This window comes from Perissodus microlepis, chromosome 18, assembly GCF_051167445.1.
Source record: "Perissodus microlepis isolate ML-2025 ecotype Zambia chromosome 18, ASM5116744v1, whole genome shotgun sequence".
Taxonomy (NCBI): Eukaryota; Metazoa; Chordata; class Actinopteri; order Cichliformes; family Cichlidae; genus Perissodus; species Perissodus microlepis.
Window position 1 is genome coordinate 14,245,130 of NC_140478.1, and position 56,096 is coordinate 14,301,225.

General features: G+C 38.6%; 3 protein-coding genes across 3 annotated transcripts; all 3 read left to right on the plus strand.

The window, feature by feature from the left end:
- Nucleotides 1-806: 806 nt before the first annotated feature.
- LOC146367522 (uncharacterized) lies at nucleotides 807-6,416 on the plus strand. The gene is made up of 5 exons (XM_084912658.1): nucleotides 807-830; nucleotides 900-1,080; nucleotides 4,164-4,490; nucleotides 5,330-5,412; nucleotides 5,503-6,416. Exons 1-5 carry the CDS (start codon nucleotides 807-809, stop codon nucleotides 5,602-5,604), a joined length of 717 nt encoding a protein of 238 aa, XP_084768784.1. The 3' UTR covers nucleotides 5,605-6,416.
- Nucleotides 6,070-29,372, plus strand: LOC146367523 (scavenger receptor cysteine-rich domain-containing protein DMBT1-like). Its single transcript, XM_084912659.1, has 7 exons — nucleotides 6,070-6,148; nucleotides 23,575-23,889; nucleotides 25,629-25,937; nucleotides 26,078-26,365; nucleotides 28,193-28,279; nucleotides 29,095-29,177; nucleotides 29,268-29,372. Exons 1-7 carry the CDS (start codon nucleotides 6,070-6,072, stop codon nucleotides 29,370-29,372), a joined length of 1,266 nt encoding a protein of 421 aa, XP_084768785.1.
- Nucleotides 29,373-34,516: 5,144 nt separating this feature from the next.
- LOC146367524 (scavenger receptor cysteine-rich domain-containing group B protein-like) lies at nucleotides 34,517-45,135 on the plus strand. The gene is made up of 10 exons (XM_084912660.1): nucleotides 34,517-34,778; nucleotides 36,074-36,397; nucleotides 36,696-37,010; nucleotides 37,361-37,363; nucleotides 38,704-39,012; nucleotides 39,695-40,003; nucleotides 40,104-40,391; nucleotides 41,517-41,840; nucleotides 44,789-44,871; nucleotides 44,957-45,135. Exons 1-10 carry the CDS (start codon nucleotides 34,517-34,519, stop codon nucleotides 45,062-45,064), a joined length of 2,325 nt encoding a protein of 774 aa, XP_084768786.1. The 3' UTR covers nucleotides 45,065-45,135.
- The last annotated feature ends 10,961 nt before the right edge of the window (nucleotides 45,136-56,096 follow it).

Sequence of the window (56,096 nt, forward strand, 5' to 3'; positions counted from 1 at the left end):
TAAGGCCCAGAGTTGGCTCAGAGGTGTCTGATTTGTCTTGGATGAGCCAAAGTTCTGCACTTGTGGATCTGAGGTCTTCAGGTAGGTGGCCAATGGTGCTGGGTTCATTACTGGCCCACTGGCGAAGGACAAATCCAGCAGAAGACAGGAGGGCTCTTAGCCTGTCCACTAGGTCCCGGGCTTCTTCAGGGGTCGGCACACTCTGGAGAAGGTTATCAACATAGAAGCACTGTCCCACAGAGTGACGTAGCGGATCATCTCCTTCCGTGTGGTCCCTGGCGTGGCGCTGCAGAGCGAAGGTTGCACAGCATGGGCTGCAGGTTGTACCGAAGGGGAGGACCTGCCATTCATAAACGGCCACCGGTTCCTCGGGGTGCAGATCCCGCCACACAAATCGCAGGAGGGAACGATCCTCGGGAAGAAGGCAAATCTGGTGGAACATACCTTTAATGTCACCACTAATGGCTACGGCATGCTCTCGAAAGCGAAGGAGGACACCAAGGAGCGATGCGCTCAGGGTAGGCCCAGGTAGAAGATGTTCGTTGAGGGCTTGGCCTTGGAACTGGAACGAACAGTTAAACACAAGGCGATCTTTGCCATTGTGGCTAACAAGGTGGTGAGGGATGTACCATGACTCATCTGCTTGAGCAACCTCAGAGAGGGACACCTTAACCACCGAACCGGCCTGGACCAACTTCTCTATCTCCGCCCGGTAGATCTTAGCTCGTTCTGGATCTTTCTGGAGCCTTCTCTCCACACTTCTCAAACTGGGAACGACAGCGTTAGGGCTAGCTTTAAGGTGTGGCATGTTCTCGCGGCGAAGGAGGGGGGTGGCATAGCGTTGGATGCCCTCGACATCTACACGAACTGTCTTCTGCTCTAGCAGGCTAACTGCATAGTTATCTTCTCTTGAACGGGTAACCACCTTGCCTTCTGGCACCGGGACAACATCTACCTGCCATAACTTCTCTACATTCAAGATCCTCCAAGTAGATTTTGACAAGGATGGATTGTACCAGTGTGAATATTCACACGACTCCAGCATCTCCATAAGTGACTCTGTCAACATCTCTGTTACTGGTAATGAAATGTACTATTGTTTATATTATAGTGATAAAGTGACAGTGAAAATACTGTATTGATTTGTTACACCCACTACAGGTTATTAGCATGATATCACATCTATTAAGATAAAAAATTAAAGTCTTTATTTCAATAATTTGTCAATCAATTAATAACAGCCACACTCCTCAGTCACTTCCTAGAGTACACACACACTAAGTGAAAAAATACAATATATTTATATTAACTGCTAATCATGAATCTATGCAGGAGTTTTGTGTCTGACTGGAGTCTGACCTGAGTTTTCTTTAATAGTTTCCTTTAAGGAGAATTTAGTTCCAAAAAAGTTGGGATCAAGTGTAAATAGAAATAGAATTCAATGATCTGTGAATCTCATAAACATAGAAAACACATCACATGTTTACACTGAGACCATTTTAATAAAAAATATTCACTCAGTTTGAATTTGATGGCAACAACACATCTCAAAAACATGGACAGGGTCATCTTTACTACTGTGTAGCATCCACACTTATTTTAACAACCGTCCATCGTTACGACCCGGCTTTGCTAGGCGACAGGGGAGGTAACATAAATGAGCCCAAAGCCAGAAGGGTCAGCTTAAAAAACACAAGGTTTATTACCACAATTGAAAACCGTTAATGAAACAACTCATTAGGCAATCTAAATGACAAAAGGCAACTCTCATACATTCAAATAACACAAGAATACTAACCATAAGGGCAGCAACTCAAAAACAGAGGCTCAGAGGCAGGAGGGACAGCCTACACAGTCTTTTCAAATCAAAGAGTCACCCACGAGTGAAGAATCCTCAGCCTTTTATACTCGCAGGTAGCCGCAGGCTGCCGCGTCATTGGTCTGCTGCACCCGAGGATCCCGCAGCAGCCAATGGTGTGTGTAGACTGGCACACTCCGATCTGCATGCAGTTTGGTGGGCATAGGTCCCCGGCCAGCCAATCACCTCTGAGCCCTGGCACGCTTGAATTTCCATACAGGAAGGCGGGCCCGATTGCAGCCAGGAGCCGTAACACCCCTCCCCTTAAAATACCAACTATGTTGGGCCAAACAACTGAGGAGACCAGTTGCTGGACTTATAGGAGACGAATGAAGTCATGTTGTTATAATCAATGTTGGGTAAGTTACTTTAAAAAGTAATTAGTTACAGTTACTAGTTACTTCAAAAAAAGCTGTGTAAGTAACTATGTTAGTAACTATGTTAGTAACTGAGTTACAATAATATACAAGTAATGAATTACTAGGAAAAGTAACTATTGCGTTACTTTTAAAAAATGTTTAAATATGTAATACAACTTGGATTGCATCTTAATCAAAGTTACTAAAATAATAAAATATAAATTACTAAAAGATACTTGAACATACTAAAACATATATGCTGCTGTCTGTCATAAAACTAAATATATAATAAGTAAATGGACACTTAACAGAAGGAACTAACAGGAAACATTAATATATATGTATACACACTATTCAAATGTTACTGCGATAATATGACAAAACACCAATCAGATAATATTTTATAACTGTAGAGAGAATTATTTTTTAATTTGTAATAAATAATACAATAAAATACAACAGATGTGTCAGAGCCTTTGATATTTATTGCACATTAACAGGCTGCAACTGGCTATCAAATAAGTATTAAATTAAATAATGCTTTTTAAGCAATGTATTGCAAAATAAATGAGCCAAACTGTAACAGCTTTAGAGAACTCTGGCTAAACAAGTGTTTTCCTCCATGTAAAAGTAAACAGTCGAAGGGATTTCAATGTAATACTGAAAAAGTACACTGTATAATAAAACTAAAACATTTTTATAAGGTATACAAATGTAAACAGGTAATACAAAGTGTCAACTCCATGGCCAATTACAATCTATTTGAAGTCACATGTGCTGTTCTGGCAGTAGATGTATATTAGAGAGTCCTGTTTTAATGTCCTCTGCTTTTTTAAAACATGACGAATTCTTATTTGCCACATCCACAAACCCCTTACATCCATTCATCCTAGCCATTAAACCAGTGGTTGTATATCAAAACAAGGAGCTTCTCAAATTTCTCATCAGAGAGCCTGTTCCTCTTTGGAGAGAAGACAAGCTTTCCAAGGCTAAACAGTCTTTCTACTGGGGCACTGGATGGCGTGGCTGCATTGTATCTTAGTGAAATATTCTTTATCAGTGTATATCTATTCAGAGAGTCCATTCCATGTGATCGTGATTTGAAATAATCTATAACTTGACTTTCTAAAGTAGCAGAGGTGTCACCCTCATCTTCAAAGGAAAAAAAGTATCCTCTGTGGCTGAGTCTGTGCTAAGTTGGCATGCTGGGGTGCTGGTAACTGCTCGCTGGTCTTTGTCAAGGACAATGTTCCATCACTCTGCCAGCAGACTTGCCTCAGCCTTGTCCTTCCTTTCCTGTGTCTGCAGCCAACGTAGTTTGAACTTGGGCAGAGTCACAGCAACCACAAGAGCATCTTTACTTTCCAACAAATCTGCAAATCTTGTTTTGATTTACTGAAAGTAAAGTATGTAAAGAATATATTATACAACCTATCTATACACACAAACACACACACCACATTATATATCATCTGCATCTTTAAAAATATATTGCATTTGACATATATTTTTCATAATTGTTCTTTTTAAAGTAGATGCTTTCTGTTCTTTCTTTACAGCAAAAGGTCTGATCTCTAGTCATACAACTCTAAAGCGTAGAACATGATTTATGAACTACATCTTGTTCTACGCCGTTATTCCCATCACTGGTTATAATACATGAGACTCCCTTTTTAATAAAACTTCAGTTCCACCTGTGCACACTGAAAGTAAAGTGTCTTTATATCACATTAAAACAGTGACACAGAAGAAGCTTCTCGGATGAGAGATGAAAACGTCTTCAAGCAACTTAAAGAAGTCCAGATGCTTTTCTTTCCAAGCTCCTTAGACTACAATGACCTGGATGAATGAGAACCTTCACAGACAGTGACACAGAGTTTTCTTCTGCCACCAGGTCCCTGTTTACTTACTACAGTTTCTTTATTTGTTCTTTCTTTTGTTCTCAGTGTCCCTGCAGCAGTCCAGGATCTCTGTGACGTCTCCAAATGGAGGACTGGTTGAGGTTCCTGAAGGTGCAGAGATCATCAAGGGTTACAGCTTTGTCTTCACCTGCACAAATAATGAAAACTATCCTGGAGGAGTTTTCAATCTCATCTTCTATGGCTCCAATATGACACACACCAAGCCATCTGTCAACAACTCAGCCTCCTTTAGTTTCCCTGTAGCTGACTTTGGACATGAGGGCGAGTACAGATGTGTGTATGAGATAACTCTGTCAGCAAGAACATTCACTTCTTATCCTGAATATTGGAGGATTCATGTTTCTGTGATATGTAAGTAGACGACAGAACTCAACATTTGTACGTCATATAACTGTGACTACACAACTGTTTGACTATCCAAAGATTTACAAATCTAAATGTCGATAGCTTATTATGGGCTCAAATTGTGGTCATAAATATTTTGTACTTGTAAATCAAATGCATATTTGCGTACTCAGTTTTATAACCTTGTAAACCAAAATATCTGAAAGTTTTATGTTTGTGCATCTACAGATGAGAATTTGTGTGTGTAAAAAAGATTTGTGTTTGCAAAAAATATTTACACAAGTTACATTTTTTTTGTTAAGGTTGGTTACAGATACAAAGCAAAAAACTATGTGTAAAACTCTGCGCTCAGGTTCCCTGGCTGCGTGTCGATTTCAACTTACAAGTACAAATTTTGACCTGATTTTTCTTCCTTTGAGCTGACTGGTCAATGTCATGTCAATCACAAATTTAACAATCCAATCAGAGAACAGAGGGGTTTTCCTGTTGGAGGGGTGCTTTATGGAGCATTTGATTTAAAAGTACAAAATATTTATGACCACAATTTGAGCCCATAGTTCATCAGTGGCTGCTGTTCAGTCTGATAATGATGCAATGTGGCCACCATACTGGTCAGACATAGCCAGGCTTCCTAAACCATGTGTGTCTGGAGTGTCTAAGTGTGATGTAGTAAGGTTGTGGGAGGAGAGACCTTCACACGCCATTCCCTGGGAGCCCATTGTTTCATAATCTGTTCATGTTAACATGGATGGTTTATGAGAAGGTTTTTCCATGTAATCTGTTTTCAGACATTTAAAGCAGTTGAAACAATTGATATTCTGATGAAGACTGATCACTTTCCACAGATTCAAGAACTCCAATCCTGAGATATGTTTTCCTGCCACTGATTCTGCTTTTAGAGAACATTGCCCTTCATTTCTACTATAAGGTACATCAGAGTAAATAAAAGCATGTATGAAACAGAGTAGTAGCTGAGAAATGTAGGAACAGTAACATGCATTGTGTCCCGTCTCTCCAGGTCAAAAAGCAGAAATCAGACAAGAAGGAGAACGATGAGACAGATGTTTCCAGATCTGAAGAAGTGGAGGCCGACGAGGAAGCAGTCCAAGAAATAGAATAGAATCATAGAAACAAACACACACGTCTAAACTTTTGTTGGAATTTAGATTAAAGTTGTTTAAATACTGTTTAATTATGTTTATGTTTTAAATGTCTGACACATTACTGCAGCGACTCTATTTAACCTGCCTTTCCTGTCCAGTATAAACTCTTCATAGCATGACTGTGACTTAAGTTTGAAAATAATCCTTCGTCCTCTCCAGTCCTCACTTTCTTACATCTTCCTCCATCTCTGCCAGTGAAGTTTTCACACATTAAGACTTTTACTTCTCACAAAACTGTATCTTTGGCTAACAGACAGAATGTGTGTCAATCTGCAAATTAACATGTTTTTATGTTTGGTGATATTTTTGAAGTCTTTGAATTCATCTGCCATTTAGTTCCTGCATTTATAGCATCCTATTCTGTGGAACTAGCTAGATGCTTCAATATTGTGATTGCAACTTAACTGACAGCTGCAGCATGGATGTATGATAGTGATGAGAAGGAGAAATACAGGCAGGGGCCAGTGGGACCCCCTCAGCCTCCTAGTAGATACACCTGTGGTATTGTTATGACCCAGAGTTAAACATATAACACACACACCACTGCTTTACCTGGATCAATATCAAAGTATGACGTGTCCAAGGCTGCATGGCAGGGTGACCATAATACTACATCAGGCTTTTATGGCTGGGTGGCCAAGGGGTGACTTAACTGTGTCTGTGACATCACCAACAACAGCTTTCAGCTGGCTTATCTAAACGTGGTGTGCAGTGTGACCATACTATACTGGACAAGTGGAGGACAAGGGAAGATGTTGCAGGAGTCAGAAACTACAGCAGATGAAGAGTTTCTGAAAGTGATGTCAGTAAGAAACAGGAAAACATCCAATAAACCTGACACAGGACCTGAGAGACACATTTGGCTCTGCAGTTGATCCATCTACTGTTTGATCAGAAGAAGTGGTCCCAGTGGAAGAGTGTCATGGTCTTGGGTCATGGACTCAGAGGTTTGAGTTTTAGGACTTCTTGTTTGTTTACTTTTTATGTTTTGTTTTTGTTTCTCCTCCAGCATTTTAAAAAGTACAGATTACCTCTTCTTCTGGAACTTCTTGGTATTTTCCTTTTGAATTTATGGACTTTGATTTGTAGACCTTCAGCCACATGGAATGAAGCTAGTTTTCAGTTTAATCTGTTGCTTGTTTCTGCTCATGTATTTGGGTTATTTTCCATGCAAAGTATGAGAGTGGGATGCTGTCAAGAAGCACTTCTTAAGAAGGGGAAACAGGGAGGAAATGCTGCCAAATTACACAAGAACTGAATTGAGAATCAGAGACAACTGATGTTATAAGGTTAGGGCATATTGCAACAATATATTGGAAGAGAACAGAACAAAAGGAAGTAAAAGGACTTGTTTGTGCTTTAAATCACTTACCAAGAAGCCTGGAGAAGTATTTCTGAAGACTTCTAAAGAAATTGGAAGAAAGTTGCCTAAGAGAGTTCAGGCTGTTTTAATCAACAAAGTTCATCATACCAAATATTGACTTTCATTCATGTTAGGATTGTACAAACTGTCTTTGCCTCATGTATTGTGTTTGTATAAAGAAAAGAAGTGACTCCTTTAACGCCCTTTACTTTCTTGGGATCTGATCACTTCAGGCTGGAGGAGTTCATGGGAACCCTTAAACCTCCTGACAGATTATATCAGCCCTGTCTTTGACTCCGTCCTTGTGGCTCACAAATCCTGGTGGGACATATGTGGTGTTTTCATTCTACAACCATCTGCAAAGGAAAGAAATCAAGGAAAATATACTGAGTTCTGAGAGCATGTCAGACACCACTGATCCAAGATGTGGCTGTATTGTGGTGACTAATTCTGACACAGTATAGGATCAGTAAAATTTATCACATCATGTTCCCACTGAACAACATCTTTTGTTGGACTTCCTGTATTTTCCTGCTGCACTGCTACTGGTGTAAAATGGCAAAGGTACGCCCCCTGCTGTTCAGGATCAGCACTGAGAACAGGATGGTAGAGAATTTTATTTCCTATTAGTACAATAAATACTTTTTTTATTACCTGGATAAAGAAAGTTTATTAACTTTATGACTGCTCATCACTGCTTTTTCTACCTCACAAAGTTTAGTGTCCGCCTGCTGGGCTGGGGTTGGCATTCACTCAGCTTTAACTCTGGGTTATTGGGGTGGGCTGAAGCACCATACCATCCAGAACAATCCTGTATTATGTTGGTAACCAGTGTATTAGAAATAAAACAGGATAGATGTGTTGTTGCCTTTTGAACTGAGAGACCTGAACAAATACACAGCGAGTTAGAGTTCTTCCAGCCATAAGCTTCAGGTCAAAGTGTTGGACCAGCATAAATATTATGCCACCCATGGTGTCCCTTACATTTTATCAAGGGCGTAGATTTGGCATGGACGGAAGGGACATGTCCCCACCAATATCCAGCGATTATTGAATTGTCCCCACCAATAATTTGATCTCTTCGAGTAAAGAAAAACAAACCGATAGAAAAAAAAAAAAAAAGATCTGTCAACGTCTCATTCACTTAGCAGTGCACAAAGAGTTACATTACGTTCTCTACTGGAGTCCTACCTCATGTGACATATATGGTCAATGTGATTGGCTGTGCCTTTCAGGGAGCTCTGTTTAGTTTTAGCAGCGGCAAGCCTGCGCTGCGAGGAGGAGAGCAGGATGGCAGCAACAAGGAAGAACCTGGATATAAGAAAGCATTTTTCAAAGAAACCTGTAAGTCACTTAAAGTCAAGTTCACTCATAAAATGTGTCCGTCATAATTAGAGATGGCACGATACCACTTTTTTATGTCCGATACCGATACCATAAATTTGGATATCGGCCGATACCGATATGAATCCGATATAGTGTGTTTTTAATCAATAAAACTGTTTTTTCAATATCTTGCTGCTTTTTGTATAAGTTGATACTCAAGTTAGAAAAAACCAAAAAACAATAAAGCTATTCTGTTATATCTGTATGCAAAAAATACACGGCACCCAAAATATTTCATAGTTCAGCAATACTGATCAATCTAATGAACTTAAACCTACTCCATCCTCCCTATTCTGGTATTTTAAAGAGTAAGCAACCTAACTAATAGGGTTGCAAACTCCCAGCAAAAAAAAAATAAAAAATAGGGAACCACCCCCACTCATAATGCTTAATTGACGTAATCAACTTTAATTTGATGCAGTGTGAAAGAAATGCACAGAAATAAATTATTTTTCAAGAATAATTAAATAGATTCAACACCTTTCTTCAACAGAATTGCACACTGCACAGATCGTACCTTCCCAAAGGAAAAGGTACTATAGCTTACTAGGGTATATTAGACTTAACAGTTACTATATACAGTAATGGACTTCTATACATTTTACATCAGATTAAAACTTTGGGTGTAAGATTCGGATAATTATTTATTAAAAGCTAGACATTTTAAATGAGAATAAGAAAGAAAAGGATGTCTTTGTGTCCCCCTTTCCCTATTAATGCCCTATCGGCCCCCCTGGCTAAACTTTGCTAGATCCGCCCCTGCGCAGTTACCAGCCGTCAGCTACGTAGAAAAAGATCCTGGTGTAGAAAGTAATATTAAATAAATTCTAACAACAGCTTATCAAGCTTAAACGTGCTGCTGTTGTTCATCCGCTGGTTTCCTCTTTCTGGCGCAAAGTGGGCAATAAACAAAGAAGAGAGACGGACTCGCGACAGAAAAGCCGATCAGCTGATCATTGATCAGTTTCATGATTGAAGTAGCAGCAGGAGAGGGAGGGAGAGAGGCAGTCGCTCCATATATCAGTTGGAATGCTTTACAAACATTCAGAGATGAACTTACACACTTGCTTTACTTCTCTCTGGGATAACTTCCTCAGAGATGAAATGCTGGTTTGGTAGCGAGGCTACAAATATACACAGCCGCTCTATCACGTGATGCATACTGCTGCGACGTGCTACGGTTATGAGCCGAGTTATGCCATGTCGCAAGTTTTGTGAGGTGCTTTTTTGATATTTAATGGATCAGATGACATTTTTTATTTCTCTCCGATATCCAATCCAGTAATTTACGTCAGTATCGGACCGATACCGATACCTAATATCGGATCGGTCCATCTCTAGTCATAATAACGTTACAGGCTATGCTAGGCTTTGGCCCACATCAGTCTAAAATTGTATGTAACCATGAATAACGTGTTTTGGAAACTAACTGCACAACAGGAAGCACTATTAGTTATCTCAGTCTCCCAGAGCAGCATTTCTAATTTAGATTGAAACTGTCAGAGAAAACTGCAGCCTCGAGCAAGCCAGGATATTAGTTTACAGAGGCTGTTAAAATTATATGCTAACGTCAAAATGTTGGTGACACAATAATTTCGTTCTAGTGGTACTGATATTTTTATAGGGTTAATTTTTGAGACAAAATATCATGAGGTAGTCATGATTTTGCAAATAATCCACCTTGTAGTGCAGTTTGCACAAATTGTTTTAAAAATGCACTCACACTACAAACATTACTGATGAGTCAAGATCTGCACAAATTGACAGAAACACTGAAGCAGCTACCCATTTTATTCTTTGTGTCATGTATGTCCTGTTTGTCAGGTGACAGAAGAACCAACACAAAGCTCAGAGAGCAATGGTGACACAAGATCACAGGTGAAATTGATAATTTTGTGGTAATCTTAGATGAGTAGTTTTATGGACAAAAACCATCAGGTCATTCAGTGTTCCCTTAGTGCTAATGTATAAGAGATGTTGGTGTAGTATAACTGAAGTAATGTTGTTAAGTCCTTAAAGTCATATTCTGTTATTGTCTTGACTGTATTTGAAGCTATTTTTATTTTTGTATGATACCTGATTTATATGGAATATGGCTGAAGTAAACTAAAGCCTAAAATACTTCGTCATTTGTTTAATAGTAATTTAACATTATATAATTCACATATAAAACTATGAATTGTAATTTTAAATGGTTTAAAATCATGTAGAATAGCATATGTAGGCAAGTATACTTCTCCTTTTTTATCAAGAAGCAAAGACAAAAAGGAAAAAAAAAAGAAACAGGGCAGGGTTCGGTGGTTGAATCAACCGTCCCCTAGTGATGGGATTTCCGGCTCTTTTTAGAGAACCGGCTCTTTCGGCTCCAAACCGGCTCTTCAGGTTGTTTTGTTGCTTTAATTAATTTATTATTAACAATAATATGAAATTATGCACAAAAGGAATTACTAATGTAACAAAAAAGTGGTTTTATTTATATATGTTTATATATAAATGTATACAGTGGCCCCTAGAGACAAAGCACGTACAAACTCCAAAACACATTTCTAGCGTTAACTGAACTTCAAAACAGAGCTACCTAGATCACTTAAATTACACAATTGAAAGAATATGTGTATTGTTTGTGTATTTATACACAGGCACTCATATATATTCAAATAATTTAAAAAAAAAAGTTCATTTACCTGTTACTACCACACACCAAATCCAGTCGTTGGTACTTGCTGGCTTGTGTAGCCTCTAGGTAACAAAAGCTCAACACCTAGCACCTAGCATTCTGGAGCACTTCTGTTGTGTTTTGTACGTGTTTTGGAGTTTTTACGTGCTTTGTCTCTAGGGGCCACCGTAAATATACTTTTATTTATTCACGCCACATAAAATGTAATAAATAAATCATATAATACAAAAACTAACTAGTCACAGTTCAACTTTTAACTATTTAAATTTTCAGCTTTTTCCTTTTAAACAAATTTAAAATGAAACAACACAAAACACTGCAAACCACAACACAATTAAATATAAATTAAAATATGAAAACAAAAAGAAGATGCATATTCTCTGTCATATGGACCTGCATGAATAAACTTTCTGAATCTTTTATCATCCGCAACTGAAAATAGTTGCGGATGATTACCATACCTTTCTAATGTGACGTTGTTGTCCCTGGCTCTCTTTCTCTGTCTCTCCCTCCCACTCCTGTGCTACTGCCAGTGTAACTACCGCCCCTCCCCCTCTTCCCCGCGCAAAGCACAAGGCTCGCATGTGGAGTGAAGCGGAAAAAAAGTGCGAGAGAGAGGGTGAGAGAAGGAAAAAAAAAACCCACAGCTCGCGATAAGGAGCCGGCTCGCGTCGTTCACGTCAAAGATCCGGCTCTAAGAGCCATTTCGTTCGCGACCGACACATCACTAATTTGATCTGAATGGTCAGACTGAAAGAATTGGACGTGTTTCAGCTTTCCTCGCTCTTTCTGATAAACATTTGGGTGTGATCTTCATTTAAACACCCCTTGGTACTAACCTATGGTGGATGAAATAAAATTATGTGAAATTAAATAGTGAACAGAAAAGTTCCAAAGTGTTTGTTCCTTACTAAGATAGTAGTTAAGTAAAAGGAAAAAAAGTTATATGTCCAAAGAAATAACTAGCAGAGCTGTGCTTTCATATTTCCATCAGTCACAACTAGGGATGGGTACCGGTATCCGGCACTGGTTCTGTCATAAACGGTAGTAACCAGACCGAAAAGCAGCACACATTTCGGTGCTTTATTTCGGTGCTTTTTTTTCCTGAGCTGTAATACACTTTAGATTCTAGCCAATCGTTTTACGTTTCCGAGGATAGTAGGCGGGCCCAGGTACCTACGTTCTTTTAGAGCAGAGCTACAGATTAAAAATGCCCAAGGCGAAGCGGTCAAAAGTCTGGCTGTACTTCACAGCAAAAGATGCAAACTCAGCAGCCTGCAACAAGTGCTTTAAGGTGATACTGTGATACTGTCAAAGGAGGTAACACCTCAAATCCGATGAAACACCTGGCGATGCATAGCGTTTTTTTAAAAGCCGAGAAATGCGCCGTATTTGATAGCTTGCTGCGAGACCTCACACCGAGCACATCTACTGCGGGTGTGGTGCCTGTTATCGGACCCGGAGTTTGCAACATCCCCCAAAAACCCGAAGAGGAGAGTCCTGGCCCCTAGCCCTGCCAGTGTAGCAGAAATGATGAGGATGAGGATGGCAGCAGCAGCCGTTCTTCTCTAGGTCAGTAGCTTAATGTTGTTCGTGTGTAATTTACGTTGAGTAGGCTAACCACGTTATTAAATTAATGCATGTAAGGTGAACTAGCAAACATCATCATAGCTAAATGCGGCTGTCTTCTTGTTTGATGGCAGATACTCCCTTCACCCTGGCCAAAAAGGCTAAAATGACTAAAGAAAAAGTGGAAAACAGTTAAACATGAGAGGTTTTTGGACAAAGTTTGTGTTTTTTCCATTGTTTAAGCACTGCTTCCAGCCAAGAATGATACCATATAGGCCCCATAGCTGCAGAAAAGGCTAACATTGTTATCTTTTTACAAAAAAACAGCTGAACATGAGAGGTTTTTGGAGAAAGTTTGTGTTCTCCATTCTTTAAGCACCGGTTTGAGCACCGTTTAAGCACCGGCACCATTTCAAAAGTACCGGTTTGGCACCGGTATCGGATAAAACCTAAACGATACCCATCCCTAGTCACAACATTTGATCGGACATTTGATAAGACTGGCCTTTTTTAAGCTGCCAACAACGAGTATCACTGAGGCTGGAACAAACTGTCAGTGGTTAAAACCTCTGAGGCTGGTATGAAATGTGAACTTCCTCTTCATGCGCTTTAGACCCACAGTTCGTCTCTTTAATTCTGTAGATGTAAATTCTGCTGTGAGCCTTTGGATTTCTTTGCACTAGTCTTGACAAACAAAGGGGCAATCCATGTAGATTTTACAGAGGTAATAATACACTGAGGATGATCAGGCAACACACCTCTGGATAGCACTGAGACACTGGCTGATACACTGAGGAGAAATCTATGACAGAGTAGAAGAGAGAAGTTAAGTCTTAGATGGAGGCACTGACATCAGCGTGAACTTTAAACACTGAAGTAACTAAGAGCCTGAGTGTCACTAACACTAAACAGACAGAAGAATCTAAACTTTTAAACTGGTGGTAAGTGGAGTTTGATTGCAGGTGTTTCAGAAAGCAAAGTGCAGGAAACATGTGAAGGCCACAGCTTAAAGACGAGACAACATAGAAAGAGAGAGAGTCCAGTACAATTTTTGGGTAAGTCCAGATACTTAATGATTTAGATGCCAGACCTGTTAAACATTCTGTTGACATCATCTTTACTGTGCAGGTTTCACAATTATTAAAATACCTTTTTTTGTAGGTAACCACTTGTTCTGTAATTTTTTGTAGGTAAATCTGATGTTTATTATGTGAAAATATTGTTAGGGAAAAAATGGTTCCCAGTTCTTCTTCATCGGGAGACGATAAAAAAGAGCAGATGGTCCTGAGGGACTTGATTTAGAAAGAAGGTTTAAGTGATCTGCACATTTGCATGGCTCAGATTGAAGTGTTTCTAGCGTGAGAAAATGTTTGATGTACTCACAAACATTGCGGTTTCTGAGGTTATTTTGCAGCAGATAGGTTCAAATATCAATCAGAGGATCTGTGTCTTAATCCGTGAAACTGTGGTTTAATGGCACGCAACATCACATCAGTTTGAGACTGCAGGTGGAAGAAATACCTGCAGACGTCTATAGAGAACTGCAACTGTCAAGAAGTACCTGTCACTTCAGCTTTCTAACTGTTGTTGAATACAAAACTGGTAAGAATACTAATTCATTTTTATTCTGTCTGGCTGACTGTAAAATTCATGTATTTTAAAACATTTTTTTTTATTATTATTATTTTCTGCCACTCATGACTCATTTAGACAGAATACATTTTGTGTATCAGTCATGTGGACACAACAGAGAAACTTCTTCTATTTGGCCATCGGTGAGATGCATTTCATATCATTTAATTATCTTCTTTATTTGGTATACTAACAGAGATTGTCAGAGGACTGATAATCAGAGTTGAGTTCCTGTTTTTTAAATTGTATCGAAACAGGAACAATTTATTATTTCAGCATAACGAGTTAAATTTTCTTTTCTACAGTCTCTTATCTATCTGCATCCTCAGCTGCTGCAGGTCAGTCATGTTTTATTAACATATTATTATATCGACTTTAACAGCCGAAAATCTTCTGTAAATAATATCAAATGTTAAACTACATGGATGAAGGAGTTACTGAAAGCACCAGACTGACAAACATTCCACAACCACCATTAAAAAAACATGTTTGTTTTTATACTGATTACATGGAACTACATAAAATTTGTTTTTTTCTTTTGTTTGTCACTCCTATTATACATGCAGTACTTCATTGTCATTGTTTTAATTAGATTCATTTTGTGTTTTTATTTATCTTTTTTGTCATTTCTATTCCTGCCATTAATGTGTTGTTGTGGTTGTTAAACTACTGTTTTTTTAATAATTAAATGAATTTTTAAAAATATGTAACCCAGTGAGTATTTTAAAATTAGTTTTGATAAGTACATACAATATTTTACAAACTGACTATATACAGCATAAGGTTATATGTAATCAAACCAAAAGATCAAAAATGAAATATTACTACTACTACCAATAATAATAACAATAATAAGAAGAAGAAGAAGAAGAAGAATTTTTATTATTATTATTATCATTATTATTATTATTATTATTATTATTATTAAAATGATGAGTTCAAATTAATTCAAGATTTATTGGATGTAACTGACATGGAAAATATTGAAAAAGTAGATATGAAATACATGGAAACAGGGACACTGAGAAAGCTGAAAAGATTATTTTTTTAAGGTAATAATACCAAATGGCAATTCTATTATTTAAAGTTTGGATAGTTTCAGAACGTAGTATCATCTCATAGGGATTCTATTCATTGAACGTTAAAGCAAAGAAAAACAAAAAGAACACAAAACCACAAATGTAGAGAAAGAAAAAAAATAAAGGAAAAAGAATAGAAACAGTTTTAGTCTGCAGCATTTCTGTTTTATGTAATGATGCTAAAATATTAGCTAAATGAATTGCAAACAAACTCTGATATGGCCAGATATTTGTAACCAAAAAAATGCGCTGTCACAAATGTGATTTCATGTAGATTAAATCATGGGTACTTTTATAGATTATAGATAGAAAGATTTATACTTAATAAAATATTAATAAAATATTGACTTAATGTCATAATAATGTTGCAAATACAGAACTGTTACTGCAAGGCCTCTTTATCATTTCATAGAAATTTTCACGCAGTTAAAACTACACCGTGTTTGTGTTACATTAAAAAAAAGGGAGAAAAAGAGAATCATAAGATTTAGCTTTAACAATTAGAACACACATTCTTGTTTTCAGCATTTTCTACAGTTAACAAACAAACCAACAAAGAACAGTGGCCCCCCGTTTCAAAACTCTGCTGTTTTAAACCGGTGCTCCACATACCTGAAGATGTTTGGACACTTGCAGACAGCAAAGTTGTTTTCAATCCATGTGTAGTTGACAGCAGGTACAGTTCAGGTTCACTGTAAAACGTAATGAAATATTTGTTCACACTCTTGGAAAAGTGTTCAAAGATCATTACACTCCCCTTAACCCCGCTGACTTATTGTTTTGTAGTTCAACTTTTTGTTAGTGTCTTTGTCAGTATTGGTAGCACTGATAGCAGGTGCAGTTGCACAGAGGTTTGGTGAATCTCCCGGCACAGTCTTGTGTGTTAGAGGTACCAGAAGACAAGTATTTATATGAGGAGAGTACAACATGATTGTAGAAAGGCATCAGCCCTTCTACAACCTTCTTCCACTGGACCAGTGTCTGTTTCCTTGTGGAAGAAGGAACAGAACACACCAGGCCAGTTTCTCAAAATGACATGAAGTTTGCATGAGTGTGTGCTCACAGCCTAGCAACAGGAAGATAGGCTGTCATTCCCCAGAGAATACCAGAATTGGCTGGTGTAGAGCTGGGGTCTTATTCTCTTCATAGATGTCAGCAAATTCACTTATACTTTTGTTATTGGGGAATGACTCACTGCCTCTGTGTATTGAGTGCGTATGTTATTGTATAACAGCTTTTTCAATTCAATTTTATTTATATAGCGCCAAATCACAACAAAAGTCGCCTCAAGGCGCTTCATAGATACAGAGAAAAACCCAACAATCACATGACCCCCTATGAGCAAGCACTTTGGCGACAGTGGGAAGGAAAAACTCCCTTTTAACAGGAAGAAACCTCCGGCAGAACCAGGCTCAGGGAGGGGCGGCCATCTGCTGCGACCGGTTGGGGTGAGAGAAGGAAGACAGGATAAAAGACATGCTGTGGAAGAGAGACAGAGGTTAATAACAGATATGATTCAATGCAGAGAGGTCTATTAATACATAGTGAGTGAGAAAGGTGACTGGAAAGGAAAAACTCAATGCATCTTGGGAATCCCCCGGCAGCCTACGTCTATTGCAGCATAACTAAGGGAGGATTCAGGGTCACCTGGTCCAGCCCTAACTATATGCTTTAGCAAAAAGGAAAGTTTTAAGCCTAATCTTAAAAGTAGAGATAGTTTCTGTCTCCCGAATCCAAACTGGAAGCTGGTTCCACAGAAGAGGGGCCTGAAAACTGAAGGCTCTGCCTCCCATTCTACTTTTAAATACTCTAGGAACAACAAGTAGGCCTGCAGAGCGAGAGCGAAGTGCTCTAATAGGGTGATATGGTACTACAAGGTCATTAAGATAAGATGGGGCTTGATTATTTAAGACCTTGTATGTGAGGAGCAGGATTTTGAATTCAATTCTGGATTTAACAGGAAGCCAATGAAGGGAAGCCAAAACAGGAGAAATATGCTCTCTCCTTCTAGTCCCTGTCAGTACTCTTGCTGCAGCATTTTGGATTAGCTGAAGGCTTTTCAGTGAGTTTTTTGGACATCCTAATAATAATGAATTACAGTAGTCCAGCCTGGAAGTAATAAATGCATGAACTAGTTTTTCAGCGTCACTCTGAGACAGGATATTTCTAATTTTAGAGATGTTGCGCAAATGGAAGAAAGCAGTCTTACATATTTGTTTAATATGTGCGTTGAAGGACATGTCCTGGTCAAAAATGACTCCAAGGTTCCTCACAGCGTTACTGGAGGCCAAGGTAATGCCATCCAGAGTATGAATCTGGTTAGATACCATATTTCTAAGATTTTCAGGGCCGAGTACAATAACCTCAGTTTTATCTGAATTAAGAAGCAGAAAGTTAGCGGCCATCCAGGTCTTTATGTCTTTAAGACATTCCTGCAGTTTAACTAATTGGTGTGTGTTATCTGGCTTCATGGACAGATAGAGCTGGGTGTCATCTGCATAGCAGTGAAAATGTATGCTATGTCTTCTAATGATGCTGCCTAAGGGAAGCATGTATAATGTAAACAGAATTGGTCCTAGCACTGAACCCTGTGGAACTCCATAATTAACCTCAGTGTGTGAAGAGGACTTTCCATTTACATGCACAAATTGGAGTCTATTAGATAGATATGATACAAACCACTGCAGTGCAGTACCTGTAATACCTACAGCATGTTCTAATCGCTCTAATAGGATATTATGGTCGACAGTATCGAACGCTGCACTGAGGTCTAGCAGGACAAGCACAGAGATGAGTCCACTGTCAGAGGCCATAAGAAGATCATTTGTAACCTTCACTAAAGCTGTTTCTGTGCTGTGATGAGCTCTGAAACCTGACTGAAACTCTTCAAATAAACCATTCCTCTGCAGATGATCTGTTAGCTGTTTGACAACTACTCTTTCAAGGATTTTTGATATGAAAGGAAGGTTGGAGATTGGCCTATAATTAGCTAAGACTGCTGGGTCTAGAGATGGCTTTTTGAGTAAAGGTTTAACCACAGCCAGCTTGAAGGCCTGTGGTACATAGCCGACCATTAGAGATAGGTTGATCATATTTAAGATCGAAGAATTAATCAATGGCAGGACTTCTTTGAGCAGTTTTGTAGGAATGGGGTCTAAAAGACACGTTGATGGTTTGGAGGAAGTAATTATTGAAGTTAACTCAGAAAGATCAATTGGAGAAAAAGAGTCTAACTTAACATCAATGGTACTAAGAGTAGCTGTAGATAATATTACATCTGTGGGATGATTACTGGTAATTTTTTCTCTAATGATAAAAATTTTATTTGTGAAGAAGTTCATGAAGTCATTACTAGTTAACGTTAAAGGGATGGTTGGCTCAACAGAGCTCTGACTCTTTGTCAGCCTGGCTACAGTGCTGAAGAGAAACCTGGGGTTGTTCTTATTTTCTTCAATCAGTGATGAATAGTAAGATGTTCTGGCTTTGCGGAGGGCTTTCTTATAAAGCAGCAAACTATTTCTCCAGGCTAAATGATGATCCTCTAAATTTGTGACACGCCATTTCCTCTCCAGATTACGAGTCATCTGCTTTAGGGTACGTGTTTGAGAATTATACCACGGAGTCAGGTACTTCTGATTAGAGACCTTAGTTTTCACTGGAGCTACAGTATCCAGAGTCGTACGTAGTGAGGAGGTGAAATTATTAACAAGATAATCGACCTCTGTTGGGGTAGCGTTCAGATAGCTGCTCTGCTCTGTGTTGGTACAGGGCATTGAAGATGATAACAGTGGGTGGATTATATTCTTAAACTTAGTTACAGCGCTTTCAGAAAGACATCTACTTTGATAAAATCTACTCTCCACCGCTGTGTAATCAATTATTGTAAATGTAAATGTTATCAGGAAATGATCAGACAGGAGAGGGTTTTCAGGAAACACTGTTAAATGTTCAGTTTCTATGCCATATGTTAAAACAAGATCTAGAGTGTGATTAAAGTGGTGGGTGGGTTCTTTTACATTTTGAGAGAAGCCAATTGAGTCTAATAACAGACTAAATGCCATGTTGAGGCTGTCATTTTTAGCATCTACATGGATGTTAAAATCACCCACAATAATTATTTTATTTGAGCTCAGAACTAAATTAGATATAAAGTCTGAGAAATCAGACAGAAACTCTGTGTAAGGCCCAGGTGGACGATAGATGATAACAAGTAAGACTGGTTTCTGAGTTTCACAGCTGGGGTGGACAATGTTAAGCATCAGGCTTTCAAATGAATTAAAAGTCTGTCTTGGTCTTTCATTAATTAATAGGCTGGTGTGAAAAATTGCTGCCACACCGCCCCCTCGGCCTGTGCTTCGAGGTTTCTGGTAGTTAGAATGACTCGGGGGTGTTGATTCATTTAAACTAACATAATCATCCTGCTGCAACCAGGTTTCTGTAAGGCAGAGTAAATCAATTTGTTGATCAATTATTAAGTCATGTACTAACAGAGACTTGGAGGAGAGAGACCTAATATTTAATAATCCACATTTCACTGTTTTACTCTTTGGTTCAGATGTGGATACTGTATTGTTCTTTCTTTTTGATTGTTTATGTTTAAGTTGTTTGTTGCTGGTTTTTAGTTTGTTTTTTGTCTTTTTGGAAGCTGACACAGTCTCTATGGAGATGGGTTTTTGGGGGGGTAGCAGGAGGAGAGAAGCTGCAGAGAGGCGTGTAAGACTGCAATTCTGCTTCCTGGTCCCAACTCTGGATAGTCATATTTTGGGGGGTTTAATAAATTTGTCCATATTTCTAGAAATGAGAGCTGCTCCATCCAAAGTGGGATGGATGCCGTCTCTCCTAACAAGACCAGGTTTCCTCCAGAAGGTTTGCCAATTATCTATGAAGCCCACATCGTTTCTGGGACACCACTCAGACAGCCAGCAATTTAAGGAGAACATGCAGCTAAACATGTCACTCCTGGTCTGATTGGGGAGGGGACCAGAGAAAACTACAGAGTCCGACATTGTTTTAGCAAAGTTGCACATCGATTCAATATTGATTTTAGTGACCTCCGATTGGCGTAACCGGGTGTCATTACTGCCGACGTGAATTATGATTTTACTGAATTTACGTTTACCCTTAGCCAGCAGTTTTAAATTTCCTTCAATGTCGCCTGCTCTGGCCCCTGGAAGACAATTGACTATGGTTGCCGGTGTCTCTAGCTTCACATGTCTGAGAACAGAATCACCAATTACCAGAGTTTGACCCCCGGCGGGTGTGTCGCTGAGTGGGGAAAAACGGTTAGACACATGAACGGGTTGGTGGTGTACCTGGGGCTTCTGTTTAGGACTATGCTTCCTCCTCACCGTGACCCAGCCGCCCTCTTTCCCCAGCTGCTTGGGGTCTGCCGGGGAACAGCTAGCGGGGCCTACGCTATCTTCGGCTGCACCAGCTACAGGGGCCTGGCTAGCTACGGGTGAATGAAGGGTGCGAAGCCGAGTCTCCAATTCAGTAATCCTGGCCTCCAGAGCTGCAAATATGCTACATTTGTTACAGATATCATTACTGCTAAAGGAGGCCGAGGAGTAACTAAACATCTGACACAATGAGCAAGAAAGTGCAGGAGGGACAGGTGAAGTAGCCATGGTGCTAACGAGTCGGCTACGAGCTAAGCTAAGCTAGCGAAACAGTACAGAGACAGTGAGTGAATACTTTGGCTAGAAATTAGGTAGTGAGTACACAGAAAGTGTGCTTCGGATGAAGCACGTGAAGATTATACTATGAAAGAAGAATGTATTTAAAAGTTGTTAATTAAATTGCTAAGCAAATAAGCTACTCAGAAACACCACTGTGTTTGAGCAGGAACAGGAAGTGATACTCTACCACAGAGCGAGCGAACACCAAGTGACAGCGCCACCAAATTTTTTGCATTTACATATGCATTTGAGTTTTGTCATGAAGTGAGGAAGGAGAGAAATGAAAATGCAGTATTTAGAAAGCAGAAGATTAGACTGAAAACGAACCTTTAATTAGCCTCTGATGTTTGTTTGCTTTGCTCATGTATGTTAATTAATCACGTTAATATTTTATCTTCACTACATGACTCTATGTGCCGGGATGGTAAAAACAGCTGCTTTTTCTGGAGGTTTGTGCATGTGTATTTTTTTGATGGTAAACTGAGGGGTGACTTGAGGGCGAGACAGTTTGCCACTGGTCTCCTTTCACTGCTCTAAGATCAGTTACCAGCCATGCGTCATATGGAAACCCAGCTACCATTCACAAGTAAACAAGCCTCACTGAATTTAGTATCGTAACAGATCAGTTTCCTCTTGCTAAACACTTTGGTCAACGTGTGATGTATAGGAGATGGAGTGTGAGGCTCTGACCATGTGTGCTCTAATAAAACAGGCACGTTGAGCAGGTCAGGCTCAGCAAGATTTTCAGATTATCGAGAGCAGTTTTGCCAACACTCCACCTTCATTTATCATTCAAATTTAAACTGTCCTGTAGATATTGACAGTTAGCCATATCACACACTGTTCAGCCTTTTAATTCAGCTGAGTTTTTAATTAATATTTTAATATACTTTTTGAAAAATCAAAATAAGCAAGAAGACAGCAGACATAACAACTAAGCATAAACACAAAAATTCAAGCAGGGCTCATTACATCTAAGTGAATATAATGTCCAGATCATATGTAAATTACATCAAGTTGCAAACAGGTTCAGTTCAAAGTGATATCAAGGTGTTTAGGAAGCTGTATGTGTCTTTATAATACAAACAGTATGCATCTTACAAGAGCAGCATACAGTTAAAGGACCTATGGCTGACCATCCAAAACAAACATTTTATTCATTTACTAAAGGACATCTCACTGTCCTTTATTAACTGTTTACTGTTAGACTTTCATGCATAAGAAGGCAAACCTTGGTCCTGTTTGTACCACACAGTTATCAATTACAGACACTTTACACCTCCACCCTCCGTTTTGCCGTAGGCTACTTGCGACAACTTTTCCTGCACCTTATCAAATATGGAGAACCTGAAAAGGTGTGGAAATTATTTGATAAATCATTTAATTACTTAATAATTAATTGTATACTGATGTCTGTGAAGGTTCTCAGTCATCCAGGTCATCAGACGCTTTTCTTTGCAAGCTCCTTTGAATTGTATACTGATATTAAGAATCTTTTTGAAAAACTATTAAAAATCAGTTTAGAAATATAAAAAGTGCAATTTTGTATGGTCCATACATCTGTGATCCAGAGAGAAATATATTTGTTACTTGTAAGAATTACAATAGCTTAGAAAAGCTGGTGTGTGACTATATGTGCCTATTGCTATTTTTTGCATTATCAACTGTGTGTTTGAGTGAGCTTTTAACGTCTGTTATCCATTAGCGTTTCTCATTCACTGTAAATTTTCCAACAGCTTTGTCATACATGCTGCTGTGGTACAAAGTGTGCCATGTCCACTTTGGTTTCCACTGGATTTAAGTTACTTCTCTTATTTTCTGCCTTCTGTGTTTCCCTTTGAGCTTTTAGCTCATTTAGCTTCTACTTTCTTTCCTTCAGTTGTCCTGTTTAATTATTATTGCTTACAATTAAGTGAACTTCAGGTGACTGAACCTTACACAGAAATGACTCTAACAAAGATGTTTGAAAAGCTGCTGTTCTAAATAAGCAATAACTATGAAAAAAAATATTGTATTTAAAATGCATGTACCCTGTGTTCAGGTACACACATCAGATTAGTTGGGTCCACTCAGTGCTCTGGAAGAGTTGAATACTACTATAGAAGACAATGGGTAACAGTCTGTGATGACGACTGGGACATAAAAGATGCTGAGGTGGTCTGCAGAGACTGTGGAACAGCCCTGAATGCCACTCAGTCACTTTGGTGAAGGAAGAGGCGAAATCTGGCTTGATGATGTGTCCTGTTCAGGAAATGAAAGTTCTCTATCTGAGTGTCAGCACAGATGATTTGGATCACACAACTGTACACACAATAAGGATGCTGGTGTCATCTGTTTAGGTGAGATTGTATGTTAAACCTGCAAATAGCTCTGTCTGAAAAACTATAGTGTGACTATGTTTTGGCGTTTCTCATTTGTGTGTTTGAATAAATTTTATGTTATTGAAACATCAACATGTTCAAGTAGTTGAAGTCATAAAGAAAGTTTTACAAACATGCTGTGTGGTCTGTTTAAAGTGGATGTTCCTTCTTTTGTGTGTTTAGGTCCACTCATCAAATTAGTTGGTTGTGGGTCCACTCGTTGCTCTGGAAGAGTTGAAATCTCCTACAAGAACAGCTGGAGAACAGTCTGTGATGATGGCTGGGACTTATATGATGGTCAGGAGGTCTGCAGACAGTTAGACTGTGGAACAGCCCTAAATGCCACTCAGTCTGCTCACTTTGGTGAAGGAACAGGACAAATCTGGCTTGATGATGTGTCCTGTTCAGGAAGTGAGAAATTTCTGACTGAGTGTCAGCACAGAGGATTAGGGACACATGACTGTACACACAGTAAGGATGCTGGTGTCATCTGTTCAGGTAAGGGGGGTATGTACGCTACCAGTCAAAAATTTTACAACACCCCAATTTTTATTGATTGCAATTCAAGTCGTTCAAGTCCAGTGAATAGCTTGAAATTGTACAAAGTTAGGTGGTGAACTGCCCAAAACTAAAAAATAATGTACATATCAGAATCATACAAAAAGGCCTTTTTCAGGGAAGACAAAATTCAAAGTTCACAATTTAACCTCCTAAGACCTGAACTCTTCCAGGGCATGCATTTTAAATTTCTCTTTGATATTTGGGCATATTGGGGCCCAACGAATGTAAAAACAGAATTACCAGATTTCTTTTACCTGATTTTTGTTTCTATGAAAAATGAGAGATACATATGAGAATGTTCGTGTAAAATTTTGATAGAACATGTTCTATCAAAATTACTGCAGTAGCAGTATAATGTCCTTTTAAGTGGATACCAGGCCCTTGTAGAGCAAAATTGAGTATTTTGGTCTAAATGACAGCCAGGTCCTAGGAGGCTAAAGCTGTTCTGCAGCTGATCAAGGACTGAAAGCTGGTGCTACTAATTCCAACAGGTGTTCCGACTTCTCTGGATTACTTACAACCCCCTCTGTCTGCATGAAAGCTGTGCTGGAACACAAGGTGGTTAGGTGCGGATTTACAGGGGTGGCATGTGCCATCCTAAATGAATCTCTTGCCACCTCTAGTCTTGTTCTTTATTAAAATAAGCCAGTATTTACAGCCTCTGTAAAACATGACTGATCTAAGATGCAATAGCAACGAGCTACAGCCACGCTGAATCTCCATTTCAACTTGTGTTAAAAGTTTGGACTTCAAACTTTACACAAGTTTTTACATTTTATTGATAGGCTGCTAAAACCAGAGTTATCATCATAAAAATATGCGCAATGTTTTTTTCAGAATATTATCGTCACGTTTAGTGAGGAACAAACGGTAAAAACTGTATTTTATAAGGACAGCGCAAGAAACAAAAGAAAAAGAAAAAAATGCCACCGCTTTCATATTAGTGTAAAAGTGCATCATGTCAACCAATAAAAAGTGATTTGGCAACAGGTGAAATTTGGTTATTTAGGAATTGGGGACAGTTTGGGTAGTGACAACTGCGGGAGAATCAAAATTCACATATTTTATATAACTGAAAAGTTTAATTATCTGGGCTAAAGAAATTAAAGTTATAGACTATATTTATATGAAATTCCACATGATTTGAAATGATACTTATTTTCTATATTTAAATAATTTTCTTGGTTAAACTTCCTTTACGAAAGCTAAAGTTTGTGTTTAATTTAAAATCCAGCTTTTGTAACACATTCATTTTGCTTCCATGCCCACAGTTCCAAATGTTCTTTTTTTTTTCTGTGTGTATATTTTTCTTGTTAATCATTTAACATTCCTCACAGCCTGGCAAACACACTGCTGGAGCATCAATAGTGTATATTTTACTGAAACATCTTATAGTAGCATTTAACAATGCAATGTGAGCTCAGCATAAAGCATAGAAATAAAACTGTTAATTTCAATTTCAATTTCAAAAACAGTTTCCTCAAGGCACTTCATACTGTAACGGAAAGACCCTACAATAATCCTTTAGTATGTTTTTTTGGACCGTACTTTTTTGGAGTATGTTTTTATTGAGCAAATTAATGAATGAGGTCATGAACTAATTACACACTGAATAACAGTCTATGAAAAATTTTATGTTCTTTTTTTAAATGTATTATTATACTCACTGTGCCTAGGTGTGCCAGTCAGATTATCTGGAAGCACTTTGTGCTCTGGAAGAGTTGAAATCTTTTACAACAACACTTGGGGAACAGTCTGTGATGATAACTGGGACATAAATGATGCTGAGGTGGTTTGCAGAGAGCTCGACTGTGGAACGGCACAGAGTGCTGCTGTATCAGCCGGCTTTGGTGAGGGACGTGGATCCATCTGGCTTGATGATGTGTCCTGTTCAGGAAGTGAGAGATCTCTGACTGAGTGCCAGCACAGAGAATTTGGGACACATGACTGTACACACAGTCAGGATGCTGGTGTTGTCTGCTCAGGTGAGAAATTATTTTATATAATCATAATTCTTTATAATAATAACAATAATAATCTTTATAATGTATCATTCTTAATATAATAAGGTAAATGTTTTGCCATTTTTAATTGAATCATCTCTCCATGACTGATGTTTTCTCAGTGATCCTCCCAAAGCCCAGAATCTTCATGATTCCTGCTGGTAAAGTTGAATGGAGAAGTGATGTCAGCATCACTTGTTCAATATCACCTCAAAGCCAACAGCTTCTACAAGGAGAATTTACTCTGAAGCAGATTTCAGGCTCATTCAGTCAGACAAAACTATCAACTACCAACTCTGCTACATTCAAGATCCTCCAAGTAGATTTTGACATGGATGGATTGTACCAGTGTGAATATTCACACGACTCCAGCATCTCCACAAGTGACTCTGTCAACATCTCTGTTACTGGTAATAAAATTCTTTATATTACAGTGATAAAGTGACAGGAAAAATACTGTTTACTTGTTATTCTATGACAGTGATTTCTATGACAGAACTGTGCCTAATGATTCTGTCATGATAATGCATGGGCTCAAAGATCGCGGGCATCCAGTTTGGATTTCCAGCCTTGTCCCTTGAGCACAGAGATTACTTCAGATTCTCTGAATCTTTTTCATGATATTACTGATGCTGTCATGGTCCGGGGTCTTTAGACCAAGTGTTTTGAGTTTTGCTGTGTTTCTTGCCGTTTTTGTATTATGTTTAAGTCCACTTGTTGTCCTAAAGGTTAATTCTATGGTTCCTAGGTTATTCTGTGTAGATGTTGCTTATAGATTCCCCCTTGTGTCTTTGCCTTCTGTCTCCCTCTGTGTGTCTGTGTTTATTTAATTGTGAGTTCTTGTGCCTTTTTTCCCCTCCTCGTGTTTTATTCCATCATGTTTCCCCAGCTCGTCATGTCTGTGCTCTCCCTCGTGCTCCTCTGTGTTCTCTCTCCCCCTCCAGTCTGCATCTCTGTGTACTTCCTGTTTTACTTTGACAGTCTCCTGTCAGTGTACATCATGTTGTGTTTGCTCCTGTCCTGCCTCGTGATGATTATTTGTGTCAGCTGTCTTCCCCGTGTGCTCCCACGTCCCTCGTTATCTTTCTGTGTATTTATGTCTGTGTCTCCCTCAGTTCCGTGTCGCGTCCTCTCTCATAGTTTTGTGCGTCTCCCTGTGTCTCCAAGTTTAGCCTTCTCAGTTTAGTTTTTGTATTGCGTTTTTGCCGTTCAGCAAATAAAGCTGCATTTTGAGTTTAAGTTTTGTTTCTGAGAGTTTGCGTTTGGGTCCTTCTGCTGCCTGCGCACAGCCAGTTTATGACAGATTATGTACTCTAGGTGATGAGATATTTAGTCTTAACAATTTTACGTTGACAAACTTTATTATGAAACAGATGCCTTTTTATTAGATGCTTTTTTTTTGCCAATGGACAGGTGAATCTCTGCATATCTTAACTTCTGAGAAATTCTGTCTCTAAGATGCTCTTTTCATACCAACTCATATTACTGACCTGTCAATCTGCTTGTCTCGTTGTCCACAAGCAGTTCATTTTCCAGGATAGACTGAAAAAATATATATCATCCAAAAGCAGGAGAGGCTAAAAGAAAACTGATGCTTGCATGAGAACAAATGCACATTGTTAGAAAAATTGCTATTTAAAATGCCTGAGATGTTTTGTTTGTTTTTTGGGTTTTTTTGCCTGTCCCGTTTGGTTCTTTTGCCATCAGAATTGTTGTCTAAAGGCAAGAGGGACGGTGATAAAGGGCAAAAACCAACAAAACAAACAGACAAAAAATACATATATCAATCACCTGGATCACCTGTTGAGAAAGAAAAAAGAGAAGACAAGCAAAGAAAAAGAGAGCAATATAATAAACAACATCATCGCGATGATCTATGTGAATATAACAAAATGCCTGAGGTGTTGATAGATATCAGTCTGAAAAAGAACTAAATCTGGCATATATGTAAAGAGTGAATGTCAGTGAATACAAATTCTTCATTAAACATGTGATGGTAAAAAAAATTTAACTATTCCAGTGTCCACGCACACATCTATCTGGCATAGATGTGTGCACCTGCTTCACTACACCAGGCTGAACCAACCTCACAAACATCTGTCCCCCCCTTGGTTGGATTTATATGTACAGGACTCCCTCTTTTTTCCTCCAGTGTCACCTGCACAGACTGAAAGTTTCTTTATTTGTTGTTTATTTTGTTCTCAGTGTCACTGATGCTGTGATGTCTCCAAATGGAGGACTGGTTGAGTTTCCTGAAGGTCAGGAGATCATCCAGGGTTACAGCTTCATCTTCACCTGCACAATTAATGACAACTATTCAGGAGGTGAGTCTCATCTTCTATAATACCAACATGAAAAACACCAAGCCAACTGTCAACAACTCAGCCTCCTTTAGTTTCCCTGTAGCTAACATCGGATATATCGGCTGCTACAGCTGTCTATATGAGATGACTCTTCCAGCAGGAACATTCACTTCTCCTGAGGCATCGTCAGTTCACATTATCATTATATGTAAGTAGACAGCACAACATTTCTAATTGCTGTGAGCAGTAACTGAATAACTAGTAGATTAACTGAAACATATTGAAATGGATGCTGTTAAACATCACTGTAGTAAAAGATAAAGAAAGAAAGAACATTGAATCAAAAATAAGAATTTGACTTTTTTGGTTTGTTTTTTAACTGTACAATCAATTTCACTAACTATGCTCTGTAGTATGAGCAATTGATGAGCAAAGAAACAAACCACACCTGCTGAAGACTGTGGCTATAAAATAGTATTTCCTTCACAGCACATTCAATATTTTTGTTGAATCTTTCAAAATCAACCTGAAACTCTCACTTTAAGATCATATAATTGTGATGCAGGTAAAATAACAAGAATTGTTTAACTAGCTAAAGACTACCAAACATATCCATGTTTCAATGACGCCACCATACTGGCCATCATTAGCCACGCCTCCTAAACCACGTGTGTCTAGGATGGCGAGCTATTGATGGTAAGGAGACTTTTGCGATCATTTCGCCTTAATGTTAACATAAATGATGTATGAGAAGTTTTCAAATATTTCATGTCAAAGCTTTTAAAACCAGTGATCTTTGTTTCATAATAACCGATCATACAAAACTCTTTCCACAGATCCAAAAATTCTAGTCCTGAGATATGTTTTCCTGCCACTGATTCTGCTTTTGGAGAACATTGCCCTTCATTTCTACTATAAGGTACCTCAGAGTAAAAAAATGCATGTATTAAACTGAGTAGTGGCTGAGAAGTGTAGGAACAGTAACATTGATTGTGTATCGTCTCTCCAGGTCAACAAAAAGGAGAAATCAGACAAAAAGGAGAACGCTGAGACGGATGTTTCCAGAGCTGAAGAAGTTCATGCTGAGGAGGAAGCAGCAGAAGAAATAAAATAGAATCTTACACACGACCACTGTTCCCTCTAAGCTGCATGCATGCACAATCTATTTTTCACATATTCACATTCTATATTATTCTTGCTATAGCCAAAATGCAAATTTATATAGCAAATTTGTAAATGTCTGTAACATTACAGGCTTGTATTTTTGTAGTTAATCTTTTGTAATCTTTTGTAGGCCATTATGGATTATGGGACATTTGCAAGGCCACAGTTTGGAATATTCAACCTTTTGAAATGAAGTTCAATACTTTTCTCAAATAGCCAGCAACAAGGAAAAATGTATCTCTTTTTAATCACAGGGTCATTAGAATTTCTGCTATTGTCTTTACGTATGGTCATCAAGTACCTCTTTCTGGCAATGACTATCCATTACATCATCAGAGTTTTTTTCACTTTTCACTCCCCTCTGCTGTCTGACCCTATCCACTCCTCTGTCTTGAAGTATATATCTATTTCTTCGTCCTCTGTTGCTTTCCCCATTTCAATTCCTTGCCCTGGCTCAGCTTTTTGCCCTAGCACAGCTTGTTCTGCTTCTCTTTTTGCATCGTCACTTTCTCCTGTTATGCTATCCGAAACTACATCTGCTTTGTCTTCCTGATCCTTCCTCTCTGTGGAACAAATTAGTGATACCTCCCTTTCTCTTCAGATGTCTCAGAAGTTTCTGAAATTATGTAAATGCAGATTTAACATTACTGTTACTACTAAAACTAAAATGCATTGGTTTACTCAAATTAAAGTTTGCCTTACCATTATCACATTTTTTATGATAACTGCAGCTTTCAACATTTTTTCCTCGTTTCCTCGTTTTTCAGGATTTATTGGACTAATAACACTTACCTTTATGCCTTTTTTATAGTGAACCAATTAACCGTCTGTGTTGAAATCTGAAATGCCCACAGTGCTGATTTAAAACGTCCTCTGGAGCCAATCAGACCAGTGCCTCGGTTGCCACTGACAACAAAGAAAAAAAAATGTTTGAAGGGGACGCTATGGGCTGAAACGTTTTTCAGGAGACAGGGGACATTATGCAGTGTATTCAGTTTTAAAATTTATATACAGTGTTAATTAAACCCAGAACTGCTCAATGCAGTAATGCTGACTTATAATAATAAACAACATTGTCGTTATGTAAAAAAAAGGGAGGCGCTAGGGGTGGTAAGAGATTAGTTTAGTGTGGCACATGCCACCCCATGTGACCACAGTTGATCCACCCCTGATCCCAACCTTGTATTAATTTGAGGACACCATTAGGCCAAACCTGTGTAGCTTTGAATTTACCCTAGGGATGAAATTCCCTTAGCTGGTGTTGCTAAAACACATTTAAATAATCTTTTAATAACTTCCTGACACACTTTGTGTGTATTTATTTATAGCCTATTACCTTTGTTCTTTTTCAGGTCACTTAAAGATTAGTTTTAATTTAACCTGCTGGCTTCTGAGTACTGGCATTACATTTGTGTTCATCTCATTACACATTTCATGAGGGATCACAATTGCATAATCATTCTGAATACAATAAACATTCAAATCATAATTTATGACTAATTAACTGTCTAACATTATAACCAGAAATACGAATGACTCTTCCTATATATGATCATCTTTGCGCATATGTTTCACACAATGATCAAAACCAAACAGTGCCTATTATTAATTGTAAATATAATAATGCTACATAACAGCACCAAAATCGTTTTAGCTTACCAGTGTGTAACACACCAGCTAGCCTTAGCTGCATGAACAAACCACATAGTGAACAGACTTATAAACATTGCACTTATGCATAAGCAGATTCAATAAATGACTTAAAAGGGTCAATACGTTCCTTAGACACCCGCACAACTGACACCATTCTGCAGCCGTTCTCTGGACCTTGTGCTCAATAGTGCAACTGCGCTCTCTGGCCACAAGGGAGCCACACGCACAGTCGAAAGCCTGTCTTATCCTGTTCAAACTCTCTCCCTTACTCTCGCTCTCTCATGTGATAGTCTGTCCCCTGGTGTCTCTACCACACTCTTGAGATAAACGGCAAACTAAACCAAAACTGCACCTATCGACGTGTGATCCTGGTTGAGTTACACTCACTGTGCAACCTGAATAGACTGATTATATCACTTATTCTACCAGTACTGACAACGATGCTACCAAGAAGAAAAACAAATTTATTAGGAGTGAGCCCTGGTCTTAACTTTTCTTTCCTTGAGGATGGGCAACAATGTCATTGTGTTCACAGAAAACTTGAACACCTGGATTGAAACATTACTGTTTACAAGTATCCAAACCTGTTATATTTAGCATGATTCTAAATTTAGTGTATCCTTGGCTTAATTGCTACATGGTTTGATTTTTTTGTTTCTAAGTAAAGCTCAGTAAAAGTCATTTGGAACAGAATTCTTTTATTTTTTTATAGTAAACTGTTAAAAGTTTTCTTTTGTGTTCTATTAACAGAAATTGATGTTAAATAACCATACCTGATCACTGAGTATGTACTTGATAAGAGTTGTAATTAAGAATATTTTGTTATTACAGTAAAATTTTCTGGATTTTTCCTAAAGAATAAACCCCTTTTACTTTGTCAGAATACATGTAAAAACCCATTTACACTTGATATAATCAAAAATGTAGAGTAGAGATCATTATAAATCCTGTTAATAGTGTAACAACAGTACTGTGACTTTTGATGGATTGTATATCATTTTATTACATTAATCATGGACTAAAGATTTGTCAACAGTGATTTTCTGCAACTCTAAGTCTGATTACTTGTAATATAACAGTGTTCAACCATATTTTCATTGTTTTTACAAATGTAAATTCTTGAATTTACAAACAAAATCTGCACGTATACATAAGCTGTTAATAACATTTCTTATTTTTCATAATGGTAAGTTTCTGTTAATTGACAGTATTTCACTGGTGTCCCAGTGAATATTATGTTCTCCTGATTATTTTTCTATTTTCTTAACAGTGCAGGTTTATATAAATTATCACTGAATGAGAGGTACTTCGACTGACAGCATCAGAAATAAACTGACGAGTTGATGAGTTTCAGTCTGTGATTTTCCTCACATGAAATAAAAAGCAGAAATATGCACAGCTTTCCTTCCTTACTAATAAGTTGCCAGATAAGTTAAAAAATAATAAATCTGAGCAAAATATAATTGCGCTGTAATTGGACATTTGGCTTTCTGGTGCAAGGTTTGATGCAATGCATCAGCAGTGTTGCAACATTTAGTGGTTTTAGACATCTACCACTTAAAAAAAACTGTCAGTGGTTAAAAACTTTGAGGTTGGCGTGTAAAGTGTTTCATTCCTTTTCATGTGCTTTACCCTCATAGTATATCTCTTTCTCTCTGTTGATGCAATTTCTGCTGTGAGCCTTTGGATTTCTTTGCACTAGTCTTGGCAGACAGAGACCTTGTGCTGCACTTTTAGATATGTTAAATGGTCGTGGTCATCATGTTTGTTGCTCGTGCTTTCCAATGATCCAAATGCCTTCTTTGTAGATTATATTCATAAGGCTTTTTTATGTGAAAATATTGTTGAGAAAAGTAGTTTCTTGCTTTATCTTCATCAGGAGAGGCAAAAACAAGAGGGGCTGAGTGGAGAAAGAAGCTTAGTTAGCAGTCATTAATTTTTTAACAGTGTAGCACAAATATCGATGTGTTAATCTGTGTAACTGTGGTTTAGCTTTTTGCACTATCGCAACTGTTTGAGTCTGTAGGCGGAACAAATTCCTGCAGCCTTCAGACAGCTGCAACAAACTACAACTATCAAGGAGTAACCTTCACTTCAGCTTTCTAACTCTTGTGAACGCAGAACTGGTAAGAATACCAATGCATTTTTATTCCATCTGGCTGAACACAACATTAAACTTTTATAATGAACTTTTTTTTTCTGTGTGATCACTTGAAGAATAAAACTGGAAGAAAAGAAGCACCAAAGATGGTAGCGCCTGTCAGTAACATTCAGAGATGAACATAGTTTGAGACGTAATCTTTAATTTCATTTAGATTCAGGTGTTCAACTCGAACTAGTGCCGCACATACGTATTTCTTTTATTTCATGCAGGTGCCAAACTGTATGAAATGAACAAAGTTTTTACTTTCTTCTCCTGCTTTGTTACATGTCTTCTCAGATTTTGTTTGTTGTACTTTGTAATTTTTAATTTAGACAAATAATGGAAATGAACAGATGTTTCAAAGGAAAACCAATACAGTCTGAAGCATTTGCATAGACCACAGATTTAACTTCAGTTTTCTGCCACGCATCATTTTACACAGAAAACATTTAGTTTCTCAGTCATGTGGACACAGAGCAGCGTCTTCTATTTGGCCATTGGTGAGATGCATTTTATATAATTTGGTATACTAACAGTCAGTTTAAGTTTATTAAAGTTTTCTGTTATTTATCGTATCCAAAGAAGAAAAACAAATTATTTTTGTCTTTTTACAGTTGCTACAGTCTCTTATCTGTCTGCATCTTCAGCTGCTACAGGTCAGTCTCTTTTACCATTAGAAGTTTTCTGTTGTTTCTGTTGTTTCACATGCAAACATTTTCTGTAAGTAGTATACACATAATGTGAATTGTATAAAATGAATGAATACAACATGATCATTTAAGAAGAAAACTGTACCTACTATTTGTTAATTTAACAGAGAATAAGAGAATGGTAGCAAGGTCTACTTGTTAAGAAAAAAACTGTACTTGGATGTGGACATAGCTTAAAGCACCACACTGAGCTTTATTGCTGGGTAATTAGTAAAAGGGTCCACCTTCTTTTCTAAAAATTTCCCTAAAATTTTGAAAATTCCACACAGTCCCATTGCAGGTGTTTTTTCTCCGCAATGTCCTCTCTGCATGAAGTCAGTTTCCGTACTACATCTTTTCTTATGTTAAAGTTAATTGCTATAGATGTTGCACCACAGAGTGTCTGCACTAAACCCACTCGTTTCTGTTCAAAATCAAGATATGAAATATGAGTGGTTGCAAAATTGTTCCTGACTAAACCCTTACACTTCTTACTATTTTAAATTAATTTTAATTTAATTTAATTTAAAAATTAAATTGAGAATGGCTTGTATGGCAAACGGGCCAATGAAATGGAGAGCTATTTTCTTAGATAAAGTTCTCAGGGGAATGTACCTGGAGGAGAGCCACACCTTTCTGGCCAACTCGATAGACCGGAGCAGGAGTGTGATCAGTAGACCGCCATGCTCGCCTGCAATGACTTATGTGTTGTTGAATGGAGGGTCAGCCAACTCACCCTCCGTGATAAAAAGTAGCTGGGGTTCGTACCCCAGCGACGCGTCAAAAGGGGACATCCCAGTGGCAGCTGACATGCTTGAGTTTTGGGTGTACTCCTTCCATGCCAACTGCTCGCTCCAGGTGGACCAACAATGTCACTGAACGAACTGGGGTTTGGTGGACTCAGGTCTGGTTGCAGCCTGGGTCCACCATAGCCTGGCAAGTACCTCTTTGGCACCTTACCCGGAACCCAGTACGTCTCTCCTGGACCAGGGGATGGTGTCCAGCAACATGGAACACCTGTACCTCCTCCATCACTGGACACTCCTGCCAGAGTGGCAGGGGTGGCACACCTTCAGCACTCCTGTCCTAATGCTCGTGGTCCCCCCAATGAGCTGAGCACGGTTCTATAGCACCCTGGACCTGCAGAGACACAGAAGAAGGTGGAAAAAAATGGCCACTGCTCTGTGACAGCCAACCTCTGCTGTGAAAAGCCCCAGCTTGGGAGTCAGGAAGCATCACCAGGGGGAGTAGCAGCAGTGCCAGTGAGGAACCAGACCGATCAACAAGGTTTTTCTTTTCTTTTTTGGCCTTTTTCAGCTTTATTTAATAGATACAGTGAAGAAAGCACAGGAAAGCAGGATCAGAGAGAGAAGGGGGACGACATGCGACAAAGGACCGCGGGTCAGATTTTAACCCAGGGCGGCCACTCTCAGCCGTATAGCATATCAAATTCTTGTGCTTTTGTGCTGAGGAGTTTTTGTTTTCTGTTCTCATACTGATCCCCTATCAGGAGCTAAGTCTGAGTAGAGTTCTCTTTTTCCTCCGCCACTGCCCTATTGTGTTGTACATTTCATTGTTTTTCTTTACGCTACCTATTCTGACCTGTCTCCCCAATGTGTTGTTTGTATATTGTATGTATGGTTGGAAGAGGTCCAGTTTCACTGCAGTCAACTGCACGTGACAAATAAAGGCTTCATCATCATCATCATCATCATCATCATCATCATCGCTTTAATAATGTCTAACAAAGCAGAATAAATTGTAAACCAATTTTTATTGAAAATTCTAATGGTGAAAAAACAAATATAATGTTTAAAAAGTGTTTCTACATTATTATTTCATATTTTGATAGTTAAAGTAAATAGAAAAAGAGATTTACACAAAAAAGAAAACACACAAAAACAACTTCTTTAAAAACATCTGAATTCAAGAATTTTAAAAGAAAAAATGTTGTCATATTTTCAAAGAAATTTAAGAAGACACAGGAAGCTTTAAAAAAACAACAACGGGGAATACAATTTTCCATTTCCTCACTGCATTTCCTTATTTAATTTGGGTTTGTTTGTTTTTTTACTGTTTTTGCTTTCAGCAACATTATTACTTCTTTGATTTTAAGTAATCAAAAACTAATAAATATATTATATAATTATCTCTTTCTCTTGTTAGATGTTCAAATAAGATTAGTCAACCCACATGAGTCTGAGTCAACTCGTTGCTCTGGAAGAGTTGAAATCTATCACAACAACAGCTGGGGAACAGTCTGTGAAGATGGCTGGGACATAAATGATGCTGAGGTGGTCTGCAGTCAGTTAGATTGTGGACCGGCACTGAAAGCCACTCGGCAGGCCTTTTTTGGAGAAGGAACAGGACAAATCTGGTTAACTGATGTGTCCTGTTCAGGAACGGAAAGTTCTCTAACTGAGTGTAAGCACATAGGATTTGGGGAACACTACTGTGGACATTATTGGGATGCTGGTGTCATCTGTTCAGGTGAGATAAATTCAGGATTATTCATCAGCATCTTATTATTTTTATCATCTAGAAGTGTTGTTTGTTGTTGGTGTAAATTTTGTGTTAAAATTCAGGGTGACTGATTAACCTGAGCTCATACGTTAGATTTTTTTCATTTGTGTCAATAACTGTTTGTTTGTAAAGGTTATGTAATTGAAACACAAATGAGTCTAATGAAACTACCATCATTATTACCATCATTAACAAGTAATCAAAACTCAAAATATACTATATGCTCTATTTAAAATTAAATAGGTTATTTGTTTTCTGCATTTAGGTGTGCCCATCAGATTAGCTGGTTCTGGGTCCACTCCGTGCGCTGGAAGAGTTGAATACTACTATAAAAAACGTTGGGGAACAGTCTGTGATAATGACTGGGATTTAAATGATGCTGAGGTGGTCTGCAGACAGATAGACTGTGGACCAGCACTGAAAGCCACTCGATCAGCTCAATTTGGTGAAGGAACAGGAGACATCCTGCTTGATAATGTGGCTTGTTCAGGAAATGAAAGTTCTCTAACTGAATGTCAGCACAGAGGATTTGGGACGCACAACTGTGGACATTATCGGGATGCTGGTGTCATCTGTTCAGGTGAGATGTTCTTTGGATCATGTAAAATATGACTTAAAGGCCGCTGTGCACCTTACAACCACTAACAGTAGCCCATTATTTAATTTTCATTAACCAACCAGCAACCAGCCCCTCCCCTGTGTTGTCATGCACTTTGTAGAACAGAGTTTAGTGTGGCAGATGTAGCTGATGATGGACAAAGAAGGTGAAACGGTGGATCTGAAAAGTTACGTGAGAAATAGAAAAAAGAAATAAATGCAGTAAAATGTGTCAAATTGATGGACATGTTAACTGTCAGGGCTGCTGCTGCAACGTCAACAGTAGTACCAGCAACAACTAGTAACAAGCAGCCGTCCCAACAACAGAGTGAGGACGTGACAGAGAGGAAGGTCTGATTAACAAGCACAAAAAATCCCAATAATATAAAAATAAAAAGTAGATGGAAGTATATAATTAGGAAGGGAGAGATTCAAGTAAAATGAAAAACTTCGACCATGAGCCACTGCTAACAGCCAAAGTGAAGCTTTGAATTGTCACTTGCCACCTGCAACATGACATATCATTAGGTGTAGTGCTAATTCCTTCTTCTTTTTTTACTTGCTGTTTCCTGTTTTACTTTGAAGGTTACTTTAACCTTGGGATGTGCTTTGGAATTGTTAGCCTGTGTCCATCTGTCTTTGAAGACTGCATTTTGTCCTCAATAACATGTTTGTGTGTTTATATATAGTGCTGTCTTCTCCTTGGTTTGACTGTGTTCTCCCAGTGTAATTTGTTTTTATTGTTGTTTTGGTTTTGTTTGTTTGTTTTTGTATTCTCTTTTGGATTTTTGCAACAGCCAAAAACGTCTCACTTTTTGGTATTTCACCTGTCTTGTATTTAGATACTCTCTTGAGCTTGTGTAGCTATTGTGCTACTATTGCCATTTTCTTTCCTGTTGAACTTCATATTACTGTATTTTCTTTGATAAATGTATCTGACAGATGTTAAAATTGTTGCCTTCATTAAATAACACTAAACTTTACAATCATAATCAAGTATATTTTTTTTGTTTAGGAATCAGATTAGCTGGGTCTCAGTCCCCATCCTCTGGAAGAGTTGAAATCTATCACAAGAACAGCTGGGGAACAGTCTGTGATGATGGCTGGGACTTAAATGATGCTGAGGTGGTCTGCAGACAGTTAGTCTATGGGACGGCACTGGCAGCTCCTAAAGAGGCTCATTTTGGTGAAGGAAGTGGACCAGTCTGGTTTGATGATGTGGCCTGTTTTGGAAATGAAAGATCTATAACCCAGTGTCAGCTTGGAGACTTGAGGAGCAGCTGTAGACACCATAAAGATGCTGGAGTCATATGCTCAGGTACAGCTCTCATTGGTCCTTCACACGTTGTTTTATCAGCCACTCAGTTTAGATGTGTCAATGTGTGTTTTGTGCCAAAATTATAGGTAAGCTGTTGAAATGAGTTCTTATACTAAGTATATTGTGTCATATTCAGCAATGAAATGCTCTGCAGCTGTAATCCACAGATAAATGTTTTTCATCATCCTGCTGAAACAAAAATGTGGGTCTGGTCAGTTGTATCTCCAACTTTGAACTTCAGATGATTAAATCTTGTACAGAAATGACTAACAAAGATTGGCAAATAGCTGCTGCCGTAAACCCACAATAAACATGACAGTTTTTATTTAAAAGGCGTATTCTATGTGTTCAGGTGTAGCCATCAGATTAGCTGGTTCTCTGTCGACTCGTTGCTCTGGAAGAGTCGAAATCACCTACAAGAAAAGATGGGGAACAGTCTGTGATGATAACTGGGACATAAATGATGCTGAGGTGGTCTGCAGAGAGTTAAACTGTGGAACAGCCCTGAATGCCACTCAGTCTGCTCACTTTGGTGAAGGAACAGGACAAATCTGGCTGGATGATGTGTCCTGTTCAGGAAGTGAGAGATCTCTGACTGAGTGTAATCACGGAGGGTTTGGGATACACAGCTGTACACACAGTAAGGATGCTGGTGTCAGCTGTTCAGGTAAAAAGAAATAATCATTATAAAGACATAATCAACATATTAGAATATTTATACAGTATTGCAATCATTTCATCATCTTATGGTGTTTGTCTCATACTGCATTTGTGTGAAGAGGTATATTTCAGTGTTTCTGACATGTTTAGCAGAAAAGTAGCTTCATCACATCTTTCTTTGTCAAAATCTTGCGCAGGTTTCTCCCATTTTTTTGCTTCATGAAACTTAAAGCTTTTCCTGTGACACTTATGATGTAGCGGTCCAACTTTTGTACCAAGTTAATTTGCTTTGCTTCCAAGTTGCAATTCTGAATTTCTTTTTGTTTTTTCCTTTGTAAATAAAAACAAACCAAACAAGAATACAAAGTTAAGAATACGTGATCGCAACTCAAAACACTGGGACAAAGATCCAGGACCATGAAAAATATCTGGCAAACAAACTGCTGGAAAGCAGCAACATCATGAGTGTGAACTGTCAAAACAATAATATTTTATCTGATTGGAACATCTTATGATAACATTCAACACTGAAGCACATAAATAAAACTGTTCTTTAGTAGTTTTTTATGATCAGTGAGCAGCTCAGCATGCAGAGTGAGTAAATGAGTGCAGTCATGAACTAATTCCACACTGAATAACACTCATTCATTAAAAAAGTTTTTGTTTTATATTATGCTCACTGTGCCTAGGTGTGCCAGTCAGATTATCTGGAAGCACTTTGTGCTCTGGAAGAGTCGAAATCTTTTACAACAACACTTGGGGAACAGTCTGTGATGATAACTGGGACATAATTGCTGCTGAGGTGGTTTGTAGAGAGCTCGGCTGTGGAACGGCACAGAGTGCTGCTGTATCAGCCCGCTTTGGTGAGGGAAGTGGATCCATCTGGCTTGATGATGTGGGCTGTTCAGGAAGTGAGAGATCTCTGACTCAGTGTCAGCACAGAGGATTTGGGACAAATGACTGTACACACAGTGAGGATGCTGGTATTGTCTGCTCAGGTGAGAAATTAAATTATTTCTTATTATATTATTAATATAATAAGGTAAATGTTTTAGCATTTTTAATTGAATCCTCTCTCTGTGACTGCTATTTCCTCAGTGATCCTCCCAAAGCCCAGAATCTCCATGAATCCTGCTAATAAAGTTAAGTGGAGAAGTGATCTCAGCATCACTTGTTCAATATCACCTCAAAGCCAACAGCTTCTACAAGGAGGATTTACTTTGAGGCAGATTTCAGGCTCATTCAATCAGACAAAACCATCAACCACCAACTCTGCTACATTCAAGATCCTCCAAGTAGATTTTGACAAGGATGGAGTGTACCAGTGTGAATATTCATACAGCTCCAGCTTCTCCACAAGTGACTCTGCTAATATCTCTGTTATTGGTAATAAAATGTACCATTGTTTATATTACAGTGATTTCTTTGACAGGACCAATACTGTGTACTTGTTACACCCACTACAGGTTATTAGTATGACATCACATCCATTAAGATAAGAAATACCAGCAACACTCACTCCCCAATCATCTCTTTGAGGGCATGAACTACATTTCATTTCATGCCAATATATACTGCGACCAATAAATAAAAATTGACATGATCTTAATCATATTCATGTGACTATATTATCTGCAAACCATGAAAATATTCATCTATGCAGGAGTTTTTCCCGAGTGAGCTGTAATAGACAATAGCTATGGAGAAACAAGTACAACGCATTTCCAAAAATGTTGGGCTGCTGTGTAAAATCAAAGTAAAAACAGGAAGCAATGATTCGCAAATTTCATAAACCAATATTATATTTACAATTGAACACTGAAAGAGTGTTTAACCTGAGAAAATATACGATTGTAAGAAAAATACGAAAATAAGAAAAATAGTTTTCATTTTTACTTCCTAAAATCTGGGTCATGTTTACCACTGTGTAGCATCCCCTCACCTTTTAACAGTGTTACGTCCCCAAGATGGAAGTCTGGGGGAGTGTATGGGGAGCAACAATGAATAAAGCCTGGACAGAAAGAAAGAAATGAAAAAATGCAGAAATGGTAAAATCATAGACTTTATTCTTAACACAAAGAGACCCCAATGCCGTTATATCAATATCAAAACAAGAAAGGAAAACCACAACACAAATTTGTCTATCCAAAGGGAGGGAAAAGACAACGAGCAGCACCTGGGTCCTGGAGAGAGCAAAGGTCACAGAACACAGGTGTGTTAGAGCTGTAATAGACAGCCTATAAATATCTGTGAACTGAGGAGATCAACTGCTTGACTTTTGGAAAAGGACTGTACTGCAGGGAGTCAGCTCCCGGACTCCTCTAACATGAATAGTATTGTCTTGCTGAAAAATGCAAGTCCTTCCCCAACCTCACTCCCTCTTTTTCCTTCAGTGCCACCCTCACAGGCTGAAAGCTATGACATTAAATCAGTGGTATAGAAATTTTCTGCCATCAGTTGGTACCTCTTTTTCACTAAAGCTTCTTTATTTGTTGTTTCTTTTGTTCTCAGTGTCACTGGAGCGGCCCAGTATCTCTGTGACATCTCCAAATGGAGGACTGGTCAAGGTTGCTGAAGGTGCAGAAATCATCAAGGGTTACAGCTTCATCTTCACCTGCACAACTAATGTACACTATACTGGAGCTGTTTTCTTTCTCATCTTCTCTCGCTCTAATATGAAATACAACATGACATCTGTCAACAACTCAGCCTACTTGAGTTTTCCTGTAGCTGACCTTGAACATGATGCCGACTACAGCTGTGTGTATGAGATAACGCTGTCATCAAGGAAAATCACTGCTCGAGAGTCTCAGTGGATTCATGCCTTTGTGATATGTAAGTAGACAGATGAACTCAACATTTCTATTTGCTGTTGAATGGCAGTAAATGAATGACATAGATCACTAGATTCACTGCAACATATTTACATGGTTTTCTTTAAACATCACTCCAATAATTCAGTAAAGAATTACGAAAGTATCTGGAATACAAATAAGATTTATTCCTTTTCTATTTTTTAATTGTATTTTTTGTGAGTACATGATTGAACTCAAACATAACCATGCCAATTGTTATGAGCGGCTGATGAACAAAGAAATAACCCCTGCTGAGAACCTGAGAAATTGTGGATATACACTGGCAAATACATCTAATAAATGTTTTTTTTTCCAGTCCTTTAAAAGAGTCTCACTTTAAGACCCTCATATCATAAAACTGAAGCTAAACACCTAAAATAACTATCTAAAGGCTGTCTAAAGATTTCCAAGCCTATCTGTCGGTAGTTCATTAGTAGCTACTGTTCAGTCAGTGATGCAATGTGGCCACCACATTGTGTCTGGGACATTTAAGTGTGATGGGGGTATGGGTGGGTAGAATTTTATATGCCACTTACTGGTAGCCCATCATTTAATATTTCTTTTATGTTAAATAGCACGATTTACAGGGAGTGTGTTTAATATATATATATATATATATATATATATATATATATATATATATATATATATATACATATATAGTGGTTAGACTACACGCCTTTGGAGCAGAGGATCGCAAGTTCGATTCCTGCCTGGGGTGTCTGTATCCAGTAAGGGTCCTAAGGCTAGACCCCCTATGCTAAGCGAGCCTACCGCAGACATGAGCGAGACAGATAAATATGAAGGCATGCCAAGAAGGGACCGGTCCCATCCAACTACCGACCAATAACCTGCCTCAGTACTACATGGAAGCTCCTGTCAGGCATCATATCGGCTAAGATGAACAGGCACATGGGTCAATACATGAGTGGGGCACAGAAAGGGATTGGCAAGAATACCAGAGGTGCAAAACACCAGCTACTGGTAGACAGAACAGTCAGCCGAGACTGCAAGACCAGACTGACCAACCTGTGCACTGCCTGGATTGATTACAAGAAGGCCTATGACTCAATGCCCCACAGCTGGATCCTGGAATGCTTAGAATTGTACAAGATCAACAGGACCCTAAGAGCCTTCATCAGGAACTCAATGGGGATGTGGCGTACAACACTAGAGGCCAACTCCAAGCCCATAGCACAAGTCACCATCAAGTGCGGGATCTACCAAGGAGATGCTCTGTCCCCACTGCTGTTCTGCATAGGCCTGAACCCCCTCAGTGAGATCATTAACAAGACTGGCTACGGATACCGACTACGGAACGGAGCAGTTGTCAGCCACCTCCTGTACATGGATGACATCAAGCTGTATGCCAAGAGTGAACGAGACATCGATTCACTGATCCACACTACCAGGCTATACAGCAATGACATTGGAATGTCATTCGGACTGGAGAAGTGTAGTCGAATGGTAACGAAGAGAGGGAAGGTAGTCAGAACTGAGGGGATTGAACTACCAGAAGGCAACATTGCAGACATAGAGGACAGTTACAAGTACCTGGGGATCCCGCAGGCGAATGGGAACCATGAAGAGGCCGCTAGAAAGGCTGCAACCACCAAGTACCTGCAGAGGGTCAGGCAAGTCCTGAGGAGTCAGCTGAACGGTAAGAACAAGATCCGGGCCATCAACACCTACGCCCTGCCCGTGATCAGGTACCCTGCTGGGGTAATAGGCTGGCCAAAGGAGGAGATAGAAGCCACTGACATAAAGACAAGAAAGCTCCTTACCATGCATGGAGGGTTTCACCCCAAGTCCAGCACCCTGAGGCTGTACGCTAAGCGGAAGGAAGGGGGCCGGGGACTGGTGAGTGTCAGCACCACAGTCCAGGATGAGACAACGAACATCCAAGAATACATTGGGAAGATGGCCCCAACTGACCGAGTGCTCAGTGAATACCTCAGGCAGCAGAAACCCAAGAAAGAGGAGGGAGACGAGGAACCATCATGGAAGGACAGGGCCCTGCACGGTATGTACCACCGGCAGATAGAGGAGGTGGCTGACATCCAGAAATCCTACCAGTGGCTGGACAAAGCTGGACTGAAAGACAGCACAGAGGCACTAATCATGGCAGCACAAGAACAAGCTCTGAGTACAAGATCCATAGAGGCTGGGGTCTATCACACCAGGCAAGACCCCAGGTGCGGGCTGTGTAAAGATGCTCCAGAGACAATCCAGCACATAACAGCAGGGTGCAAGATGCTAGCAGGCAAGGCATACATGGAACGCCATAACCAAGTGGCCGGCATAGTGTACAGGAACATCTGTGCCGAGTATAACCTGGAAGTCCCGAGGTCAAAATGGGAGATGCCCCCAAGGGTGGTGGAGAATGACCGAGCTAAGATCCTGTGGGACTTCCAGATACAGACGGACAAAATGGTGGTGGCTAACCAACCGGACATAGTGGTGGTAGACAAACAGAAGAAGACGGCCGTAGTGATCGATGTAGCGGTTCCGAATGACAGCAATATCAGGAAGAAGGAACACGAGAAGCTGGAGAAATACCAAGGGCTCAGAGAAGAGCTCGAGAGGATGTGGAGGGTGAAGGTGACGGTGGTCCCCGTGGTAATCGGAGCACTAGGTGCGGTGACTCCCAAGCTAGGCGAGTGGCTCCAGCAGATCCCGGGAACAACATCGGAGATCTCTGTCCAGAAGAGCGCAGTCCTAGGAACAGCTAAGATACTGCGCAGGACCCTCAAGCTCCCAGGCCTCTGGTAGAGGACCCGAGCTTGAAGGATAAACCGCCCGCAGGGGCGAGATGGGTGTTTTTTTTATATATATATATATATATATATATATATAATTTGTTTTCTAAGGCTTTTAAAACCTCACTCTCACTGATGATATACTGATGATACAGATCTCTGTCTACAGATTCAAGAACTCCAGTCCTGAGATATGTTTTCCTACCACTGATTCTGCTTTTGGAGAACATTGCCCTTCATTTCTACTATAAGGTACATCAGAGAAAATAAAAGCATGTATTAAACCAAGTAGCAGCTGTGTAGGAACAATAACATGGATTGTGTCCCGTCTCTCCAGGTCTCCAAAAAGCAGAAACCGGCCAAAAAAGAGAACGCTGAGACGGATGTTTCCAGAGCTGAAGAAGAAGCTCACGCTGAGGAGGAAACAGCAGAAGAGATAGAATAGAGTCTTACGCGCACGCGCGCACATACACACACACACGCACACACACACACAGACACACACAGACACACACACACACACACACAGGTGGAGAGGCTTTCACCCAAATATTATTTCTCACAGGTTGATAAATAAATACAATAAGAAAAGAATTTGCTCTTTAGTGACAAGGTTCAACTATAGAGCACACAACAAGGTGAAGAATAGAGTGAAAACAATGTAAAAAACATGATGCAAATGTGTGTTTCTTATATAAATTTGTGGAATCTTGAGGCATGTTAAGATTTGTGTATATACTGTATGATTTCCTTTTACATATATACCCTAAAAAACCCTAAAACTAGAAGACAGAACTTGCTCTGTAAGCACTGATGTTACTATGTGTCAAATCTCTATTTTGAGAACTGCTTAAGGTAAAATGGAAGCAGAGACATATATTTTTTATGTTCTTTGAAGTTAGATTGCAAAATTGACATTATTGACAAAGACATTATAGATAGTAAACAGTTGAGATGAGTACATAGAAAAAGCACATCAAAACAATGCCTACAAAGAAAATGATGGTCTTGTATGAAGATCTACTGGAAACAAATTCTTCATTCTGTAACTTGGAACTGAATAAAAATTTGTCTCACAACATTTAATGTATAAAGTGTGAGAACAGAGCTGCCAGCAGAGACACAGGAAGTCAGTGTGATCGAGATAAGGGTATCTTATAACTGCTACTGCTTTACAAAAATAAAATTCAGAACAACAAAATAACTGTGGTAAATTTATTAGTAAATACGAATTAGTTTTTAGCTGATATTTTCTGTATTCAGAAATCTTTACACCTGCTCTAAAGCTATATCTCTCTCTATTAACATTCTTCTGATAAGTCTGTCATCGAGGACTCTGTTCTTCATGTCCTGTTTTTGAGGTTTTGATACTTTGTTTTGATTAAAAGATTATTTTTGCTTTCAAAAATCATTCATTATTTACTGTTCTCAAAAACCCATTTCAACTACAATAGTGTGACTGGGGACCTTATGTCCTGGTTCAACCTTCACCCCACATATTAATACATTTCCCCATATTTTGATTGGCTACAAAGAAACTGTAGCTCAAAAAGAAGATTTGATTTATAAATGCATCCCATCTGAAACCCAAAGATTACCAGGCAGAACAGGAGCTAAAATAGCTGTTAATAATTTTAACATTTATTTAAACAGAAAAGTGGAATCCATACATGTACAAAGACAAACCATACCTTTCACATTCGTTTAAGCTCATAAGATAATTGAAAAATTTTACTGGATTTCAGTAATATATTTTATATTTGTCTTTCACATGATTGACAAACTTGTAAAGTATATATAGTTATATATAGTCTGAGTGAGTTTATTTTCTATCTTTCCATCTGCAAAGGAAAGAAATCAAGGTCAACCGCTGATCCAACATGTGGCTGTATTGTGCTGAATAATTCTGACATCGTTTTGGATCAGTGAAATTTCTCACATCATGTTCCCATCTGACAACATATTATTTTGTACTTCCTGTATTTCCCAGTTGCACTCTCTCACTGCCACTGCTATAAAATGTTTTTATTTGCATTTTACACTTTGAACTAATTGGTGTCATAAACAAATTGCCTGAATAAATCAGTTGGGCGACTGATTTTTCAAATCAATTTAAATATATTTATATTGCACAAACTTACAACAACAGTTGCTTCAAGGTGTTATATTGTAAATTAAAGACCCTAAGATAATACAGAGAAAACCCCTACATTTAGACGGCCACCTATGAGGAAGCGCTTGGTAACAGTGAGAAGGAAAAACTCCCTTTTAACAGGAAGGAATCAAGGCTCAAGGACGCGCAGTAGAAGATTTCCAACATCTCGCTGCACACATTAAATGATCTGAGCGTCCTTGGAAAATAGAGTCTGCCCTTTTTGTACACAGCATCACCGTTGGTCCTCCAGTTGAGTCTGTCATCCAGGTGAATGCCCAAGTACATGTAGCTATTATTTGTTTCAACCTCCTCACCCGTGATGCTCATGGGCCCAGTCGCTGTTTTTGTCCTCCAGAAGACCACACCCATCTCTTTTGTCTTGCCGATATTCATGAGGTAACTTCTTACAGACCATCCAGGCAACAGTAGAAGTGGTGACACCCATCCCGAGCAGCTTTTCACTCTGCAGAAGTGGATAATATTAAAAACAGTGGACAAATACCTTACAATACCACTGTTACCATTCAGGTGAAAGTGAGTATGCTGCAACAGGTAGATAACAGCATCAACCACCCCCATAACAGGCCGGTAAGCAAACCGAAGTGTGTTGGGAGTATGTTTCACCCGCAAGCGAAGCCAACCAAGTCTTTCTAGCACGTTCATTACATGTAACATCAAGGAAACAGGTCTGAAGCTTTCTTTGGTACTGGCACTACATATGCTGTACCTTTTCCTGTATCAAACTCAGATTGAGGAGATGTTGCAGAATGCCAGACATCTGAGCAGCACAGGACTTCAGGCTCCTGGAACTGATGCAATCAGAGTCTGCAGCTTTGCCTTGGTGTAATCACTCCAGCTGTCTCCCCACCTGGCTAGCCATCACAGTCATGTGTCTATGAGGGTGTATATGAGAAGAGGGTGGGGGGTGGTGCACACCCAAGCCCGGATGGAAGAGGGAAGATGGAGTGATGGTCAGAGTGGTTTTAACACCTTTTTTTGTAAGGCATAAGCACCATGTGGTTGTGGTGTTTTATGTCTTTGTACTCCATAAAATGACCTGAAATGCACTGTCACATAATTACTAGTATTGGTAATTATGTGACAGTGATAGCCCTGTGACAGAATGGCGACCTGTCCAGGGTGTACGATGCCTCTCGCCCTAAGACACCTGGGATAGTGTTCAGCCCCCCTGCAACCCTGAAAAGGATATACGCAAGAGAATGGATTGATGGATGTGCCTTGCTAGGCCTCATCTACTACTTTGGATAGTGTGGGAAGGGACATTTATTGTGTTTTCTAACTTTGTTTTTAACCTTGTTTTTAACTTTATGAGTGAACGGCTTGCTTCCCTGATTTGTTTCTCATGAGGTTTTTGCCGAGATGGAGATTTTTTAACCTTTATTTTTATTGCTGGTTGCAAGGTTTACTTGGAGTTATTCATACTCACAAACAATTACTTACACACGCGAGGCACCCCACAGGGTTGCTGTCTCTCACCTCTTCTGTTCATTCTGTATACGAATGAGTGTCACAGTAACTTCACTAACAGATACATCCTGAAGTTTGCTGATTACACCCAGATTGTTAGTCTTTGTAGAAGATTTTGTAGCTTGGTGTGATGAGTCCTTCCTTTCATTAAATGTGTAAAAAGCAAAAGACATGATTATTGATTTCAGGAAGTCTTTGTATAGTTATTCACCTACTATCATTAAAGCTGCTGATATTGAGATTGAGGAGAGTATTAAGGGGTTGTTCTGGACCACAAACTGTGTTTTGACGGCCGTAGTGATAGACGTAGTGACATGGCAGCAACATCAGGAAGAAGGAATATGAGAAGCTGCAGAAGTACCAAGGGCTCAGAGAAGACCTCGAGAAGATGTGGAGGGTGATGGTAACTCTGGTCCCAGTGTAATAGGAGCACTCGTTGCAGTGACTCCCAAGCTAGGCGAGTGGCTCCAGCAAATCACGAGATCTCTGTCCAGAAGAGCGCAGTCCTAGGAACAGCTAAGATACTGTGCAGGACCCTCAAGCTCCCAGGCTTCTGGTAGAGGACCCAAGCTTGAAGGATAGACACCCGCAGGGGCGAGTGGGGAATTTATATTATTTTATTATTATTTGGTACACTTGGCATTACTAGTTAAAAAAAATGGCACTGATTCGCCTTTTCCTCTGTTTCCTCATGCTGATGTAACTTTCCTGCCTAATATTTAACTTGTATCTCTTCTTTTTCCTCCTCTGTGTGTCAGCCAGCATTAACGGTGCTATCTGTGTTTGTTGCCCACCCATCCTCCCCAATTACAATTATATACTGACCTCTGCAAATTTTACTTCATTTACTGGTTGCACAATTTTTTAACTTCCCTCAAAAAATCCTTAAACTTCTACCAGTTGTCACATCCTGCATTTGGAACCCTTGATTTAGAGAAACTTTACAGGTGACAGGAATCTTGGCGAACTTTAAATCAGGTATGGTCTGATTTTTATGAGTCAAATACTTTTAAACTCTCCATAGTGTCAGTGTTGAGGACAGCTCAGTGTTTTAAGGTCTTAAAATGATTGCATTTGCCACGATTGCAAATGACTGTGTCAAATGTCATAACCATATCCCAGTATGCTTTACTGTGATTCTGCAATCTGCTGCAGAATATTTGAAAGACAATTTTGAGGACAAGGACAACGTTAATATGTCCAGCTCAAACTCAAAATTGTTCTTCTCTGTTTGCAAAGATTAGTGCAATGAAATAAAAAGATTCACAGCAGAAGTCACATCAGCAGAGATAAAGAGACATATTATGTGGGTACTGCACATGAAGAGAAACTAAACACTTCACACGCCAACCTGAGAGTTTTTAACCACTCACAGTTTGTTCCAGCCTCAGTGGTACTTTTTGATGACAGCTTAAAAAAAAAAGAAACAAAAAGTGCCTAAAACCACTGACCAAATGTTGCAACACTGCTGATGTGTTTCATGCATGCATGAAAACTATTTTTTTGTAAACTTAAACTTGGAAAGCTGTGCATATTTCTGCTTATTATTTTATGTGTACATCTGGACTTATCCACCATGTTTGCTGTGTAAGTTTCACAGTGATCCAAGCAACTTTTTTTGTAGCTTGTATTCAGATGTCTTATATGTGAAAATGTTGTTGGGGAAAATATATTTCCCTGTTTCATTGAAAGGACAGTATAGTAAAAGTATAGTCCTGAGGGACTTGGAGATTGAGAGTTTCATGGTGCAATTTGAAGTGTTTTCAGTGTGAGAAAATGTCAGAAAACACTGAGGTTCCTGTGGTTATTTTGTAGCATTAGAGCACAAATATCAGTCCAGTGTCTTAATTTACATAACTGTGGTTTCTCAGCATACGACATCACATCTGCTTGAGACTGCATGTGGAAAATATACCTGCAGCCTTCAGACGTCTCCAGAGAACTGCAACTAGCAAGCAATACTCTTCACTTTCTAACTGCTGTGGATTACAGAACTGGTAAGAGTAGCAATTTATTTTTATTCCATCTGGATGACCATAAAATTAAACGTCAGCTGTTAACTGCTTGTGTCATGTTCATGCAAATTAAAAGCCTTTAAAAACAACATACCATAGAGACAAGTTGTATGTGTACAAGTTTAGGAACCGTAAAATACCTGCTGTGTAAAAAAATTGTTTATTTGAAAAATTTTAGACATAAAAGAACAGTTTATGAACATCACATCATTTCATGCAGACACCAAATGATACTTTTTTTTCTTTGATTTGCTTTGTGCTTGTTTAAATAAAAGGTCATATGACACAGCTCAGAGTTGCTGTTAATTACAGAACAAATCTAAAATGATTATATTTACTGTTAAATAAAATAATCTACACCAAAAGCGACATTACAGATGCATTTTTTTTTTCATCTAAAAATGAAGTTTAAGAAGGGAAAAAATATAATGTGAAGCTTTTGCATGGACCAAATATATTAACATAAGTTTCTGTCACTGATGGCTCATTTTACACAGCTTCTGTGTCTCAGCCATGTGGAGACAATGGAGAAACTTCTTCTACTTGGCCATCAGTGAGATGCATTTCATATTTTTCAGATATTCTTAAACTGGTATACAAATAGAGACTCTAATCAGTGCTCACTTTTTTCCCACATAATGAGTTTTTTTTTTTTTCTACAGTCTTTCATCTGTCTGGATCTTCAGCTGCTGCAGGTCAGTCGTGCATGTACCTTTTTCATAATAAAACACAGGTTCATGCCTTTACACCCATTTTGTAAAATGTTATATCCATGATCTGATTGGTCTGTTCAACATATATAATTCTGCGATTACGATAAATGTAGTGCTTTTTGTACGTATAATTATTTTGATTAGATTTATTCTGTTCTATTCTATTTCTCTAATTTTCAGCATTTCTGTGCCTGAAATGAGCATCTGGTTGTTGTTCACCTATTTTTTTCCTTTACTGTAACAGTTAAAGGAAGGTTGAGAATATAAACCCACATAAATCTGCCCAGTGAATATTTTAAAATTACTTTTGATAATAACATATGAACCTTTTTCTGATACAAATAAAATACTTTTGCTTACATGCAGAGAAAGCAAACGTGTAACTTATTAAAGGAATAGATACAATTGCAGTCTGCAGAATTCATATTCTACAAATAAAGATGTCTTTAAACTTGTAAAATAAAACTAGATTGCTGGCCCCCAAAGTAAATCTTGCAGGAACGATATATACAGACTTCTAAAAGAATAAATTGTCGTTTCAGAATCTATCAGCTGATTTTCCACATAATTTTTAACTTTAATATAATGCAAAACTAAAAACTAAAAGTGTAAAAAAATAATTATCTCAAGGGCACCAGAATACTTATATCAGAACATCAGATATTCTGAAGAAGGTAAAAACTGAGGTTAAGATTGAACACCTCCATCGCCTGAAGCCTTTGACTGATCTTATAATGAAAGATAAGTTCACAGAAGTTTAGGCAAGAGGTTTAATCTCACCACTGTTAAAATGTGACTCAGGATTGAAACTTGTAATTTTATTAAAGAACTTAAAAAGAAAACATACGCAGATCAATCCAATGTCTGATGATGGTACATTTGCATGGCAAAAACATTAATAAATGAACTGCAATATTCTTACAGCTGTCCCATGAACAGTATTGTAAAATAACTGAAATTTACGGGGGGGGGTCTTTTTACAAAATAATCAATATTGTACCTTTAATCCATATTTAATTTAATAAAATAATATTTTGTAAAACTAGTAACTTGGTCATTTTTGTGTGGCCCGGAAAGTTTCAAAAGGTTTTTATGGTTGGTTTTCGGAGAAAAACCAAGGCTTTGACAAATCTAATGTTTGAAAATCTTTGACATGCTTAACTCTCTGTTTCAAAACACCCCTTGACACCAGCAGGTCATAATTGAATATGCTGATAGAAAGAGAAACAGGTCTATATGGGTTCAGGGAATCCAAAGAAGCTTGTGTACTAAACACTAACTATTGTGCAGGTAGCTTAAAAATGAAAAAGGTAGAAATATCACCTCAGTCATTCGTTTTGTTAAGAAGCCTACTCTCCTTTCAACATCACAGAGCGAAGAGCTGGTTTAATGTCCTAATAGTTGACAGTTTTTGTGCTAGCGTGGTGTAGTAATAAGCTAATAAACGTGAGTTTTAGAAAATTGTTTTGCAGATGTGTACTGTTGTCCCCGCTGCTCTGATTGTGAATGGTGTTTTTTTCCCTCACTGGAAATTAAATATTGTTTTTTTTTGTTCAATTTGGATTTTTTGTTTTGTTTTGTTTTGGGGTTTTTTTTGCAACACCAGTTTTAGGCTATGTCCACAGTAATGCGTTTTCATTTGAAAATGCATTGTTTTCTCTCCGTTTTGGCCTCCCGTCCACACTGACACGGCGTTTTCCCCAAGGAAAAACACAGCATTTTGAAAACGCTCTCAAAAACGCATACATTTCAAAACGGAGCTGTCCTGTCGCAGTGTGGACACTCGAAAACGCAGACTTTTGAAAACAATGACGCATGTAGGTCATATGATGCAGTCATGTAACAACTTAAACCAAGATGACGGATGGCATCGGACAGCAGTTGTTTTGTTTGCTCACATTTTTGGTAGTCGAGTCGTCTTGCGTTTCACGCATGCGCGGAACTGCAACGTCAGCGTTTTCGACCATTTTAGTGGTTCAGGAAGTGAACTCTTTGAAAACAACTGAAAACGCTAGTGTGGACGCGGGGCGTTTTGAGACAAAAATTTTCAAATCTATCCAGGCTAGTGTGGACGTAGCCTTAGAGTCTCCATGTTTCCTTAGTGCTTATCCGAGAGTAAACATCTGTTTACTATAAACAGCCTCCTTTTGTTTTGTTTTGTTTGTTTGTTTTTTACTTTTCCTGCACTGTCAGCAAAACAGTAGCTCATGGTTAACATTTAGTCTTTCCCATCTACAAAGTAATATGCCGGTTTAGGATTTTTCATTACATGTATGTGGGAACATTATCAACATCAAGCATTGTCAGTCTTATCTGTATGTGACCTTAACAGTGTTATACTGGTAATTTATAAAGCATATTAACACAATGACTAATGTCTAAAAAGTCTTGTGCTTCTATTAAAATCCCTGATTGAGGTTGAGAAAAGTCTACTAGCAACTAGACAGAAACAGTACTGGCCTACATTAAGAACTCTATTTTAACAGCAATGAAAATATATTGCGAGAAGCACAGGAAATAAACAGGATTGTAGCTGAATACACCAGCATGAACCAGCATTATTCAAATCTTTTTGCTTGTTTGTTTAAATTATCCATTGTCTATCATTTTTTCCCCTTTGTGATATAGAAAATGGTACTTTGATATGGAGTATATTTCTGGGTATCGGACATGCACTCTTTGTCAATTCCAGATTGGCTCAAGTTTTCTGTTATGGAGGTTGCCCCACAGTACTCTCATATCTGCATCTTTGCCTGAATTTTATGTTCCCTTCCTGCTGGACTCAGGGAAGACACTGACTTACGAACTGAACTGAATCACAAATTGGTTTTACTCAAAAGTCTCAATACTCATAAATTTTATTGAATAATTCTGAGCATGTCTCAAAAGCAGATTAGTTAATTATGAAAGACTGTAAACTATTTTAGAAAACAATGAATATGTCTTGATGCATGCTCAATCATCCAGGTAAGTAAACAATGAATAATTTTAAAAAGTTGGTTATTTATTTATAAACAAATGATTATTCAATATTTTAATGGGAAACGAAAATAAAAAAATATGATGTAAAGTGACAATTTTTTTTTTTTAAGATTGTTATTTCAACTCAGTATCACAACGTGTAATAGACACGCTGGTGCAGAAGTTGCATTACCAGCAGGGGGGGATAATATATTAAAAGTCAAGAGGTTGGCATTGAGCAAAACAAAACAGTAAAAGTACATTTCAGGGTCCTTATTTGCCAAAAACGATTAAGCGAGGCAGCTAATATGTATATACATGTAATTGTCTTCATAATGTCTGCTTAGACACTTTCCGTGATTATTTTCATGTTGGTTTGAAATCAGTAGCGGTTTTTGATACGGGCGAGACGGGCGGTTGCCCGGGGCGGCATCGTGGTGGGGGGCGGCATCAGGGGCATTGGCCAAAAAAAAAAAAAATTTGCTCGTACTCATGCTGCCCCGACGTTATGCCAGCGCATATTGGGAATGGCATAGGCACCGATCGGTTTTCTATCGCCCATTTGCTGGGAGTAAGGGCGCCCTCCGTTTGCGAGGTGCGCCTGCTGATTTCGGCTCAGGGAGGAGAGGGTGGGGCGGCGGGGATTCTCTGGCTGGCTGGAGCAGCATCTAATAACCAACCCGCAAAATAAAACAAAATAAAAACAAACCAACAAACACCAGACATTATGATAAAGACTTATAATTTGCACCGATGTTTTTTCGAAATTCTATATGCGAAAAGTGAGCGCGAGAGCCCTAGGTGCGCCTGCTCGCTGCTGAAGTAAAAGTAAAACTTTATTGTCATCTCCGCTACATACAGTCCAGTATAGAGACGAGACGACGAGGCTCCAGTTACAGCAGTGCAAGTAAACAAACAATAAATATAAGAAGAGTAAGAAAATAAATATACACTTAAGACTAGGGGTAAAGGGATCAATAACAATTTAAAATTTATAATTTACAGTTTGATGATTTAAAGTCTCACACACAACCCATCGAAAGGGGAGGGCCCTGCTTCCAAATAGAGCATATTTCATTCATAATGTTGTAAATCCAAGCCCATTATGTATTCAAATTCAAATTCAAAATTCAAATTCAAATTTTATTTGTCACATACACCGTCATACACAGTATGATATGCAGTGAAATGCTTACACAATTGCTCATGACCTAAAGAAAAAAAAAGGCTATGAATAAGATAGGAAATAAATATGAAAATTAAAAAGGGTCAATTTAACTAGGAAGGAATAAAATAAAATATAAAAATTAAAGTTAAAAATGAAATAACTTGTACAACAACAAATTAGAATGAATTGTAAATTTAACTGGGAAAGAATAAGATAAAATATATAAATTAAAGTTGAAAATAAAATAACTGTACAACAAAATACACAATACACAAATACACAGTAGAGAAATATATAAGAATGTATGAAGAAATATAAATATATATATATATACAATAACAGTAGCTGTACAGTATTAAGTGGAAATGAAGAAATATAATGTCCAGTGTTGTGCAATCCACATTTGTAAGTGTCTTCATTATTTGAATCCTGGGTTGTGTGAAATCCCAGAAATAAACCCTAGACAAAGTGAATCTGCAAACTAAGGTGTAGGTCTATTAGGTTATGTTGTGGTGATCCTCGAGTTGGGGGATGGGTGTTCATACTGGAGTTCAAAATTAAAACCAGAGGGAGTGTTCGCCCAGTGCACCAAACAGGCTAGGACCGCCACTGTTTGAAATAAAACATCTCCGTGTGCAACTGCAACTTCTGCATGAGTGTCCGTTTCATGCTTTGGTGAAGCAAAGCGTGAAACGGACACGGTGGACCAGCGTTTTACACATTTTGCCATAATATCAGGTTGATGATTTTTTTAAAACTCTAATTTAAGAGGACAAGTAAATAATAAAAATCTAATTATGAATTCAGTTTTTTTTCTGTGGCCTCACTGCATTTCCTTATTTGAATTGTTAATGGATTTACTCAGAAATGTATGTTTGGAGGATCAGAATAACTAAGTTTTAGCTCGTTTACCACTTGCTTCTTGATTTTAAGGATTTAAAAACTAAAACACATCTGTTCTCATAATCTGTTCTTTC

Bases quoted from the DNA above. Each gene is read 5' to 3' on its own strand.
- LOC146367522 (XM_084912658.1), top strand. From the start codon at position 807: ATGTTCTCGCGGCGAAGGAGGGGG. The intron at 831-899 runs GTGGCATAGCGT...CTAACTGCATAG, and splicing joins TCTCGCGGCGAAGGAGGGGG to TTATCTTCTCTTGAACGGGT. The intron at 4,491-5,329 runs GTAAGTAGACGA...CACTTTCCACAG, and splicing joins GATTCATGTTTCTGTGATAT to ATTCAAGAACTCCAATCCTG.
- LOC146367523 (XM_084912659.1), top strand. From the start codon at position 6,070: ATGTATGATAGTGATGAGAAGGAGAAATACAGGCAGGGGCCAGTGGGA. The intron at 25,938-26,077 runs GTGAGAAATTAT...ATGTTTTCTCAG, and splicing joins TGCTGGTGTTGTCTGCTCAG to TGATCCTCCCAAAGCCCAGA. The intron at 26,366-28,192 runs GTAATAAAATTC...CTCCAAATGGAG, and splicing joins TGTCAACATCTCTGTTACTG to GACTGGTTGAGTTTCCTGAA.
- LOC146367524 (XM_084912660.1), top strand. From the start codon at position 34,517: ATGTACCTGGAGGAGAGCCACACCTTTCTGGCCAACTCGATAGACCGG. The intron at 36,398-36,695 runs GTGAGATAAATT...TTCTGCATTTAG, and splicing joins TGCTGGTGTCATCTGTTCAG to GTGTGCCCATCAGATTAGCT. The intron at 40,392-41,516 runs GTAATAAAATGT...TTTTGTTCTCAG, and splicing joins TGCTAATATCTCTGTTATTG to TGTCACTGGAGCGGCCCAGT.